Source organism: Coregonus clupeaformis, chromosome 7 (assembly GCF_020615455.1).
Source record: "Coregonus clupeaformis isolate EN_2021a chromosome 7, ASM2061545v1, whole genome shotgun sequence".
Taxonomy (NCBI): Eukaryota; Metazoa; Chordata; class Actinopteri; order Salmoniformes; family Salmonidae; genus Coregonus; species Coregonus clupeaformis.
In genome coordinates, this window is record NC_059198.1 from 60196669 (window position 1) to 60268757 (window position 72089).

Sequence of the window (72089 nt, forward strand, 5' to 3'; positions counted from 1 at the left end):
TCAAGACATCAGTCAGGAAGTTAAAGCTTGGTCGCAAATGGGTCTTCCAAACAGACAATGACCCCAAGCATACTTCCAAAGTTGTGGCAAAATGGCTTAAGGACAACAAAGTCAAGGTATTGGAGTGGCCATCACAAAGCCCTGACCTCAATCCTATAGAGCATTTGTGGGCAGAACTGAAAAAGCGTGTGCGAGCAAGGAAGCCTACAAACCGACTCAGTTACACAAGCTCTGTCAGGAGGAATGGGCCAAAATTCACCCAACTTATTGTGGGAAGCTTGTGGAAGGCTACCCAAAACGTTTGATCCAAGTTAAACAATTTAAAGGCAATGCTACCAAATACTAATTAAGTGTATGTAAACTTCTGACCCACTGGGAATGTGATGAAAGAAATTAAAGCTGAAATAAAGAATTATCTCTGCTATTATTCTGACATTTCACATTCTTAAAATAAGGTGGTGATCCTAACTGACCTAAAACAGGGAATTTTTACTAGGATTAAATGTCAGGAATTGTGAAAAACTGAGTTTAAATGTATTTGGCTAAGGTGTATGTAATCTTCCGACTTCAACTGTATGCCTCATCACAATTATATCTACGGACAGTTCCTTAGACTTCATGGTATAGTTTCTGCTCTGACATGCACTGTCAACTGTCGGACCTTATAGACAGGTGTGTTCTTTCTAAATCACGTCCAAACAATTGAATTGGCCAGAGGTGGACTCCAATCAAGTTGTAGTGACATCTCAAGGATGATTAAAGGAAACGGGATGTACCTGAGCTCATTTTGGAGTGTCATAGAAACGGAGTGTGAATACTTATGTATTTAATTCTGAATACATTTGCAAACATTTAAAAAAATATATTTTCACTTTGTCATTATGGGGTATTGTGTGTATATGGGTGAGAGAAACAAAATATTTTTAATCAATTTTGAATTCAGGCTGTAACACAACTAAATGTGGAATAAGTCAAGGTGTATGCATATTTTCTGAAGGCACTGTATGTGAATTGTGAATAATGAAAAAGGATGAGGGCAGAAAACTCCAAAATACTTCAAAGCACTCACAGTAGATCATTTAAAACCCCTTTATACATATACCGTGGGGAGAACAAGTATTTGATACACTGCCGATTTTGCAGGTTTTCCTACTTACAAAGGATGTAGAGGTTTATAATTATTTTATCATAGGTACACTTCAACTGTGAGAGACGGAATCTAAAACAAAAATCCAGAAAATCACATTGTATGATTTCTAAGTATTTAATTTGCATTTTATTGCATGACATAAGTATTTGATCAACTACCAACCAGTAAGAATTCTGGCTCACACAGACCTGTTAGTTTTTCTTTAAGAAGCCCTCCTGTTCTTCACTCATTACCTGTATTAACTGCACCTGTTTGAACTCGTTACCTGTATAAAAGACACCTGTCCACACACTCAATCAAACAGACTCCAGAGAGCTGTGTAAGGACATTAGGGATAAAATTGTAGACCCGCACAAGGCTGGGATGGGCTACAGGACAATAGGCAAGCAGCTTGGTGAGAAGGCAACAACTGTTGGCGCAATTATTAGAAAATGGAAGAAGTTCAAGATGACGGTCAATCATCCTCGGTCTGGGGCTCCATGCAAGATCTCACCTCGTGGGGCATCAATGATCATGAGGAAGGTGACAGATCAGCCCAGAACTACACAGCAGGACCTGGTCAATGACCTGAAGAGAGCTGGGACCACAGTCTCAAAGAAAACCATTAGTAACACACTACGCCATCATGGATTAAAATCCTGCAGCGCACGCAAGGTCCCTCTGCTCAAGCCAGCGCATGTTCAGGCCCATCTGAATTTTGCCAATGACCATCTGGATGATCCAGAAGAGGAATGGGAGAAGGTCATGTGGTCTGATGAGACAAAAATAGAGCTTTTTGGTCTAAACTCCACTCGCCGTGTTTGGAGGAAGAAGAAGGATGAGTACAACCCCAAGAACACCATCCCAACCGTGAAGCATGGAGGTGGAAACATCATTCTTTGGGGATGCTTTTCTGCAAAGGGGACAGGACGACTGCACCGTATTGAGGGGAGGATGGATGGGGCCATGTATCGCGAGATCTTGGCCAACAACCTCCTTCCCTCAGTAAGAGCATTGAAGATGGGTCGTGGCTGGGTCTTCCAGCATGACAATGACCCGAATCACACAGCCAGGGCAACTAAGGAGTGGCTCCGTAAGAAACATCTCAAGGTCCTGGAGTGGCCTAGCCAGTCTCCAGACCTGAACCCAATGTGAGCTCCTGAGTGGCGCAGTGGTCTAAGGCACTGCATCGCAGTGCTAACTGTGCCACTAGAGATCCTGGTTCGAATCCAGGCTCTGTCGCAGCCGGCCGCGACCGGGAGACTCATGGGCGGCGCACAATTGGCCCAGCGTCGTCTAGGGTAGGGGAGGGAATGGCCGGCAGGGATGTAGCTCAGTTGATAGAGCATGGCGTTTGCAACGCCAGGGTTGTGGGTTCGATTCCCACGGGGGGCCAGTATAAAAAAAATACGTAATCACTAACTGTAAGTCGCTCTGGATAAGAGCGTCTGCTAAATGACTAAAATGTAAATGTAAATGTAACATCTTTGGAGGGAGCTGAAATTCCGTATTGCCCAGCGACAGCCCCGAAACCTGAAGGATCTGGAGAAGGTCTGTATTGGAGGAGTGGGCCAAAATCCCTGCTGCAGTGTGTGCAAACCCGTTCAAGACATACAGGAAATTTATGATCTCTGTAATTGCAAACAATGGTTTCTGTACCAAATATTAAGTTCTGCTTTTCTGATGTATCAAAAACTTATGTCATGCAATAAAATGCAAATTAATTACTTAAAAATCATACAATGTGATTTTCTGGATTTTTGTTTTAGATTCCGTCTCTCACAGCTGTAGTGTACCTATGATACAAATTACAGACCTCTACATGCTTTGTAAGTAGGAAACTCAAACTAAACCAGAGAAAAAGCTTTATTATATTATATACTGTATTTATCTAAAAACATCAGACAGCTTCAGGCCTCTGAAATCATTTTAAATAATGCTTGTTATGAGGACTGAGTCCACTCTTAGCTGTCGGTCATGAAAAATATTCTCTAATTGCATCGCTGTCTGAATGGAATGAAAAGAAATAGCGAACTATACAATAATACTATTTAAAAATATACCCTAATCGCCCTTTCAATTAAACTGTCTCGCTACATCATCACCCACAGAGACTAAAATCATTTTGAGAAACTCCCAAACCACCCCCCACCTAGCATCAAAGTTGCTCCTCACAGTTTATATTCTCATTAGATTTTAGTCTCGTACAAAAGGTTTGCGAGAAGATTAATTTAAAAAGCCAGTAATACGAGTTCCCTTTTATTCAGGTAATTCATGTTTTTACTTTTTGCAGATGAGCTGCCTCAATAGCACGCAGCGTGTTATTATACAGGAGAGCTCTCTGCAGTACAAAAACACAGTGCTCTGCCACTTACATTTGTTTTTCTCATTTACTGTACATCAGTTTTCCCCTAATCCTCATATAGTGCCCTACTTTTGACCAGAGCCCTATAGGGAATATCCTGAGTGGCGCAGTGGTCTAAGGCACTGCATCGCAGTGCTAACTGTGCCACTCGAGATCCTGGTTCGAATCCAGGCTCTGTCGCAGCAGGCCGTGACCGGGAGACTCATGGGCGGCGCACAATTGGCCCAGTGTTTTCCAGGGTAGGGGAGGGAATGGCCGGCAGGGATGTAGCTCAGTTGATAGAGCATGGCGTTTGCAACGCCAGGGTTGTGGGTTCGATTCCCATGGGGGGCCAGTATAAAAAAAAAAAATGTATTCACTAACTGTAAGTTGCTCTGGATAAGAGCGTCTGCTAAATGACTAAAATGTAAATGGAATAGCGTGCAATTATTCTCTCTCCAGTAGTCTAGCTGTCTGAATGCACCGTGCCAAACTGTATTATGAAGGCTTTTCCTTTTCAAGGAGCTCCAAAAAATCATTATTTATCAAAGGTGCACCAGCTGAGCCAGATAAATCAGCAAAAGCCAAATGGAGGTAAAAAAAGGAAACCACTGGTAAGATTAAAGATTCAGGCAGGGAAAAACCAAACTTTCTCCCTACAGGTGGCGCTAGAGTTAAGCTGGAGAGGGATATTTTCATTAGGAACTGAATAGAGGAAAACAGACTGAAACATGGAGGGATTACCTGAACACGTATTTTCATTTTCTGCTGCAAAACTTTTTAAGACCTCCGTTTTGTGCCTTAATGAGCAGGGTTGGGGAGTAACGTCCGTTACATGTATTTAAAAGTAATCCTACATGCAACGGACTACAAAAAAACCTGTTAAATGTAATCGGTTACGTTACCAGCAAAAATATTGTAATCCGATTACAGATACTTTAGAGAAACTGATTGATTACTTCTAGGATTACTTGTTAATTCAAAAAGGATCTTTGACACCTTTCTGTTTTCTCAATGATACTCAAATCAGCATTGGAAAAATATGCAAGTTTAAGTTTGTTCCGCCTGAGCGAGTCTGACCACAAGTCAGAGACCAGTAGGATGACACACCAAATGAGTTTGATGAATCGTGGGAAAAGGAAAAAAAGCGGGAATAGGCTTTTGTAGGCTACAGTCCAAACTATATCTTCCAATGGTGCGACTGTTGTCGGCATCCAAAGATTATCCAACCTCAATAAACGCTTGGAGGTAGGGACGACAGCAGTGGTGTAGCTTACAGTCGGGGATATACTGTATTATTGATATCTACATAGCACATTGATGTGAATCACACTGCTGCTCTCTCATTTAGATATTGTGGTTGATGTTGATTGCTGTACACAAAAGTATATGTGTATTTAAACCCAATAATGGTTCAATTGAAGACGTTTAAGATGCCTATCAATCATTGTTTTTGAGACCAGTGGACAGACAGTGAAAATGTGCTTTTGCAACAGCTGCATAGTGCGGATCCCAGCCTATGGAATAAAAGTTTGAGGGAGTTGTTCTAAACTCTTCTGTGGTATTGTGCTCCAGTCCATACTGCCAAAAACAAGTTTAATTTAAGAAGACAACAAGTGCTCAATCTACAGTGCCTTGCAAAAGTATTCATCCCCCTTGGTGTTTTTCCTATTTTGTTGCATTACAACCTGTAACTTAAATGGATTTTTATATGGATTTCATGTAATGGACATACACAAAATAGTCAAAATTGGTGAACTGAAATGAAAAAAATAACTTGTTCCAAAAATTCTAAAAAATGTATAATGGAAAAGTGGTGCATGCATATGTATTCACCCTCTTTGCTACGAAATCCCTAAATAACATCTGGTGCAAACAATTACCTTCAGAATTCACATACAGTGAGGGGAAAAAGTATTTGATCTCCTGCTGATTTTGTACGTTTGCCCACTGACAAAGACATGATCAGTCTATAATTTTAATGGTAGGTTTATTTGAACAGTGAGAGACAGAATAACAACAAAAAAATCCAGAAAAAAGCATGTCAAAAATGTTATAAATTGATTTGCATTTTAATGAGGGAAATAAGTATTTGACCCCCTCTCAATCAGAAAGATTTCTGGCTCTCAGGTGTCTTTTATACAGGTAACGACCTGAGATTAGGAGCACACTCTTAAAGGGAATGCTCCTAATCTCAGTTTGTTACCTGTATAAAAGACACCTGTCCACAGAAGCAATCAATCAATCAGATTCCAAACTCTCCACCATGGCCAAGACCAAAGAGCTCTCCAAGGATGTCAGGGGCAAGATTGTAGACCTACACAAGGCTGGAAAGGGCTACAAGACCATCGTCAAGCAGCTAGGTGAGAAGGTGACAACAATTGGTGCGATTATTCGCAAATGGAAGAAACACAAAAAAACTGTCAATCTCCCTCGGCCTGGGGCTCCATGCAAGATCTCACCTCGTGCAGTTGCAATGATCATGAGAACAGTGAAGAATCAGCCCTGAACTACACAGGAGGATCTTGTCAATGATCTCAAAGCAGCTGGGACCATAGTCACCAAGAAAACAATTGGTAACACTCTACGCCGTAAAGGACTGAAATCCTGCAGCGCCTGCAAGGTCCCTCTGCTCAAGAAAGCACATATACAGGGCCGTCTGATGTTTGCCAATGAACATCTGAATGATTCAGAGGAGAACTGGGTGAAAGTGTTGTGGTCAGATGAGACCAAAATGGAGCTCTTTGGCATCAACTCAACTCGCCTGTGTTTGGAGGAGGAGGAATGCTGCCTATGACCTCAAGAACACCATCCCCACCGTCAAACATGGAGGTGGAAACATTATGCTTTGGGGGTGTTTTTCTGCTAAGGGGACAGGACAACTTTATCGCATCAAAGGGACGATGGATGGGGCCATGTACCGTCAAATCTTGGGTGAGAAACTCCTTCCCTCAGCCAGGGCATTGAAAATGGGTCGTGGATGGGTATTCCAGCATGACAATGACCCAAAACACACGGCCAAGGCAACAAAGGAGTGGCTCAAGAAGAAGCACATTAAGGTCCTGGAGTGGCCTAGCCAGTCTCCAGACCTTAATCCCATAGAAAATCTGTGGAGGGAGCTGAAGGTTCGAGTTGCCAAACGTCAGCCTCGAAACCTTAATGACTTGGAGAAGATCTGCAAGAAGAGTGGAACAAAATCCCTCCTGAGATGTGTGAAAACCTGGTGGCCAACTACAAGAAACGTCTGACCTCTGTGATTGCCAACAAGGGTTTTGCCACCAAGTACTAAGTCATGTTTTGCAGAGGGGTCAAATACTTATTTCCCTCATTAAAATGCAAATCAATTTATAAAATTTTTGACGTGCATTTTTCTGGATTTTATTGTTGTTATTCTGTCTCTCACTGTTCAAATAAACCTACCATTAAAATTATAGACTGATCATGTCTTTGTCAGTGGGCAAACGTACAAAATCAGCAGGGGATCAAATACTTTTTTCCCTCACTGTAATTAGTTAAATAAAGTCCACCTGTGTGCAATATAAGTGTCACATTATCTCAGTATATTTACACCTGTTCTCAAAGGCCCCAGAGTCTACAACACCACTAAGCAAGGGGCACCACCAAGCAAGCGGCACCATGAAGACCAAGGAGCTCTACAAACAGGTCAGGGACAAAGTTGTGGAGAAGTGCAGATCAGGGTTGGGTTATAAAAAAATATATGAAACTTTGAACATCCCACGGAGCACCATTTAAATCCATAATAAAAAAATGGAAAGAATATGGCACCACAACAAACCTGCCAAGAGAGGGCCGCCCCACCAAAACTCACGGACCAGGCAAGGAGGGCATTAATCAGAGATGCGACAAAGAGACCAAAGATCACCCTGAAGGCGCTGCAAAGCTCCACAGCGGAGATTGGAGTATCTGTCCATAGGACCACTTTAAGCTGTACACTCCACAGAGCTGGGCTTTACAGAAGAGTAGCCAGAAAAAAGCCATTGCTCAAAGAAAAAAATAATGGCCTAGTCAAAGCCCAAACCTCAATCCAATTGAGAATCTGTGGTATGACTTAAATATTGCTCTACACCAGCGGAACCCATCCAACTTGAAGGAGCTGGAGTAGTTTTTCCTTGAAGAATGGGCAAAATCCCAGTGGCTAGATGTGCCAAGCTTATGGAGACATACCTAAGAGACTTGCAGCTGTAATTGCTGCGAAAGGTGGCTCTACAAAGTATTGACTTTGGGGGGTGAATAGTTATGCAAGCTCAAGTTTTCAGTTTTTTTAGTCTTATTTCTTGTTTGTTTCACAATAAAAAATATTTTGCATCTTAAAAGTGGTAGGTATATTGTGTAAATCAAACCCCCCAAAAATCAATTTTAATTCCAGGTTGTAAGGCAACAATATACAGTGGGGAAAAAAAGTATTTAGTCAGCCACCAATTGTGCAAGTTCTTCCACTTAAAAAGATGAGAGAGGCCTGTAATTTTCATCATAGGTACACGTCAACTATGACAGACAAACTGAGAAAAGAAAATCCTGAAAAGCACATTGTAGGATTTTTTATGAATTTATTTGCAAATTATGGTGGAAAAGATTTCTGGCTCTCACAGACCTATAACTTCTTCTTTAAGAGGCTCCTCTGTCCTCCACTCGTTACATGTATTAATGGCACCTGTTTGAACTTGTTATCAGTATAAAAGACACCTGTCCACAACCTCAAACAGTCACACTCCAAACTCCACTATGGCCAAGACCAAAGAGCTGTCAAAGGACACCAGAAACAAAATTGTAGACCTGCACCAGGCTGGGAAGACTGAATCTGCAATAGGTAAGCAGCTTGGTTTGAAGAAATCAACCGTGGGAGCAAGTATTAGGTAATGGAAGACATACAAGACCACTGATAATCTCCTTTGATCTGGGGCTCCACGCAAGATCTCACCCCGTGGGGTCAAAATGATCACAAGAACGGTGAGCAAAAATCCCGGAACCACACGGGGGGACCTAGTGAATGACCTGCAGAGAGCTGGGACCAAAGTAACAAAGCCTACCATCAGTAACACACTACGCCGCCAGGGACTCAAATCCTGCAGTGCCAGACTTGTCACCCTGCTTAAGCCAGTACATGTCCAGGCCCGTCTGAAGTTTGCTAGAGTGCATTTGGATGATCCAGAAGAGGATTGGGAGAATGTCATATGGTCAGATGAAACCAAAATAGAACTTTTTGGTAAAAACTCAACTCGTCGTGTTTGGAGGACAAAGAATGCTGAGTTGCATCCAGAGAACACCATACCTACTGTGAAGCATGGGGGTGGAAACATCATGTTTTGGGGCTGTTTTTCTGCAAAGGGACCAGGACGACTGATCCGTGTAAAAGAAAGAATGAATGGGGCCATGTGTCGTGAAATTTTGAGTGAAAACCTCCTTCCATCAGCAAGGGCATTGAAGATGAAACGTGGCTGGGTCTTTCAGCATGACAATGATCCCAAACACACAGCCCGGGCAACGAAGGAGTGGCTTCGTAAGAAGCATTTCAAGGTCCTGGAGTGGCCTAGCCAGTCTCCAGATCTCAACCCCATAGAAAATCTTTGGAGGGAGTTGAAAGTCTGTGTTGCCCAGCGACAGCCCCAAAACATCACTGCTCTAGAGGAGATCTGCATGGAGGAATGGGCCAAAATACCAGCAACAGTGTGTGAAAACATTGTGAAGACTTACAGAAAACGTTTGACCTCTGTCATTGCCAACAAAGGGTATATAACAATGTATTGAGAAACGTTTGTTTTTGACCAAATACTTATTTTCCACCATAATTTGCAAATAAATTCATAAAAAAATCCTACAATGTGATTTTCTGGAATTGTTTTTCTCATTTTGTCTGTCATAGTTGACGTGTACCTATGATGAAAATTACAGGCCTCTCTCATCTTTTTAAGTGGGAGAACATGCACAATTGGTGGCTGACTAAATACTTTTTTTCCCCACTGTAGGAAAAATGCTGATTCCAAAAAACGGACACAAATCAAATCAAATTGTATTGGTCACATGCGCCGAATACAACAGGTGCAGACATTACAGTGAAATGCTTACTTACAGCCCTTAACCAACAGTGCATTTATTTTAACAAAAAAAGTAAAAATAAAACAACAACAAAAAAAGTGTTGAGAAAAAAAGAGCAGAAGTAAAATAAAATAACAGTAGGGAGGCTATATATACAGGGGGGTACCGGTGCAGAGTCAATGTGCGGGGGCACCGGCTAGTTGAGATAATTGAAGTAATATGTACATGTGTGTAGAGTTAAAGTGACTATGCATAAATAATTAACAGAGTAGCAGCAGCGTAAAAATGACACATGCTCAAACTCGTGCACTTTTGATAGACTTAAACAGCTGCAAATTATTGAGATATCAAAGTGTCACCCAAAAAATGTAAATAAAGGGCCTATAGCAAATGCAGCATTTGTTTTTCAACTTGAAGCAATGAGCCCAATCAGACCTCCATGACAACAAAATCATAAACAGAGTAGGCTAACAAGTTATATTCTTGAAGATCAAGGGGTATTAAATTAATTGGAATGGCTGGAAATCTGACAGACTTTGGTTTTTAATGTAAAGATATAGCCTAATCGTATTATTATCTGTAGTAGAAAGCAATGGGTTAGAAGAAGCCTACATATCCAACACATAAAGTAAAATGTAACATCCATTTATGGCCAGCTGTGTAAACGCTAACATTGATTTATCCTGCAATAGATGTCATTCAATTCATTTTTGTCTTCCTCTAATGCCTCTTCAATGCCTACACCAGTGGAAATCTACTTGTTCGAGCTGAAAGACGATGGCCAGAACTTACCCATGATGTCGCACAATGTAAGTCAATAAGTCATCATTTTAGTCAAACGTATGATATATTTGGGCTTGAAGTGCCAAATCCGAATTTGAATGTTTGACCTAACGGTTGAGCTAACGTGCGCTAATGTGATTAGCATGACTGTTGTAAGTAACAGCAACATTTCCAGGACATAGACATGTTTTATATGGGAAGAAAGCTTAAGTTCTTGTTAATCTAACTGCACTGTCCAATTTATTTATTATTATTATTTTTTACCTTTATTTAACTAGGCAAGTCAGTTAAGAACAAATTCTTATTTACAATGACGGCCTACACCGGCCAAACCCGGACGACGCTGGGCCAATTGTGCGCCGCCCTATGGGACTCCCAATCACGGCCGGTTGTGATACAGCATGTTTTTTTTTTAGAAAATGCATGTTTTTTTGTTTGTATTATCTTTTACCAGATCTAATGTGTTATTCTCCTACATTAATGTCACATTTCCACAAACTTCAAAGTGTTTCCTTTCAAATGGTATCAAGAATATGCATATCCTGGCTTCAGGTCCTGAGCTACAGGCAGTTAGATTTGGGTATGTCATTTTAGGCGAAAATTGAAAAAAAGGGTCCAATCCTTAAGAGGTTAACTAGGCAAGTCAGTTTAGAACAAATTCTTGTTTACAATGACGGCCTACCAAAATGAGATGACATGCAAATTCTTTTCAGCCTACATTTCATTTCAGGGATGGGTTTTATTTAAATGTTACCACCCACCAGCATGGCAAAGTTTATTAATCAGAAACACCTGCTGCAAAGTCCTTCCTATTCGCGAGCCTTCTGAGAACCAAACAGCTTTTCTCTGTAGCCAACACTTGGTTTCCACTAGATAAAACAGCCACAATGTCAAAATTGGCTATGTCATACACATTTGTTGTCTTAATTTAAAGTTAGGGTTACGCTAAGGTTAGCACTGTAGTTAAGGTTAGGGTTAAGGTCAGTGTTAGGTTTAAAGTCAGATTTTAAGAAGAGGAAATGTAGAAATAGAGGGGGTTTATGACTTTGTGACTGTGTTAACTAGTGACAACCCTTCACTTGGCCGTCTTGCCATGGAGCAAATTAAAATAGGGTGTGCAAACTAATGTTTTTGCACCTCCGTTTTATACCAGAAAATTATCATAATCAATTGGACAATTTGTCAAGCTTCACTTATTTTTTAGCTACTCTGCATAAAAAATATACATGACAATTTTATAAATGGATATGATTGCATGATATGATTGCATTTTAGAATCCCACTCCCCGTTGCCCCAAGATGAATGGTTTTGACCACTAAAGTTTTAGGCAAATTCGTTTTGCATGGCCTGGTGCCCCGGGTGCCCCGGGTGTGCAGAGTTTGCTAATTTTAGACCATTCCATTGATCCTAAAGAGAAATCTCTACCCACTCAGGGCACCGGGCCATGCAAAACGAACTCGCCCATTGCTTCAATACACACTCCAAACCGTTCAATAGTTAGGCTATCCATATTACTGGAGCTTATATTCTTTCTATTTCTATGACGGATTTGTGGCTGCAATTTAGATAATGCATTGATACACTATATATACAAAAGAATGTGGACACCCCTTAAAATTAGTGGATTCGGCTGTTTCAGCCACACCATTGCTGACAGGTGTATAAAATTGAGCACACAGCCATGCAATCTCTATAGACGAACATTGGCAGTAGAATGGCCTTACTGAAGAGCTCAGTGACTTTCAACGTTGCACTGTCATAGGACACCACCTTTCCAACAAGTCAGTTTGTCAAATTTCTGCCCTGCTAGAACTGCCCCGGTCAACTGTACGTGTTGTTATTGGGAAGTGGAAACATCTAGGAGCAACAACGGCTCAGCCGCGAAGTGGTAGGCCACACAAGCTCACAGAACGGGACCGCCGAGTGCTGAAGCTCGTAGCGCATAAAAATCGTGTGTCCTTGGTTGCAACACTCACCACCCAGTTCCAAACAGCCTCTGGAATCAAGGTCAGCACAATAACTGTTCGTCGGGAGCTTCATGAAATGGGTTTCCATTGCCGAACACAAGCCTAAGATCACCATCGGTAATTCCAAGCGTCGGCTGGAGTGGTGAAAAAATCTGGAGCAGTGGAAGTCGTTCTCTGGAGTGATGAATCACGCTTCACCATCTGGCAGTCCGATGGACGAATCTGGGTTTGGCGGATGCCAGGATAATGATACTGTTAGGCCTACTGCTGCTAGGTAGCTCTCTCTGCTCTCCCCCTCCCCTCTGTCTGTCCTTGATTGCAGGAGTGAAGTCTGGTGTGCGGGAGTCAGGGTTCCAGATGCAGCTCATTCACCGTAATCACCTCAGCCTTAAAGACCCGGTCAAACTTGCCACTCATCGTCAGATCATAGTCAAGACTACCATGTTAGTTTTGCTGTTGACTCAACCTGCTTGTTTTCACCCTTTGTGTTTTTGGCCTGTTCTAGTTACTTTTCTCCTGTGCCACAGATTATTGGAACCTGACTCCTGCCTCCGCTTCACTCCTGCCACCACCATCCTGCTTTCCACTACCGGACCTTCCTTTTGGAATCACCACGGACACTAGGACGTTACGGTACCACTCCTGCTCTGAACCTGGATCTGTTACCCTCCCTGTAAACCTGGACTTGCTCTTCCCCTATTATTGGAAACCTGGACAAATTGAACTTGTAAATAAACCTGTTAAACCTTCTCTGGCTCGGTGTAGTTGTCTGCATTTGGGTTCAAATCCAGTTGAATCATGACAGTATGATCTGACCAACATGAACCCAGCAGACAGTAGCTCGGATACCACCCCAGAATGCACTCAGATTCGGACTGCCATAGCCAATCAGGGCATTTTACTTGGTCAACATGATACTTTGTTTAAGACTATTTCTGAGAACAGTCAGGTGCTGCTTAATCAGGTTCAATTACTCACCAATCAAGTGTCTGCCCTTACTACTCAAGTTAATAATGCACCCCTCGTGCATGGCATACCAACTGCTCCTTCTCCTGCTCCACCTGTTTTTCCTGCCCCTCCAGCCCAGATCAGAGAGCCTTTTGTTCCTGCTCCAGAGCGCTATGACGGGAACATGGGAACCTGTGGTGATTTTTTGACTCAATGCTCGTTGGTGTTTGAACAACAGCCCCTCACCTACGCCTCCGAAAGAGCCCGTATTGCCTACCTTATCAACTCTACTAGCGGTTCCGCTCGTTCCTGGGGATCCGCGGTCTGGGAGAGCCAGTCGGACATTTGCAATGCTTACGTTGCCTTCACCACAGAGATGAGGAAGGTTTTCGACCACCCCGTACGGGGCAAGGAGGCTGCTAAACATTTGTTTTCTCTTCGGCAGGGGTCTCGCAGTGTGGCGGAGATGGCAGTGGAGTTTCGAACTTTAGCGGCAGTGAGTGGTTGGAATGACGAGGCATTACAAGGAGTGTTCATTAATGCTTTGGCTGAGACCTTGAAGGATGAATTGGTGTCATATGATGAATCGCCTACGCTGGATAATCTTATTTCACTCACCATCAGGTTGGATAATCGGATTCGGGAGCGCCGCCGGGAGAGGAGTGGTAGTTCCAAGCAACCTGTCTGTCGTCAACCAACTCCTCCCCGCCTCTTCCCTACGGAGAGGGCCGAGTCTTCCCGAGTCGATACTAGGCGCACTGAACCCGAAGCCATGGAGGTGGGTCGTGCACGGTTGTCCTCAGAGGAGCGGGTACGTCGTATTCAGGCTCGGGCCTGCCTGTTTTGTGGAGAGGCTGGTCATTTCGTTCCTTCCTGCCCAGTTCGTCCGGGAAAAGAGCCGGCTCATCATTAATGGGAGAAGTTTTGGTGAGCCGAGCAGCGGATTCTTCCTGTTCTCCCCGCATTCTGCTCCAGGCATCCCTCCAGTGGCAGTTCCAGAATTTCCCTGTTAGTGCGCTGGTTGACTCTGGTGCCGATGAAAGCTTTTTGGATCGAGAGTTGGCTCAACAAATGGAGTTAGAGACTGTACCTATGGACCGTCCGCTGCAGGCTAAGGGTCTAAATGGACAATTGTTGACCCGTATTATGCATCAGACTGTGCCTGTTTGTCTCAGAGTGTCGGGTAATCATCAGGAGAACATTCAGTTTCACATAATCGACTGCCCACAGACCCCCCTGGTCCTTGGTATCCCCTGGCTCATACGACACAATCCACACATTGATTGGGTGACAGGTAAAATTGTTTCATGGAGCACATTTTGTCATGTGAATTGTTTGTGTTCTGCTCAGACCCCTGCCAGCACTGTGCCTCAACCTCCACTGGAGTCCATGGATCTCTCTGCTGTCCCTGACGTGTATCATGACCTGGCATCCGTTTTCTGCAAACACAGAGCTACTTCTCTTCCTCCTCACCGGCCTTACGACTGCGCCATTGACCTCCAGCCAGGAGCCCCTCTCCCTAGCAGTCGCCTGTACAATCTCTCCCGCCCGGAGACGGAGGCTATGGAGAACTACATTCGGGACTCCTTGGCGGCAGGTATTATTCGTCCTTCCTCGTCACCTGTAGGAGCGGGATTCTTTTTTGTTGGAAAGAAGGATAAGACCCTCAGACCCTGTATTGATTTCCGTGGACTTAACAACATCACCATTAAGAACAAATATTCTCTGCCTCTAATTAATTCTGCTTTTCCCCTCCTTCATGGTGCAACTATCTTTACCAAACTGGATCTACGAAATGCGTATCACCTGGTGCGCATTCGTAAAGGTGATGAATGGAAGACTGCCTTCAACACACCCTTGGGACATTTTGAGTATCTGGTGATGCCTTTTTGGTTGTCCAATGCCCCTGCTGTTTTTCAGGCACTAGTGAATGATGTCCTTCGGGACAAGTTGAATCGGTTTGTTTTTGTCTATCTGGATGATATCCTGACTCCTATCGTTCTCCAAGATGGCAGCATGTCAAGTCGTTTGTCAAGTCGTTTGTTTGTGACTAGTACATTTTAACCTACTAATAATCTATTTATTTATGGTTGCGTAACTTCGTTGTTGCGTAGTGCAAACTATTTTATTTTTGCTGGTGTAAAGATCACGGGTCCTCCTCAACTCGGAACTTCATTACTTGAAGTTTACCAAAGTAACCCTATCTCTGGCTGGCCTGAGTTCCTCGTTAGTCCGCGGAGTGTCTTGTCCGAGCTGCTCCTTGCTCTTCGCCTGGCTGTCAGTGGCAGCTCAACCCGTTCTCTCTATCGCCCTCAACACCCAATCTACTCACACGCGCAAACACTCACATTGACTCACATACACGCTGTCCCTCTCTCCACTTACCTTCGTTGGCCTCTTGTTTTTGGGTCAGAGAAAATGACAATTTACGTGGTATTGCTTTGTGCACTGACTTTATTGAACTCTGGAGAAAACGAACATTGTCGCAGGGTGAGTACATCTGACAATGTACTCTCGCGTCCATTAGACATTTTGTCTGCAGGAACTCGCTCTTTTTCACTCGGTCCACTCGTCCAAGTGCCGATGCATTTGTGGCATGATGTGAACAGTACGAATTTGTGTCACTACCAAGTCTAATGGTTTTAAATGACTGTTTTGTATTGTCTGGAAACTCACTTGTAGAATTCGCTTGCAGTAGGTCTCTTAAAAAAGAGAAGCCGTGCAAGGTTATTAAACAGAGGTGCCTAGTTATTCTTCTGTTGTTGATATCAGTTAACGTACAACCTAACCCTGGCCCTGATATGCAATGTCTCCAAACCCCCTCTGATTTTAAATCAAGATCTGGTTTTGGTATTTTTCATTTAAATGTACGCAGCCTGTTGTCAAAAATTGATGGGGTTAGGATTTGGGCTAAATCAACTGATGCTGATGTAATTGTGTTTTCGGAAACCTGGCTCAGCAAGTCTATTTTTGATAAGGATATTTGTATAAGTGGTTACAATGTTTATCGTGCAGATCGGGTTAAGAAAGGTGGGGGTGTGGCTATATATGTAAAATCTAAATTCCATGTAAGTGTGGCAAAGTCTGAAACTATTTGTAAACAGTTGGAATTTCTTGCTTTGAATATTGAGGTTTCAAAGGGCCTCTCTATAACTGTGATTGGCTGTTATAGACCCCCCTCTGCTCTTGGTGATGCATTTTCTTCTTTGACGCACCTTATGTCTAAACTTCTTTACAGTGAAATGATCTTGATTGGTGATCTCAACTGGTGTTGGTTAAAGCCGGTGTCTGATGATTTAAAAATGTTTTGTAATTCTATGAATCTTACCCAGTTGATTAATTCACCCACTCGCCCAAATCTTAAATGCCCTGATAAATCTACCCTGATTGATTTGATATTGACAAATGTTCCACATAAATATTCTGCGGTTGGTGTTTTTTGTAATGATTTAAGTGACCATTGTGCTGTTGTTGCTGTTAGAAATACTAAGGTTCCAAAGACAAATCCACGTTTTATTCGTAAGAGAAATTTGAAGTGTTTTAATGAGCAGGCTTTCTTTCATGATTTGTTTTATTTTGACTGGAGCAAGATTGAGCTTATCCCTGATGTGGAAACTGCCTGGATATTCTTTCATGATGTTTTTTTCCAAATAGTAAACAAACATGCACCATTCCGCAGGTTCAGGGTTAAAGGGCGGGATAATCCATGGTTTTCTTCTGAGCTGTCTTGTATTATTCACGACCGTAATCTAGCCTGGGCTAAAGCAAGGAAATCTTGTTCTGATGCTGATTGGCTTATTTTTAGGCAGTTAAGAAACAAGTGTTCTTTTCTTCTCAGGAAGGCCAAGTCTGAATATTTTATGTCTGTTACCACTGATAACCTGAATGACCCTAGAAAGTTTTGGAATGCTATTAAGTCTATGTCTGGTAACAGTAATGTTAATGAATTACCGTCATGTGTTTTGAAGGACTCTGTTGCTATATATGACAAAACTGAAATGCTGAATTGTTTCAATGAGCACTTTGTATCATCTGGTAGGCTGTTTGATTCAGTGTCCTCTGTCTCTGTACAACCCTGTGTGGATGAACCAGTGTCCTCTGTCTCTGTACAACCCTGTGTGGATGAACCAGTGAGAGCTGGTCAAACTTTTAGTTTTCTGCCATTCTCAGTGCAGGTGGTACATAAAGCCCTGAAATCTTTAGATCAAAGAAAGCCTGCAGGTCCTGATCTTTTGGATCCCTGCTTTTTAAATCTGGCAGCTGATTTCATAGCTGAACCACTTACATATCTGTTCAATCTAACCCTGGAATGTAATGAAATTCCAAAGATCTGGAAGTCAGCATTTGTCCTACCACTTTTAAAAAGGGGGAGATCCAACTCTTTTAAATAATTATAGGCCAATCTCAAAGCTGTCACCCCTGGTGAAAATACTTGAAACCCTTGTAAGTGAACAGCTAAAAGAGTTTTTATTTACTAACTCTATTTTATCAATGTATCAATCGGGCTTCAGGAAGAAGCATAGCACAATTACAGCAGCCATGAAGGTTTTAAATGATATCACTGAAGCCCTTGACAAAAAACAGCACTGTGTCTCACTTTTTATTGATCTCTCTAAGGCTTTTGATACAGTTGATCATGCTATACTAAGGCAGAGATTGTTGAGTGTAGGTCTTTCGGAGCATGCAGTTGCATGGTTTGCTAACTATCTGTCTGATAGAACTCAGTGCACTCAATTTGATGGGCTTATGTCTGTTAAATTGTCTGTCCTGAATGGTGTGCCCCAGGGCTCTGTACTTGGTCCTCTCTTATTCACTATTTATATTAATGATTTAGACAAAAATGTCCAAAATGCACAACTTCATTTTTATGCTGATGATACTGTTATTTACTGTTGTGCCTCATCTCTTACAAAAGCTTTCCAGAACTTGCAAACTGCTTTTTATACTGTTCAACATACCTTGTGTCAATTGAAGCTTATCCTCAATACTGACAAAACTAAACTAATGGTGTTTTCTAATGCAAGAAATAGACCTCTGAACCTTTCACCTGTTACTACCTGTCAGGGCAAGGAGATTGAGGTTGTAACCTCATATAAATATCTTGGAATTCTAATTGATGACGGCCTCTCTTTTTAAATTGCATATTCAACAACTTACAAAAAAATTGAAGCTGAAATTGGGATTTTATTTTAGGAATAAGGCCTGTTTTTCTTTTGAAGCCAGAAGGAGGCTAGTATCAGCTACATTTATGCCTTTACTAGACTATGGGGATATTTTATATATGAATGCTTCCGCTCAGTGTTTGAGATCAATTGACACTCTTTATCATGGTACTTTGAGATTTATTTTAAACTGCAAAACCCTTACGCACCACTGTACTTTGTATACCAGGGTTGGCTGGCCTTCTCTAGTCACTCGTAGGCTCAGTCACTGGTATACTTTTATTTACAAAGCCATTTTGGGTTTACTACCTTTTATTTGGGCATTTTTATTGTTCAGAAATGTGGTGGGTACTCTCTTCGTTCACTGGACTTTATCCTGCTAACTGTTCCAAATGTCCGAACTGAATTTGGTAAAAGGTCTTTTATGTACTCTGCGCCATCGTCTTGGAACACCTTACAAAATAATTTTAAACTGGAAGAACTTGTCCCGATTGGTGTTTTTAAATCTCTGATGAAGGATTTTGAGGCTGATTCCCTGACCTGTCAATGTTTTTAATTTGCTGTTTTTGATATTGTTATACTCTTGTGAATTCATGAATGGTTTTTACTAGATTACTTGTAGTTTTTCATGTTGTCTGTCTGTAATTTTTTGTAATGACTTGGTGCTGCCTATCTTGGCCAGGACGCTCTTGAAAAAGAGATTTTAAATCTCAATGAGCCCTTCCTGGTTAAATAAAGGTTAAATAAATAAAAATAAAAAATCCTGATTTTCTCAGAGTCCTCCCAGGAACATGAACTGCATGTGCGCCAGGTGTTGCAAAGATTGTTGGAGAACAAACTATTTGTGAAGATGGAGAAATGTGAATTTCATGTGTCTGAGACCTATTTTTTGGGTTACATAATAGCTCAGGGGGAGTTGCGGATGGACCCAGCTAAGATCTTTGCTGTCACGGACTGGCCAGCCCCCTCCACCCGCAAACAACTTCAACGATTCCTGGGGTTTGCGAACTTCTACAGGAGGTTCATCAAGGACTACAGCCGCATTGCGGCGCCTCTCACCTCCATCTCACGACCGTTCGCTTGGAATGAAGGGGCCGAATCAGCATTCGAAGAACTGAAATATCGCTTCGCCTCGGCTCCCATTCTGATGCAGCCGGACCCCGACCGCCAGTTTGTCGTAGAGGTGGATGCATCCGGCACTGGGGTAGGTGCGGTGTTGTCACAACGTTCTCCTGAAGATAACAAACTGCATCCCTGTGCTGTTCTTTCAAGGAAACTTTCTCAGGCAGAGAGGAATTATGATGTTGGCAATCGTGAACTGCTCGCCGTTAAGCTGGCTCTCGAGGAGTGGCGGCATTGGTTGGAGGGGGCGGAACAACCCTTCATCGTTTGGACGGATCATAAGAATCTGGCATACATCCAGTCAGCGAAGCAGCTCAACCACCGTCAAGCCAGGTGGGCACAATTTTTTGGGAGATTCAATTTTTCTCTGGCTTACCATCCTGGGTCACGCAACGTCAAGCCTGACGCCCGGTCTCGTGTTCATTCGGCTGTTGATACTGGTAGTAACCCTGAACCCATCTTGCCTCCTACCTGCAGTATTGCGGCCATCACATGTGACATTGAGGGGATTGTTAGACAGGCTCAACATCATCAAGCTGACCCTGGGAGGGGTCCTCCTAACCGGTTGTTTGTCCCTGAGGCTGTTCGCTCCCAGGTACATCAGTGGGCTCACTCGTCTCCCCTTACCTGTCACCCTGGAGTTACGCGGACCCTTGACTTTGTGCGACGGAAGTTCTGGTGGCCCAGGATGGAGGCGGACACTCGAGCCTTCATTGCTGCTTGTACGGTATGTGCACAAAGTAAAAACTCCACCCAGGCCAACGCTGGTCATCTACGACCTCTGCCAATACCCAGCCGGCCCTGGTCGCACATTGCTATGGATTTTGTCACTGGACTTCCCCCCTCGTCTGGAAAGACTGTCATTCTTACTGTGATTGATCGTTTTTCTAAGTTCGCTCATTTTTTGGCCCTACCTAAACTGCCCATGGCCAGAGAGACGGCTGATATTTTGGTTGAACATGTGTTCCGCTCTCATGGTCTACCCTCTGATATTGTCTCTGACAGGGGTCCCCAGTTTGTCTCCCAGGTATGGAAGGCGTTCTGTAAAGCTTTGGGCATCACATCCAGCCTGTCCTCGGGATATCACCCCCCAGACCAACGGGCAAGCCGAGAGAGCGAACCAGGAGATGGAGACCGCTCTCCGCTGTGTCACAGGGTCTAACCCTGGGTCATGGAGCTCCATGCTTCCCTGGGTGGAATATGCTCATAACACCTTGACTAACGCTTCCTCTGGTTTGTCTCCCTTTCTGTGTGCTCTGGGTTATCAACCTCCCCTGTTCCCTTCTCAAGAGAGGGAACTGGCGGTACCCTCGGTGCAGTCCCACATGTGCCGCTGCTTCAAGGTCTGGAGGAAGGCCAGGGTAGCTCTGTCCCGAGCTTCGTCGTACATGCAGAGGCAAGCCAACCGTCACCAGATACAGGCTCCCAGTTACTCTCCTGGTCAAGAGGTATGGCTTAAGTCACGTGATCTTCCATTGAAAGTGGAGTCTAAGAAGATGGCGCCACGTTTTATAGGACCGTTCAAGAAACTGTCTATTGTTAACCCCTGCGCGGTTCAGCTACAGCTTCCTGCCTCCCTACCGGTTCATTCCACCTTTCATGTTTCCCAGATTAAGCCTGTGTCGGTTAGCCCTCTGTGCCCGCCCTCTCGTCCCCCTCCTCCGCCCAGGATCGTGGGTGGGGGTCCGGTCTACACTGTCCGGCGACTTCTGGATGTTCGCCGCCGGGGTCGTGGTTTCCAGTACTTGGTGGATTGGGAGGGTTATGGTCCTGAGGAACATTCCTGGGTGCCCAGGAGCTTCATTGTGGATCCTGCTCTGGTCCGTGAATTTCATAGGTTACATCCCGATAAACCCTGTCGGCCGCCAGGTGGCGTCCGTAGAGGGGGGGGTACTGTTAGGCCTACTGCTGCTAGGTAGCTCTCTCTGCTCTCCCCCTCCCCTCTGTCTGTCCTTGATTGCAGGAGTGAAGTCTGGTGTGCGGGAGTCAGGGTTCGAGCTGCAGCTCATTCACCGTAATCACCTCAGCCTTAAAGACCCGGTCAAACTTGCCACTCATCGTCAGATCATAGTCAAGACTACCATGTTAGTTTCGCTGTTGACTCAACCTGCTTGTTTTCGCCCTTTGTGTTTTTGGCCTGTTCTAGTTACTTTTCTCCTGTGCCACAGATTATTGGAACCTGACTCCTGCCTCCGCTTCACTCCTGCCACCACCATCCTGCTTTCCACTACCGGACCTTCCTTTTGGACTCACCACGGACACTAGGACGTTACGGTACCACTCCTGCTCTGAACCTGGATCTGTTACCCTCCCTGTAAACCTGGACTTGCTCTTCCCCTATTATTGGAAACCTGGACAAATTGAACTTGTAAATAAACCTGTTAAACCTTCTCTGGCTCGGTGTAGTTGTCTGCATTTGGGTTCAAAACCAGTTGAATCATGACAGCTACCTGCCCCAATGCATAGTGCCAACTGTAAAGTTTGGTGGAGGAGGAATAATGGTCTGGGGCAGTTTTTCATGGTTCGGGCTTGGCCCCTTAGTTCCAGTGAAGGGAAATCCTAATGCTACACCATACAATGACATTCTAGACAATTCTGTGCTTCCAACTTTGTGGCAACAGTTTGGGGAAGGTCCTTTCCTGTTTTAGCGTGACAATGCCCCCGTGCACAAAGCAAGGTTCATACAGAAATAGTTTGTCGAGATCGGTGTGGAAGAACTTGACTGGCCTGCACAGAGCCCTGACCTCAACCCCATCAAACACCTTTTGGATGAATTGGAACACTGACTGCGAGCCAGGCCTAATCGCCCAACATCAGTGATCAACCTCACTAGTGGAAAGCCTTCCCAGAAAAGTGGAGGCTGTTATAGCAGCAAAGGGGGAACCAACTCCATATTAATGCCCATGATTTTGGAATGAGATGTTCGACGAGCAGGTGTCCACATACTTTTGGTCATGTAGTGTACTTCCATAAAAAATATTAACTGGTACCAGGGGACCTTCAGACAAGTCTTCTGACATTTGTGAGTGTTTTAGAGCAAAACTTGAGAGTCTCATCTTTCCACAGAGGGGTCATATTAGTGTGTAGCCCAAACTGTTCGAACGCTAAAGACAGAAGTTGGAAGATCAGCTGTAACTACTTCAGATGAGTCCCAAGACGCTTGTGGGGTCCATAAAGCAAAACGGAGAACACCATCGTGTTCGTGAGAGTCTCGTAATAGTTCGGACGCTAAATCAAATCAAATGTTATCTGTCACATGCGCCGAATACAACAGGTGTAGACCTTACCATGAAATGCTTACTTACAAGCCCTTAACCAACAATGCAGTTTCAAGAAAATGAGAGTCAAGAAAATAGTTACTTAATAAACTAAAGTTTAAAAAAGTAACACCATAAAACAACAATAACGAGGCTATATACAGGGGTTACCGGTACCGAGTCAATGTGCGGGGGTACCGGTTAGTCGAGGTAAGTGATGCAATATGTCCATGAAGGTAGGGGTGAAGTGACTATGCATAGATAATAAACAGCGAGTATCAGCAGTGTAAAAAATAAATGCAATGCAAATAGTCCGGTTAGCCATTTTATGAATTGTTCAGCAGCCTTATGGCTTGGGGGTAGAAGCTGTTAAGGAACCTTTTGGACCTAGACTTGGCGCTTCGGTACCGCTTGCCGTGCGGTAGCAGAGAAAACAATATATTACTTGGGTGGTTGGAGTCTTTGACAATGTTTTGTACTGTAGCCGTACTAGGTGGTGATGCAACCGGTCAGGATGCTCTTGATGGTGCAGCTGTAGAACCTTTTGAGGATCTGAGGACCCATGCCAAATCTTTTCAGTCTTCACGACTGTCTTGGTGTGTTTAGACCATGATAGTTTTTTGGTGATGTGGACACCAAGGAACTTGAAGCTCTCGACCCACGTCGATGTGAATGGGGACGTGTTCGCCCCTCGTTTTCCTGTAGTCCACGATCAGCTCCTTTGTCTTGCTCACGTTGAGGGAGAGGTTGTTGTCCTGGCACCACTCTGCCAGGACTCTGACCTCTGTCTCATCATTGATGGTGATCAGGCCTACCACCATTGTGTCGTCAGCAAACTTAATGATGTTGTTTGAGTCGTTCTTGGCCACGCAGTCATGGGTGAACAGGGAGTACAGGAAGGGACTAAGCACGCACCCCTGAGGGGCCCCTGTGTTGAGGATCAGCATGGCAGATGTGTTGTTGCCTACCCTTACCCCCTGGGGGCGACCCGTCAGGAAGTCAAGTTGCAGAGGGAGGTGTTTAGTCCCAGGGTCCTTGGCTTAGTGATGAAATTTGTGGGCACTATGGTGTTGAACGCTGAGCTGTAGTCAATGAACAGCATTCTTACATATGTGTTCCTTTTGTCCAGGTGGGAAAGGGCAGTGTGGAGTGCATATTGAAATTGCGTCATCTGTGGATCTGTGGGGGCAGTATGCGAATTGGAGTGGGTCTAGGGTTTCTGGGATGATGGTGTTGATGTGAGCCATGACCAGCCTTTCAAAGCACTTCATGGCTACCGACGTGAGTGCTACGGGGCAGTAGTCATTTAGGCAGGTTATCTTGGCATTTTTGGGCACAGGGACTATGGTGGTCTTCTTGAAACATGTAGGTATTACAGACTCAGTCAGGGAGAGGTTGAAAATGTCAGTGAAGACACTTGCCAGTTGGTCCGTGCATGCTGTGAGGACACATCCTGGTAATCCATCTGGCCCCGTGGCCTTGTGAACGTTGACCTATTTAAATGTCTTGCTCACATCGGCTACGGTGAGCGTGATCATGCAGTCGTCTGGAAAAGCTGGTGCTCTCATGCATGCTTCAATCGCTACAGACGATTAGTGAGAAGACCGATTTTCTGGATGTCTCATGGTCTGACAAACATCTCTGCAACATTTCACTTCAGCTGCAGAAGTGCAAACCCCCCAGATATCTCTAGCTTAAATGTGCAGATTTTGATGGGGACTTTTTTATTATGCTAATTAGATTCATGTGGGGCCGCGGAAATCGACTCTAGGGGGTTAAGGGGAAAGTAATTGAAACGTAATTGAAAGTAATCAGATTATGTTACTGAGTTTGGGTAATCCAAAAGTTTGGTTAATTTTGGACAGGTAACTAGTAACTAGTAATTGTAACAAATTACATTTAGAATATAACCCACCCAACCCTGCTAATGAATATGACTCTAATGTGTTTTTCCTGAGGTAATGAAGCTTGTTGGACAGACCAGTGATGGACTGTGGTGCAGAAATTAAGGAGGAGTATGCCTATGTGTTTGAGGATTTGTACCAAATGGCACTCTATTCCCTGTATAGTATTCTACATTTGACCAGTGCCAATAAGGGATAGGGTCCCATTTGGGACACACACCTAAGTCAGGACTAGCGTATTCCACAGGGGTTGCAGCAAGTAGTTAGTAGTGATCATCATCAAGATCAACGGTAGAGTGAGTGGGCGTCTCTAATGGTATGTCTACGAGAGCATTCAGTCACATCAAAAACATACAAATCTATCAGAAAATAATATTTACATGAGGATTTAAACCACCTAGACAGTAGAGGTTGCATTTTCACTGGTCATGTTAAAACATATTTGAGTGTTATGGTATTTTGACAGGAAACTCATGAGCGAATGAAATAATGTTGATGTAGCAGCTAATTTAGATGTTGCGATGTAAGCATAGATCATCAGTTTCAATATAGAAAGCTGTTTACAGTTTGTACCTTAGAGATCAAAATGTTCTCTCATTCTCTTAACTCAGCATGCGGCCAAACGACAAGGTGACATTATATTCTGTCCAGTCCCTGAGAAGTGAACATGGGCTGAGTTGTAAATGGCACCCTATTCCCTATATAGTACACACCTTTCGACCAGAGCCCATAGGGTGCCATTTGGGATGCACACATGTGCACACATTCACCATTCATCAACACACAAAACAACCTGTGACTGTGTCATCACTTACAAGCTACATCAACACCCTGACTACATCAACACCCTCTCCCCCTCCTCCTCTCCTCATTCCGTCTGTCTCGTCCTCTGAACAAGAGCCAACAGGTCCCCTGGTGGAGTAGCTAAAGTAGTCAGAGGACAAGTGATATACGATCTATTTCAGCATGCAAAAAATAATACACCTCTTATTTGTTTGATTTTGTCTCTGTCTCACCTCAGTGGTCTATATCACGGCTCTTCTCGACCGTTAATGATGTCAAAGTAGATGATAACAGTATGATTATTCCGCCTGGCCGGAGCCCCTCTTTAGCGGCAGAGATGTGTCATATCTTAAATGACTGTTGATTGCAGGACTCGGGGCCCGGAGCTGAAAACTAAAAGCGTATCGCCTCTGAAGCAGTTGTATTATCGCGACAGGGGGGAGGTGGTGAAAAGCCCTCTCCTATTCATCAGAGCATTCAGACAAAGCATATTTAACCACATAAAGGAGAGAAAATTGCCTGGTAAATAACACAGACCGGGGTAAAGATTTCTCCCATCTTGACAGACTTAAATAGCCCTATTACATGATGGCCTCTCGGGCTTTCATCTATTACATCAAGGCGGTAGAAAAGAAAATTACAATTGTTATTCCCCATCTGCTGTGCCCCTATCCACCTATTACCCTGTGGCCTGCAGCACTCACTGAATACAGACAGCATGGAGGAAATATGTGTGTGTGTGCTTGTGCGCATCTATGCGTATGTGCGCGTGTGTGCCTGCGTGGGTGTGTGTGTGGTGATGGAAAGGAGAGGTTGTAGTGGTGGTGAAGAATAGAGGAAGAGAGTGATATACTATATGTGTTTGTTTGAGAGGGCTTCATGAGCCTGTTTGTGGTGTGTGTGTGTGTGTGTGTGTTCTTCAGACTCACCATCAACTCTCTGAATCTACTGGCCCTGCCACTTTAAATCTCTCACCGACCCCCAAAATGTATCCTATGCCTCATCAACATAGACACCCCTTTGTTAATTTAATGAAAGTCTATGTCCCCCACCCTGTAGGTCCCACTACACACACACACAGCCCCCTTCATCTCAGATATGACGTGTGATAAAGGCGATGGATGATTGTTTCCTGGGTCATTATTTATCCTAATCAGGCTGCTAATTACAGGCCATTATAATGTGTGTGTGTGTGTGTGTGTGTGTGTGTGTGTGTGTGTGTGTGTGTGTGTGTGTGTGTGTGTGTGTGTGTGTGTGTGTGATACAGGGGCCCTACTCCCAGCAACCTCGGACATCGCCCTACATGATGGATGGTGACTTTTTATCTCCAACAAAACAGGGTCAAGATGCAAGCCCAAAGACACAAGGTGCTCTATCCACAGAAATGGAATGACTAGACTGGGCATCCATAATCAAGTCAATGATGCCATTTTGGGTGGACTGATGGCAATTTTGAGTGTCCCCATAGGACTAAAAGCAGGAAGTCAAAGCAGGAATTTCAGCATTCAATCTCTTTTCTCAGGAACCGGAGAGAATGGAGATCAGTTGGAGGACTGGTGGAGATGGATTTTCAGAGCAGAGTCACTGTGTACTGTTGTTGGTGCAGTGGGGGTTAATGCTAGGAGCAGATGGTGATGCTTGTTATGCTGAATAAATATGCTTAGCACATTCTTTATTTACACACATTTTTGCACACTCACGCACACACATGGACGCATGCACATACGCACACACCCCACAAACACACAGACACAAACACACACCTTTGCCAATCATTCCATTTTCTATGGTAGCAGCGCTGAACTGGAACACACCTATCAGCCCCGACTTCATCAAATTCAGATGAGAGAGAGGGGAGAATGACAGAGGGAGTCCCGAAGGGGCTCAGAGTGTGCATGTGATCCCGACGGGGCTCAGAGCGTCTGTGACTCAGAAGGCCTTCGGAAAGCATTTGTCCCAAATGGCACCCTATTCCCTATATAGTGCACTACTTTTGACTAGACCCCTATGGGCCCTGGTCAAGTAGTGCACTATAAAGGGAATAGGGTGCCATTTGGGATGCATGCACAGCCTTATCGCCCCAGTGATCCCATTACAATTAGAGGAGGATACTCAACAATGTCAATATAATTAATATAATTATTAAAAAGGCCTTGGACAAAGACTGAGCTGAAATGAACACCAGGGAGGATGGAGCTTTTGAAGGAGCACTCTAAATTAAGGTATTCTTTCTTTCTCCTTTCTTTCATTCTTTCTTTCTTTCTTTCTTTCTTTCTTTCTATGTTCTTTCTTCAGTGTTGCTTTTCTATCATGCAGTGTTATTTCAAATGTTTCAAGGTAGATTGGTTTTAAATGTCAAGAGGAAATTCATCTTAAGGTGGATTAGAGAGAGAGGGAGGGATAGGAGATGTAGCTGTGAATGAATAACACAAACATAATTGTGATTTTCTGTGTTGTGTCTTACAGTCAGAGGTTGAATTGTGATTTTCGTACATAATGGAAGTGACCTCAAATTACTTTCCTACTTGATACAACTTTAGAAGAAATTACTACCCTCGGATGACAAAACATATAATTCCACCCAATTTAACCCCTACTTACCATAATATTATCTATTTTATAACTATTATAATCAATATAAAGTCATGTTAAAGATGCCCTTATGCTAGCCGACCCTGCTCCGCCTCACAGTGTGCTCAGTGTACCTTACCTCCTGGGTGATGAAAATGTTTTTAAAGAACTGATAATGAGCAGGCGTTATTCATTTTACTATTTTTACATAAGAACGTGATTAAACCTGAAGCCGGATCAATAGTGAATGCTGCAGCTGTATTGTCTGGTAGTGTCGTGGGCGTGCTGTGCAGTGCAGTGCTCTCTTACTGTACTGAAGCATATGTGTTTTTTAAGCTTTACACCTTCCAATCATTTCCAAGCAACGTGTTAATGATGCCATGGTATGTGGAGGAACACAAGGGATTAAGCATGATGGTATTACTGAGGAAAAACAGGGACAGAAATCATGTATGCAAGAATGCTGTTATGCATATTTAACACGCTCTGTGCCCTAGTCAAAAGTAGTGCACTATATAGGGAATAGGGTGCCATTTGGATACAAGGGTCTTTCCACGAAAAGAGTGCCTTTTGTGTCACTTTGATATTTTAACTAGAAACGGTGCACCAATATTGCATTTTAAAAGCTTGTTATATTAAATGAAGTGCCCCTTAATATAGACCACATGGATCGTAAAAATAAAATAAAAAGATTTTGAATATGAATAAAGACTTGCTGAAGTGTTAATATTCAGCATTTTGACATGTCCCTCCACACACCCTCTGTGACTTCCAGGAAGATTTTAACCCACTTAAACCCCAAGTTTTCACCATCATTGTAAAATCATGGTTATTTTGTTATTTTGACAAAGTCATTTCTGAAGATTATTATTTATTTCATGTGATTAGTGATTTCATTTATGTATGCCACTCATTTTAAGGTCAATCCTGTTACGTGAACCCAACTCTCAATTTAATATGGTAAATATATTCATTTTTAATTACTTTTTTCAAAACAAACATTAAACTTCTAATTGTTAAATCATAGTGTAAAAGCAGGTGAGCTGGTTCTATTCTTTTTGGCAATTTTCTGGTGTTTTGTGGTGGAAAACTGAATGGGTCAAGCATAAAACGTCAACCCTGTTACCCATCGATAGACTGGCTAGAAATAGATTTTAAAAATTGCCAGTCCTTGTTGCACACATCAAGCTTCCATTCCCCCTGTCACAAGGGGATTTATGGCTGAAAACGTCAACCCTGTTACGGTCAACCCTGCTACTTTATTTGGCACTTAATAGGCACTTGCTATAGTAATTGTTTTATTTAACCCCGCTTGAGATGGGAAAACATGTTTTTATGAGGTTGAACGTGCTCTTAAAATTTGGTAAAATCAACAACAACAAAAAATACCAAGTTACACTTCTCAAAAGGCACCAAATTGGTGGAACGACCCACAAACTGTTAATATAATTGCTCTGCTGTGGATATGTGAAAGCTGTTGATCACACTGACTACATCAGTGTCCCCTCTGTTTTATTGGTTGTATATATCAGTACAATCAGACCAGGGACCTATTCCCTGCGGCTGCACAAACAAGCACATGCACTCACATGCGCATGGATGCACTCACACACCCACATGTGCACGGACACATATGCACCAAAGCACACACACACAAACACAGCTAATCAAACTCCTACCAGGCTTAAAAATTGAACCTCTCCTAAAGCACCACCACTGTAAACACACTGCTGTGTTCTTCAGGGCCCTCTGTCCTTGACTGTGGCAATAACAAATCAGGTTGCGGTGGAGAGACACTGTATTCACTGGGAATAATCACAGTGATTCGAGCGGCACTGCTCCACACACATGGAGCAGAAGCCAACAAAAGGGTAGAGAACATATTCCTCCCTCTCGGTACTCAAAAGGAGAAAAAGGAAAAAAGCTCTGAAATTAATTGTGAAGCAAGATATTTACTCATGAAGGTATTTATGTACAGTACCAGTCAAAAGTTTGGACACACCTATTCATTCAATGGTTCTTCAGTCTAAAATGTTCTACAGTCGTGGTCAAAAGTTTTGACTTCACAAAGTTTGCTGCCTCAGTGTTTTTAGATATTTTTGTCAGATGTTACTATGGTATACTGAAGTATAATTCCATAAGCATTCCATAAGTGCCAAAGGCTTTTATTGACAATTACATTAAGTTTATGCAAAGAGTCAATATTTGCAGTGTTGACCCTTCTTTTTCAAGACCTCTGCAATCCGCCGTGGCATGCTGTCAATTAACTTCTGGGACACATCCTGACTGATGGCAGCCCATTCTTGCATAATCAATGATTGGAGTTTGTCAGAATTTGTGGGTTTTTGTTTGTCCACCCGCATCTTGAGGATTGACCACAAGTTCTCAATGGAATTAAGGTCTGGAGAGTTTCCTGGCCATGGACCCAAAATGTCGATGTTTTGTTCCCCGAGCCACTTAGTTATCACTTTTGCCTTATGGCAAGGTGCTCCATCATGCTGGAAAAGGCATTGTTCATCACCAAACTGTTCTTGGATGGTTGGGAGAAGTTGCTCTCGGAGGATGTGTTGGTACCATTCTTTATTCATGGCTGTGTTTTTAGGCAAAATTGTGAGTGAGCCCAATCCGTTGGCTGAGAGGCAACCCCACACATTAATGGTCTCAGGATGCTTTACTGTTGGCATGACACAGGACTGATGGTAGCGTTCACCTTGTCTTCTCCGGACAAGCTTTTTTTCCGGATGCCCTAAACAATCGGAAAGGGGATTCATCAGAGAAAATTACTTTAACCCAGTCCTCAGCAGTCCAATCCCTATACCTTTTGCAGAATATCAGTCTGTCCCTGATGTTTTTCCAGGAGAGAAGTGGCTTCCTCGCTGCCCTTCTTGACACCAGGCCATCCTCCAAAAGTATTCGCCTCACTGTGCGTGCAGATGCACTCACACCTGCCTGCTGCCTTTCCTGAGCAAGCTCTGCACTGGTGGTGCCCCGATCCCGCAGCTGAATCAACTTTAGGAGATGGTCCTGGCGCTTGCTGGACTTTCTTGGGCGCCCTTAAGCCTTCTTCACAACAATTGAACCTCTCTCCTTGAAGTTCTTGATTATCTGATAAATGGTTGATTTAGGTACAATCTTACTAGCAGCAATATCCTTGCATGTGAAGCCCTTTTTGTGCAAAGCAATGATGACGGCACGTTTCCTTGCAGGTAACCATGGTTAACAGAGGAAGAACAATGATTTCAAGCACCACCCTCCTTTTAAAGCTTCCAGTCTGTTATTCTAACTCAATCAGCATGACAGAGTGATCTCCAGCCTTGTCCTTGTCAACACTCTCACCTGTGTTAATGAGAGAATCACTGACATGATGTCAGCTGGTCCTTTTGTGGCAGGGCTGAAATGCAGTGGAAATGTTTTTGGGGGATTAAGTTCATTTTCATGGCAAAGCGGGAATTTGCAATTAATTGCAATTCATCTGATCACTCTTCATAACATTCTGGAGCATATACAATTGCCATCATAAAAACTGTAGCAGCAGACTTTGTGAAAATTAATATTTGTGTTATTCTCAAAACGTTTGACAACGACTGTACATTGCAGACCTTTTATTTATTTATTTTATTTCACCTTTATTTAACCAGGTAAGACAGTTGAGAACAAGTTCTCATTTACAACTGCGACCTGGCCAAGATAAAGCAAAGCAGTGCGATAAAAACAACAACAACACAGAGTTACATATGGAATAAACAAAACGTACAGTCAATAACACAATAGAAAATCTACATACAGTGTGTGCAAATCACTGCTAGGCAAATCCCCGCCTTATCTTAGCTCATTGGTCATCATAGCAGCACCCACCCGTAGTCTGCGCTCCAGCAGGTATATCTCACTGGTCATCCCCAAAGCCAACACCTCCTTTGGCCGCCATTCCTTCCAGTTCTCTGCTGCCAATGACTGGAACGATTTGCAAAAATCTCTGAAGCTGGAGACTCTTATCTCCCTCACTAACTTTAAGCATCAGTTGTCAGAGCACCTTACCGATCACTGCACCTGTACACAGCCCATCTGAAATTAGCCCACCCAACTACCTCATCCCTATATTGTTATTTATTTTGCTATTTTGCACCCCAGTATCTCTAATTGCACATCATCTCTTGCACATCTAGCATTCCAGTGTGTCACGATCGTCGAAAGGAGCAGACCAAAGCGCAGCGCGTTGAGTGAACATGACTTTATTAGATAAAAGTCTAAACACGAAAACAACAAAACAATTGACGATAATGAAGTCCTCTGTGACACCGACAGAACATGGAACAAAAACCCACAAACACACAGTGAAACCACAACAGTTTAAATATGGCTCCCAATCAGAGATAACGAGCCGACAGCTGTCACTCGTTACCTCCGATTGGGAGTCACATGAATAATCAAGAACCACCACAAACATAGAAATGAACACCTAGAAAACCAACATAGAAATACACCCAAAAGAAAATGAACAACCCTGGCTCAATAATCAAAGTTCATGGAGCCAGAGTGTCACAGTACCCCCCCCTAAAGGTGCGAACTCCGGGCGCACCAGCATACAGTCTAGGGGAGGGTCTGGGTGGGCGTCTGTCCATGGTGGCGGCTCTGGCACTGGTCGTGGTCCCCACCCCACCATAGTCACTACCCGCCCACGTAGCCTCCTCCAAATGACCACCCTCCCATTCAACCCCACTGGATTAAGGGGCAGCACCGGACTAAGAGGCAGCACCGGACTAAGGGGCAGCACCGGACTAAGGGGCAGCACCGGACTAAGGGGCAGCACCGGACTAAGGGGCAGCACCAGGATAAGGGACAGCACCAGGATAAGGGGCAGCACCAGGATAAGGGACAGCACCGGGCTAAGGGGCAGTACCGGACTAAATGGCGGATCCTGGCTGGCTGGCTCTGGCGGATCCTGGCTGGCTGGCGGATCCAGGCTGGACGGCTCTAGCGGATCCTGGCTGGACGGCTCTGGCGGATCCTGGCTGGACGGCTCTGGCGGATCCTGGCTGGACGGCTCTGGCGGATCCTGGCTGGGACGGCTCTGGCGGATCCTGGCTGGACGGCTCTGGCGGATCCTGGCTGGACGGCTCTGGCGGATCCTGGCTGGGACGGCTCTGGCGGATCCTGGCTGGACGGCTCATGGCTGGCTGACGGATCTGGCTGCTCATGGCTGGCTGACGGATCTGGCTGCTCATGGCTGGCTGAAGGATCTGGCTGCTCATGGCTGGCTGACGGATCTGGCTGCTCATGGCTGGCTGACGGATTTGGCTGCTCATGGCTGGCGGAAGGCTCTGGCTGATCCTGTCTGACGGAAGGCTCTGGCTGATCCTGTCTGGCGGAAGGCTCTGGCTGATCCTGTCTGGCGGAAGGCTCTGGCTGATCCTGTCTGGCGGAAGGCTCTGGCTCCTGTCTGGCGGAAGACCTCGGCTGCTCCTGTCTGGCGGAAGGCTCTAGCGGCTCCTGTCTGGCGGAAGGCTCTAGCGGCTCCGGTCTGGCGGGACGGCTCTGAAGGCTCATGGCAGACGGGCGGCTTTGCAGGCTCAGTACAGACGGGCGGCTTTAGCGCCGTTGGGCAGACGGGCAGTTCAAGCGCCGTTGGGCAGACGGGCAGTTCAGGCGCCGTTGGGCAGACGGGCAGTTCAGGCGCCGTTGGGCAGACGGCAGACTCTGGCCGGCTGAGGCGCACTGTAGGCCTGATGCGTGGTGCCGGAACTGGAGGTACCGGGCTGAGGACACGCATCTCAGGGCTAGTGCGGGGAGAAGGAACAGGGCATGCTGGGCCCTGGGGACGCACCATAGGCCTGATGCGTGGTGCCGGAACTGGAGGTACCGGGCTGAGGACACGCATCTCAGGGCTAGTGCGGGGAGAAGGAACAGGGCATGCTGGGCCCTGGGGACGCACCGTAGGCCTGATGCGTGGTGCCGGAACTGGTGGTCCCAGGCTGAGGACACGCATCTCAGGGCTAGTGCGGGGAGCAGGAACAGGCCGGGCTGGGCTGGCGACGCGCACCGTATCCCTGGTGCGAGTGGCCGGAACAGGCCGGGCCGGGCTGGCGACGCGCACCATATCCCTGGTGCGTGGAGCAGGAACAGGCCGGGCTGGGCTGGCGACGCGCACCGTATCCCTGGTGCGAGTGGCCGGAACAGGCCGGGCCGGGCTGGCGAAGCGCACCATATCCCTGGTGCGTGGAGCAGGAACAGGCCGGGCTGGACTGGCGACGCACACCGTATCCCTGGTGCGTGGAGCAGGAACAGGCCGGGCTGGGCTGGCGACGCACATCGTGGACCTGGTGCGTGGAGTAGGAACAGGCCGGTCCGCACCCGGGAACACACACCACTGGCCTTAACTGGGGATCAGGAACGGGCCGGACCGGACTGGTAACACACTTCAGTCTCTCACGCCGTGCCACAACAACTTCCCTCCCTCTACTCGCCAATGGCTCCCGTAATCCGAAAGCCTTCTCTCCATATCTCCCTGTGGCAGCTTCCTGCTGCCCAGCCGCCCAAGCCATGTGCCCCCCCCAAAAAATTTTTTGGGGTTGCCTCCCATCCTTCCGACGATAGCCCTGCCGACGCTGTTGCTCCTCTCGCCGTCGCCTCTCCACCGTTTCGCTCCATGGACGGCGATCCATCCCATCCAGGATCTCCTCCCACGTCCAGGACCCTTTTCCGTCCAACAGCTCCTCCCATGTCCAGACCCTTTGCTCCTGGACGCGCTGCTTGGTCCTTTTGTGGTGGGTTTTTCTGTCACGATCGTCGAAAGGAGCAGACCAAAGCGCAGCGCGTTGAGTGAACATGACTTTATTAGATAAAAGTCTAAACACGAAAACAACAAAACAATTGACGATAATGAAGTCCTCTGTGACACCGACAGAACATGGAACAAAAACCCACAAACACACAGTGAAACCACAACAGTTTAAATATGGCTCCCAATCAGAGATAACGAGCCGACAGCTGTCACTCGTTACCTCCGATTGGGAGTCACATGAATAATCAAGAACCACCACAAACATAGAAATGAACACCTAGAAAACCAACATAGAAATACACCCAAAAGAAAATGAACAACCCTGGCTCAATAATCAAAGTTCATGGAGCCAGAGTGTCACACAGTGTTAATACAAATTGTAATTATTTTGCACTATAGCCTATTTATTGCTTTACCTCCATAACTTGCTACATTTGCACACACTGTATATATATTTTCTGTTGTATTTTTTGACTTTATGTTTTTTTACCCCATATGTAACTCTGTGTTGTTGTTTTTATCGCACTGCTTTGCTTTATCTTGGCCAGGTCGCAGTTGTAAATGAGAACTTGTTCTCAACTGGCTTACCTGGTTAAATAAAGGTGAAATAAAATAAAAAATAAAAAATGCAGTAAGTTATGGAGGTAAGGCAATAAATAGGCCATAGTGCAAAATAATTACAATTTAGTATTAACACTGGAGTGATAGATGTGCAGAAGATGATGTGCAAATAGAGATACTGGGGTGCAAATGAGCAAAATAAATAACAATGTAAATAACAATATGGGGATGAGGTAGTTGGGTGGGCTTATTACAGATGGGCTGTGTACAGGTGTAGTGATCGGTAAGGTGCTCTGACAACTGATGCTTAAAGTTAGTAAGGGAGATAAGTGTCTCCAGCTTCAGAGATTTTTGCAGTTCATTCCAGTCATTTGCAGCAGAGAACTGGAAGGAATGGCGGCCAGATATACCTGCTGGAACGCATACTACGGGTGGGTGTTCCTTTGGTGACCAATGATCTAAGATAAGGCGGGGATTAGCCTAGAAGTGATTTATAGATGACCTGGAGCCAGTGGGTTTGGCGACTAATATGTAGTGAGGGCGAGCCAACGAGAGCGTACAGGTCACAATGGTGGGTAGTATATGTGGCTTTGGTGACAAAACGGATGGCACTGTGATAGACTACATCCAATTTGCTGAGTAGAGTGTTGGAAGCTATTTTGTAAATGACATCGCCGAAGTCAAGGATCGGTAGGATAGTCAGTTTTACAAGGGTATGTTTAGCAGCATGAGTGAAGGAGGCTTTGTTGCGAAATAGGAAGCCGAATCTAGACTTAACTTTGGATTGGAGATGCTTAATGTGAGTCTGGATGGAGAGTTTACGGTCTAACCAGACACCTACGTATTTGTAGTTGTCTACATATTCTAAGTCAGACCCGCTGAGAGTAGTGATTCTAGTCGGGCGGGCGGGTGCAAGCAGCGTTCGATTGAAGAGCATGCATTTAGTTTTACTAGCGTTTAAGAGCAATTGGAGGCCACGGAAGGAGTGTTGTATGGCATTGAAGCTTGTTTGGTGGTTTGTTAACACAGTGTCCAATGAAGGGCCAGATGTATACAAAATGGTGTCGTCTGCGTAGAGGTGGATCTGAGAGTCACCAGCAGCAAGCGCGACATCATTGATATACACATAGAATAGAGTCGGCCCAAGAATTGAACCCTGAGGCATCCCCATAGAGACTGCCAGATGTCCAGATAACAGGGCAAGTTGCAGCTGAGGGTGCAGAGCTTGAGGCTGGGGTAGGGGTAGCCAGGTGGAAAGCATGGCCAGCCGTAGCAAAATGCTTATTGAAATTCTCGATTATCGAATAATAGTGAATACATCAAAACTATGAAATAACAAATATGGAATCATGTAGTAACCACAAAAGTGTTAAACTAATCTAAATATATTTTAGATTTTAGATTCTTCAAAGTAGCCACCCTTTGCCTTGATGACAGCTTTGCACACTCTTGGCATTCTCTCAACTAGCTTAATCTGAAATGCATTTCCAACAGTCTTGAAGGAGTTCCCACATATGCTGAGCACTTGTTGGCTGCTTTTCCTTCACTCTGTGGTCCAGCTCATGGCGTATTGCTGCAGAATGCTGTGGTAGCCATGCTGGTTAAGGTTGCCTTGAATTCAAATTAAATCACAGACAGTGTCACCAGCAAGGCACCCCCACACCATCATACCTCCTCCTCCTCCACATGCTTCACGGTGGGAACCACACATGCTGAGATCATCCGTTCACCTGCTCTGCGTCTCACAAAGACGGTTGGAACCAAAAATCTCAAACTTGGACTCATCAGACCAAAGGACAGATTTCCACCGGTCTAATGTCCATTGCTCGTGTTTCTTGGCCCAAGCAAGTCTCTTCTTATTATTGGTGTCCTTTAGTAGTGGTTTCTTTGCAGCAATTCGACCATGAAGGCCTGATTCATGCAGTCTCCTCTGAACAGTTGATGTTGAGATGTGTCTGTTACTTGAACTCTGTGAAGCATTTATTTGGGCTGCAATTTCTGAGGCTGGTAACTCTAAGGAACTTATCCTCTGCAGCAGAGGTAACTCTGGGCCTTCCTTTCCTGTGGCGGTCCTCATGAGAACCAGTTTCATCATAGCGCTTGATGGTTTTTGCGACTGCACTTAAATAAACTTTAAAAGTTATTAAAATGTTCCGGATTTACTGACCTTCATGTCTTAAAGTAATGATGGACTGTCGTTTCTCTTCGCTTATTTGAGCTCTTCTTGCCATAATATGGACTTAGTATTTTACCAAATAGGGCTATATTCTGTATACCAACCCTACCTTGTCACAACACAACTGATTAGCTCAAATGCATTAAGGAGGAAAGAAATTCCACAAATTAACTTTTTACAAGGCACACCTGTTAATTGAAATGCATTCCAGGTGACTACCTCATGACGCTGGTTGAGAGAATGCCAAGAGTGTGCAAAGCTGTCATCAAGGCAAAAGGTGGCTCAAATATAAAATAACACTTTTTTATTTTCTACATGTGTCACGCCCTGGCTCTGGGGACACTGTTATGTTGAGCCAGGGTGTGTAGATCTATGTATTCTATTTCTATGTTGGGAGTTCTAGTTTGTTTATTTCTATGTTGGCCTGAGTGACTCCCAATCAGAGGCAACGAGTGTCAGCTGTGGCTGGTTGTCTCTGATTGGGAGCCATATTTAAACTGTCTGTTTTTCCCTTTGTGTTTGTGGGTTCTTGTTTCTAGTTGGTTTGTGTTAGACCGTGAACTGTCACGTTATTGTTTTGTTGTTTTGATCGTGTATCATAAATAAAGAGTATGTTCGTCTGCAACGCTGCGCCTTGGTCCTCATCTCTTACCGACGATCGTGACAACATGGGAGAAGATGTATACTATTTTATACATTGTAGAATAATAGTGGAGAGATCAACATGAAATAACACATATGGTAAAAATAAAGAAAAACCATGGAATGAGTAGGTGTGTCCAAACTTTTGACTGGTACTCTATATTCCTCTATGTCTGTGTTTGAATAATAATACATACCTCCACCAACAGAAATGATTGTGAATTCATATTTTCTATGAAAGAATGTACATATTAAAGCGTTCATTTCCACATGACCTCTTATCTTTTCACAAAAGTGTTCATTATAAATAGTGGTTAGTTTTGTTTGATGGTTCAGAATCAGTAAAGAAAAACAGTCGTTGGTATCTTAAAATTCTGCATTCCAGGAAACACTAAGATTGTTTAGAACCAAAATCAAGTGAGGGCTCACAGATTGTGTAAAAATGTTCCATTCAAAGGATTAATACCTGTCACAATCCGTACTGTGTCATCTGTCCTCGGTATTGTGTTGATTGTTTATAACAGGGTTGGCGCAAAGATGTGAGTAAAAAGCCATCATCAATAAACTTCAGTAGGCAGCTCTGACAACCTTAGAGGAGTGTTCAAGCCAAGTCCACTAACAGCCAAAGCAATGACAGATTAAACTCTACAACACACACTTTGGATGTGTCCCAAACAGCACCCTATTCCCTATATAGTGCACTACTTTTGACCAGAGGCCAGTGTACTACTGTGTATAGGATTAGGGTTCCATTTGGTAGGCTAACCCTTTGTTCTAGAGTTGTTTTCATCTGTGATTGCTCTGCCTGTTAGTCAACCCACACTCTGAATGTGTCCCAAATGGCACCCTATTCCCTATATAGTGCACTACTTGTGTCCAGAGCCCTATGGGTCCCTCCAAAGTAGTGCCCTACATAGAGAATAGGGTGCCATTTGGTATGTAGCCTTTATGTCTTAGTCTCAGCCGGTGGTCTGTTTACTGTGTTTGTAGTGTTTTGTCTGCCTGTCTGTCTGTCTGTAGAATGTGATCTGACATGTGTAGTCTATTAGCAAAGTTAGCTATTATCTCCTGATGATAATTCATTTGTACCATCTCTATTCTTGCGCTTGCCTTGGTAATACCCGTTATGAGGCAGATGCAGCACATGCAGAAGACATGCATACAGAATTAATCACCTGCAGGTTGTTAGTACACACACGTGAAAAGCAGCCAGTGGAATAGGAGGAACTTAGCTAATTGTTATTGAATAATTATGGATCATTAGTTATTCTATCTAGATCTCACAGGGTATAAAGAATATGTAGGTTTTTTTCTGATCAGCTGATGCAAAATCAGCATTCTTGCCTAGGTAAGAAGGAGCATCAAAGTGTTTGCATGTGAATGCTTTAATGTTGCTCTTTCCTTCTGGGTAGTTTCCCCCTACCCTGGTACACTTGTTTGATTCTAGGACTGTATGTTCTTCAAGTGTTAGTATTGCCATTGGCATATGAATACCTCAATATTAAGTTGCAGAATGAGTCATGTCACCCAAAAAGCCTAACACTTTCAGATTTTTTAAAATGTATTCTTTGGTGTATAATTAAGGTACTGCATCAACATGAACTAATTTTTCATGAAAGCAAAAACAACAAAATGGAAGTTATCTTACCTCAAGAATAGCTGAAAGATGTGAATTATAAAATGTATTTAGTTTCTGTTTACAAATGTTATATTTATTGACACGAAAACACCTCACATTCTCATTGAATGAACTACAGGACAAAATACAAACCCTCCAACCCAAAAAAGCCTGTGGTGTTGATGGTATCCTCAATGAAAATATACAGACCACAAATTCCAATTGGCTATACTTAAACTCTTTAACATTATCCTTAGCTCTGGTATATTCCCCAATATTTGGAACCAAGGACTGATCCCCCCCAATCCACAAAAGTGGAGACAAATTTGACCCCAATAACTACTGTGGGATATGTGTCAACAGCAACCTTTGGAAAATCCTCTGATTATCATTGACAGCAGTCTTGTACATTTCCTCAGTGAAAACAATGTACTGAGCAAATGTCAAATTGGCTTTTTACCAAATTACCGTACGACAGACCACGTATTCACGCTGCACACCCTAATTGACAAACAAACAAACCAAACAAAGGCAACGTCTTCTCATGCTTTGTTGATTTCAAAAAAGCTTTTGACTCAATTTGGCATGAGGGTCTGCAATACAAATTGATGGAAAGTGGAGTTGGGGAAAATAAAATACGACATTTTAAAATCCATGTACAACAAAACTGGACAAAAAAACACACATTTCTTTCCACAGGGCCGTGGGGTGAGACAGGGATGCAGCTTAAGCCCCACCCTCTTCAACATACAGTGGGGAAAAAATTATTTAGTCAGCCACCAATTGTGCAAGTTCTCCCACTTAAAAATATTTCAGAGGCCTGTATTTTTCATCATAGGTACACGTCAACTATGACAGACAAATTGAGAAAAAAAATCCAGAAAATCACATTGTAGGATTTTTAATGAATTTATTTGCAAATTATTGTGGAAAATAAGTATTTGGTCAACTACAAACAAGCAAGATTTCTGGCTCTCACAGACCTGTAACTTCTTCTTTAAGAGGCTCCTCTGTCCTCCACTCGTTACCTGTATTAATGGCACCTGTTTGAACTTGTTATCAGTATAAAAGACACCTGTTCACAACCTCAAACAGTCACACTCCAAACTCCACTATGGCCAAGACCAAAGAGCTGTCAAAGGACACCAGAAACAAAATTGTAGACCTGCACCAGGCTGGGAAGACTGAATCTGCAATAGGTAAGCAGCTTGGTTTGAATAAATCAACTGTGGGAGCAATTATTAGGAAATGGAAGACATACAAGACCACTGATAATCTCCCTCGATCTGGGGCTCCACGCAAGATCTCACCCCGTGGGGTCAAAATGATCACAAGAACGGTGAGCAAAAATCCCAGAACCACACGGGGGGACCTAGTGAATGACCTGCAGAGAGCTGGGACCAAAGTAACAAAGCCTACCATCAGTAACACACTACACCGCCAGGGACTCAAATCTTGCAGTGCCAGACGTGTCCCCCTGCTTAAGCCAGGCCCGTCTGAAGTTTGCTAGAGTGCATTTGGATGATCCAGAAGAGGATTGGGAGAATGTCATATGGTCAGATGAAACCAAAATATAACTTTTTGGTAAAAAATCAACTCGGTCGTGTTTGGAGGACCAAGAATGCTGAGTTGCATCCAAAGAACACCATACCTACTGTGAAGCATGGGGGTGGAAACATCATGCTTTGGGGCTGTTTTTCTGCAAAGGGACCAGGACGACTGATCCGTGTAAAGGAAAGAATGAATGGGGCCATGTAGCGTGAGATTATGAGTGAAAACCTCCTTCCATCAGCAAGGGCATTGAAGATGAAACGTGGCTGGGTCTTTCAGCATGACAATGATCCCAAACACACCGCCCGGGCAACGAAGGAGTGGCTTCTTAAGAAGCATTTCAAGGTCCTGGAGTGGCCTAGCCAGTCTCCAGATCTCAACCCCATAGAACATCTTTGGAGGGAGTTGAAAGTCCGTGTTGCCCAGCGACAGCCCCAAAACATCACTGCTCTAGAGGAGATCTGCATGGAGGAATGGGCCAAAATACCAGCAACAGTGTGTGAAAACCTTGTGAAGACTTACAGAAAACGTTTGACCTGTGGCATTGCCAAAAAAGGGTATATAACAAAGTATTGAGAAACTTTTGTTATTGACCAAATACTTATTTTCCACCATCATTTGCCAATAAATTCATAAAAAATCCTACAATGGGATTTTCTGGATTTTTTTTTCTCAATTTGTCTGTCATAGTTGACGTGTACCTATGATGAAAATTACAGGCCACTCTCATCTTTTTAAGTGGGAGAACTTGCACAATTGGTGGCTGACTAAATACTTTTTTTCCCCACTGTAGCTCAGAGAAAAACAAATTGGTAGAAGTTAAGGCCAAGTTACAAACAATAATGCAGGCACTAGGGATGGGGATGTGAGCATGAGAGTCTGGGCAGATGAGATGTAGTCATTGTTTGTGTTTGTCTGTACATTTTGTCCATATGTATACGTTTGTATCTGCAATGTAAAAAAAAAATAGAATGACGAAAAGTAGCTAGCAGCTCACTTCTCTCATGTCTCGTCATTGAGCAAAGCAGCCCAACCGGAGCCGTTGCTATGGATACTCACAGACTCAGAGCCACCATGAGCAGAGTGCATGCAGAGCAAGCTGCCTGCGTGCAGGGAGAGAGTGACAGACAGAAAGGAGCAGGTAATGGATTTACTAACAGACAAAGTTATTTCTGATTTCGGCAGGGTTTTAAATTAGGCATAAGCAATCAGGGCTGGGTAGCATAGGACCAGAATGTCGCAGGCATGGGGAGAGATCTACACAGAAGACAGAGCTGTGTTGATACCAGCAGCTATAATCAGGACAAGTGTAGCTACACTTTGCATGTTGTCCATGATGAAAATTGGAGTAAATCCAATGATCTATGGATCTTCCAAATATCTGAGGTAGCAGAGAGCAGGATGTGCAATTTTACAGAGAAGCCTTGAGTGACGGAATGGACTCTCTTTCTCGTGAATGTCCCAGCCCACTCATTATCTCAACCAATCATGGCTAGGCAAGATTCTGTATTTTCTCTGTGGCTAAACAACTTTGTGATTTAACATTTTATTTATATTTACAGACTACATATGAGTTTGTTATTAAGGCACATTAATGTTCACATGTTCAAAAAGGCATTTCTTTAAAAAAATGCATTTGGAATAAATAACTTATTTTTCACATTCAAATGCCTCTCCTGTGAAGTAGGAAATGTGTCTTACTCCCAGCTTCAATATTCAGGGCACATAAAAATTACGTGCATTTTTCTAAACTAAACTGCACTCTAAAAATTAGGGGTTCAACAAGGGTTCTTCTAAGATCCTCAAATTTCTTCGAAGAACCTTAGGATTCTTGGCACTACAAATTGCCCCCAAAATGTTATACCTAGAACCTCGTAGGAGGTGGAGTTCATCGAGGAACCTCCTTAGTTGGTGGGGGTTCTTGCAGGAACCTAACTGCCCAACTGAAACATTTGGATTTGAATTTGAAACGACAGCAAGTGCAGGCACTTAACTGGAAAATGTAAAGATCTCCTCAATTTAAGGTAAGGTTTGTACCTTATATGATCTAAATTGATGTTGTTTTATGATGATACCATCTATCTTTTCATGTTTGTGCAAATCTTTCTAAAAGAGAAAATGGCCACCATTCAATTGATATCAATCAACAAAGAGGTAAGAATATACAGTGGGGAAAAAAAGTATTTAGTCAGCCAACAATTGTGCAAGTTCTCCCACTTAAAAAGAAGAGAGAGGCCTGTAATTTTCATCATAGGTACACGTCAACTATGACAGACAAATTGAGAAAAAAGAATCCAGAAAATCACATTGTAGGATTTTTTATGAATTTATTTGCAAATTATGGTGGAAAATAAGTATTTGGTCACCTACAAACAAGCAATATTTCTGGCTCTCACAGACCTGTAACTTCTTCTTTAAGAGGCTCCCCTGTCCTCCACTCGTTACCTGTATTAATGGCACCTGTTTGAACTTGTTATCAGTATAAAAGACACCTGTCCACAACCTCAAACAGTCACACTCTAAACTCCACTATGGCCAAGACCAAAGAGCTGTCAAAGGAACCAGAAACAAAATTGTAGACCTGCACCAGGCTGGGAAGACTGAATCTGCAATAGGTAAGCAGCTTGGTTTGAAGAAATCAACTGTGGGAGCAATTATTATGAAATGGAAGACATACAAGACCACTGATAATCTCCCTCGATCTGGGGCTACACGCAAGATCACACCCCGTGGGGTCAAACTGATCACAAGAACGGTGAGCAAAAATCCCAGAACCACACGGGGGGACCTAGTGAATGACCTGCAGAGAGCTGGGACCAAAGTAACAAAGCCTACCATCAGTAACACACTACGCCGCGGGGACTTAAATCCTGCAGTGCCAGACGTGTCCCCCTGCTTAAGCCAGTACATGTCCAGGCCCGTCTGAAGTTTGCTAGAGTGCATTTGGATGATCCAGAAGAGGATTGGGAGAATGTCATATGGTCAGATGAAACCAAAATAGAACTTTTTGGTAAAAACTCAACTTGTCGTGTTTGGAGGACAAAGAATGCTGAGTTGCATCCAAAGAACACCATACCTACTGTGAAGCATGGGGGTGGAAACATCATGCTTTGGGGCTGTTTTTCTGCAAAGGGACCAGGACGACTGATCCATGTAAAGGAAAGAATGAATGGGGCCATGTATCGTGAGATTTTGAGTGAAAACCTTCCATCAGCAAGGGCATTGAAGATGAAACGTGGCTGGGTCTTTCAGCATGACAATGATCCCAAACACACCGCCCGGGCAACAAAGGAGTGGCTTCGTAAGAAGCATTTCAAGGTCCTGGAGTGGCCTAGCCAGTCTCCAGATCTCAACCCCATAGAAAATCTTTGGAGGGAGTTGAAAGTATGTGTTGCCCAGCGACAGCCCCAAAACATCACTGCTCTAGAGGAGATCTGCATGGAGGAATGGGCCAAAATACCAGCAACAGTGTGTGAAAACCTTGTGAAGACTTACAGAAAACGTTTGACCTGTGTCATTGCCAACAAAGGGTATATAACAAAGTATTGAGTAACTTTTGTTATTGACCAAATACTTATTTTCCACCATAATTTGCAAATAAATTCATAAAAAATCCTACAATGTGATTTTCTTGATTTTTTTTTCTCAATTTGTCTGTCATAGTTGACGTGTACCTATGATGAAAATGACAGGCCTCTCTCATCTTTTTAAGTGGGAGAACTTGCACAATTGGTGGCTGACTAAATACTTTTTTTCCCCACTGTATATGCTATAAGAACATGTTGAAGGGTGCAGATGACTGAATTTTTGGGATTCACAGACTTCACCCTCCCTACACTTCTGATGAATATAACAGGAAACCTGTTTGATCACCATGCACTGCAAAATCATTCTGGCTATGGATACGGAGAACATCAACACACCAGAGGATATACACATTGGACTTGGGGCTCTGCTGGGAGTTTACCTCATATTTGTATTTTTGTATTCTGTTTTGCCACTAAAATCGTAATAAACACTGACAACTAAAATATGGTGTTATTGTTATGCATATTATTATTAACAATCATAATAATAACAATAGGGGTGGGGGGGGGGGGTAGTTCAAAGATTAACCCCAAAAGGTTATTCAAAAGGTTCTTTGAGGATCCATTAAAAGTGGTTATTTAAAGAACCAATCTGTTACTTGGACGTATTGCACCCGTTACTGAAATGGTTGTTCCAGTTTAAATGCTTTAGGAAGTTTCATACCTTAGTCTTTCCAACCCGGCAGTCATTCTGAATGCAGGTTGCGGGTGAAGAAATATTCCAAATGTTTTATGTCCCCATTCTAGCTGGATTCCAATAGGAATTACACATCACTTTGCAAGCCAGCATAATGTGACTGCAGGCCTGATGTTGCCTGTGTACCATGATTTTCAGGCCACTGTATTAGGCTAAAACTAGGCCCTCAAAATAAGGCCTCATGAAATACGAATTGTGTTAAAGAATTACATTTTAATGATAACATATTCATTTAGGATCTCACTTGTGTCAGGGTTTGCTGAAGGTGGGTGTGGTGCAGGAATCAAGCGCAGGACGCAGAAGCTAAGTCCAAAAGACTTTAGTGAATTATTCACGTAGTAAACGAGCACAATAAGCCCGGAGGCGAAATAAAGGCACACACAGGCGTCAAACAAAAGGCGCACTAACATGTGCAAAAACCTCTCCAAACAACGGAGGGAAGTACGTAGCTCAGAACACCAAAACAGAAGAGCAATCACACACAACACCATACACACACAACGAGAACTAAATAGAACACTAATGAGGACTAACTAGACACAGGTGTACAACATCAAGACAAAACCAAACGAACATGAAACATAGATCGGTGGCAGCTAGTACTCCGGGGACGACGACCGCCGAAACCTGCCCGAACAAGGAGGAGGAGCAGCCTCGGCCGAAACCGTGACAGTACACCCCCATTGACATGGAGCCGTGCGCCGACCCCGGCGTCGGGGACGACCAGGAGGGCGCGGAGCAGGGCGCACGGGATGGTCCCGGTGGAACTCCGACAGGAGAGATGGGTCTAGGATGTCCCTCCGCGGCACCCAGCACCGCTCCTCCGGGCCGTACCCCTCCCACTCCACGAGATACTGGAGACCCCCCATCCGGCGTCTTGAGTCCAAGATGGACCGAACGGTGTACGCCGGAGCCCCCTCGATGTCCAGTGGGGGCGGAGGAGTCTCTCCTATCTCACCTTCCTGGAGTGGACCAGCTACCACCGGCCTGAGAAGAGACACATGGAACGAGGGGTTAATATTCTTATATTCAACAGGCAGATGTAACCTATAACACACCTCGTTCAATCTTCTCAGGACTTTAAAAGGCCCCACAATCCGCCGACCCAGCTTCCGGCAGGGCAGGCGGAGGGGTAGGTTTCTGGTAGAGAGCCAGACTCGATCTCCGGGTGCGTACACCGGCCCCTCACTGCGGTGGAGATCGGCGCTCGCCTTGTGACGACGGATGGCCCACTGCAGGTGGACGTGTGCAGCGTTCCACGTCTCCTCCGAGCGCCTCATCCAATCATCCACCGCAGGGGCCTCGATCTGGCTCTGCTGCCAAGGTGCCAGAACCGGCTGGTAACCTAACACACATTGGAAGGGGGTTAGGTTGGTAGAGGAGTGGCGGAGAGAGTTCTGGGCCATCTCGGCCCAGGGAATATACCGAGCCCACTCCTCAGGCCGGTCCTGGCAATACGACCTCAGAAACCTACCCACATCCTGGTTGACTCGTTCTACCTGCCCGTTACTCTCCGGGTGGTACCCTGAGGTAAGGCTCACCGAGACCCCCAAACGCTCCATGAACGCTCTCCATACTCGGGAGGTAAACTGGGGGCCTCGATCAGACACTATATCCTCGGGTACCCCGTAATGCCGGAAGACGTGGGTAAATAGTGCCTCTGCGGTTTGTAGGGCAGTAGGAAGACCCGACATAGGGAGAAGACGACAGGCCTTAGAGAACCGGTCCACAACGACCAGGATGGTGGTATTCCCCTGAGAGAGGGGAAGGTCTGTCACAAAATCCACCGAGAGGTGGGACCATGGTCGTTGTGGAACGGGCAGGGGTTGTAACTTACCCCTGGGCAGGTGTCTGGGCGCCTTGCACTGGGCGCACACCGAGCAGGAGGAGACATAAACCCTCACATCCCTGGCTAACGTGGGCCACCAGTATTTAGTGCTAAGACAATGCACTGTCCGGCCAATACCCGGATGTCCAGAGGAGGGTGACGTGTGAGCCCAGTAAATGAGTCGATCCCGAATCTCGAGCGGAACGTACTTCCGACCCTCAGGACACTGTGGAGGGCTGGGGTCGGTAAGCAACGCTCACTCGATTTCGGCATCGACCTCCCACACCACCGGTGCCACAAGACAAGACTCCGGTAGTATGGGAGTAGGCTCATCGGACCTCTCCTCCGTGTCATACCGCCGGGACAGCGCATCTGCCTTACCATTCTGGGACCCAGGGATGTACGTGATTTTAAATACGAAACTGGCGAGAAACATGCTCCATCGAGCCTGGCGAGGGTTCAGTCTCCTCGCTGCCCGGATGTACTCCAGGTTCCGATGGTCAGTCAAAATGAGGAAAGGGTGTTGAGCCCCCTTCAAGCCAATGCCTCCACACCTTAAGAGCCTGAACTACAGCTAACAGCTCCCTGTCCCCGACGTCATAATTTCGCTCCGCCGGGCTGAGCTTTTTAGAGTAAAAAGCACAGGGGCGGAGTTTAGGTGGCGTGCCGGACCGTTGAGAGAGTACGGCCCCTATACCGGCCTCAGACGCGTCCACCTCGACCTGAAAGGGTAATGCGGGGTCCGGATGCGCCAGCACCGGAGCCGACGTAAACAGGTCCTTCAGTCTCCTAAAGGCCCTGTCCGCATCAGCTGACCACTGCAGGCGCACCGGACCCCCTTTCAGAAGACCCGTGATGGGAGCTGCCACCTGTCCAAAACCCCGGATAAACCTCTGGTAGTAATTCGCAAAACCCAAGAACTGCTGCACCTCTTTGACAGTGGTTGGGGTTTGCCAATTACGCACAGCTGACACACGATCCACCTCCATTCTCACCCCTGACGCGGACAACCGATAGCCCAAAAAGGAGACCGACTCCTGGAAAAACAGACATTTCTCTGCCTTGACATATAGGTCGTGCTCCAACAGCCTCCTCAATACACGACGCACCAGGGCTATATGCTCGGCTCGGGTAGACGAGTACACTAGAATGTCATCAATGTACACGACCACCCCTTGCCCCTGCATATCCCGGAAAATGTCATCTACGAAGGATTGGAAGACTGATGGAGCATTCATCAACCCATATGGCATGACGAGATACTCGAAATGACCTGACGTGGTACTAAACGCTGTTTTCCATTCGTCGCCCTCCCTAATGCGCACCAAGTTATACGCGCTCCTGAGATCCAGTTTTGTGAAAAACCGCGCTCCATGCAATGACTCCGTCATGGTTGCAATCAGAGGGAGTGGATAACTGTATTTCACAGTAATCTGATTGAGACCACGGTAATCGATACACGGGCGCAACACTCCATCTTTTTTCTTCACAAAAAAGAAGCTTGAGGAGACGGGAGAAGTGGAGTGCCGTATGTATCCCTGTCTCAAAGATTGCTATGTAAGTTTCCATAGCTTTTCTCTCCTCTTGAGACAAAGGATACACGTGGCTCCGTGGGAGCGCTGCTCCTGCCTGGAGATCAATCGCACAATCCCCCTGTCTATGAGGAGGCAACTGCGTCGCCCTAGCTTTACTAAACACGAGAGCTAAATCCCCATATTCAGGCGGAATGTGCAGTGCGGGCACTTGGTTTGGACTTTCCACCGAAGTCGCCCCTACGGAAACACCCAGACATCGCCCCTCACACTGAGCAGACCACCCATTGAGAGCCCTCTGTTGCCACGAAATAGCAGGGTTATGGGTGCTTAACCAGGGAATTCCCAGCACCACCGGGTACGCAGGAGAGTCGATCAGATACAACTGTATAGTCTCCTCATGACCCCCCTGCGCACACATCCTAAGTGGCGCTGTGACTTCCCTAATCAACCCCGACCCCAACGGGCGGCTATCTAAAGCATGAACGGGAAAAGGCTTGTCAACAGGTAGGAGAGGGATCCCTAAATCTAAACAAAACTTCCGATCAACAAAATTCCCAGCTGCGCCTGAATCTACTAGCGCCTTATGCTGGGAATGAGGTGCAACCTGTGGAAAACAAAACAGGTATACAAAAGTGCGCAACAGAGAGCTCTGGGTAAGTGGGGCGTCTACTCACCTGGGAAGGCTCCCCAGTGCGTGGCCTGTTGTCTCCTCCCTCGGGGAACCCTCCCCAGCACCTGGCCGCAGTGTGCCCTCCACGACCGCACTTGGTGCAGGGGACAGGCCCCCTCGGGCTCCTCCTCCTCCTTTCTCTAGCGCCAGCACCCCCAAGCTCCATAGGGCTCGGCTCGGAGGTGCCGGAGGGTGGAATGGACGGACCCCACTCGGGACGTCCACGGGTGGCCAGCAGGGTGTCCAGACGGATGGACATATCGACCAACTGGTCGAAGGTGAAATTGGTGTCCCTGCAGGCCAACTCACGTTGAACGTCCTCCCGTAGGCTACATCGAAAATGGTAGATGAGGGCCCGTTCATTCCACCCTGCGTCTGCCGCTAGAGTCCGGAACTCCAGCGCGAACGCCTGTGCGCTCCTCCTCCCCTGTCTCAGGTGGACTAGACGCTCCCCCGCCGCTTTGCCCTCAGGTGGATGGTCGAACACGGCCTTGAAGCGACGGGAGAACTCGGCGTAGGAGATGGTGGTGGCGTCCATCCTCCTCCACTCGGCGTTGGCCCATTCCAACGCCTTGCCCGTGAGACAGGAGATGAGGGCGGAAACGCTCTCGTGTCCCGAGGGCACCGGGTGTACAGTGGCCAGGTAGAGCTCCACCTGCAGGAGGAACCCCTGACACCCGGCAGCTGTTCCGTCATACGCCCTCGGGAGCAAGAGCCGAATCCCACTGGGTTCCGGACCTGGGACTGATGGACCGGCCGATGGGGGTGGCAGGGTAGGTGGAGGTGTGGGTACCCCTCTGGACTCCCATCGGTGCAGGGTGTTGATGACGTCCTGTAGAGCGGTCCCCAGTTGTCGTATCTGGTCATCCTGGTCGCGGACATGCTCCTCCAGCGACTGAGGCGTGACTGTTGCTCCTGCTGATTCCATTATAAAGGTGTGTGATTCTGTCAGGGTTTGCTGAAGGTGGGTGTGGTGCAGGAATCAAGCGCAGGACGCAGAAGCTAAGTCCAAAAGACTTTAGTGAATTATTCACGTAGTAAACGAGCACAATAAGCCCGGAGGCGAAATAAAGGCGCACACAGGCGTCAAACAAAAGGCGCACTAACATGTGCGAAAACCTCTCCAAACAACGGAGGGAAGTACGTAGCTCAGAACACCAAAACAGAAGAGCAATCACACACAACACCATACACACACAACGAGAACTAAATAGGACACTAATGAGGACTAACTAGACACAGGTGTACAACATCAAGACAAAACCAAACGAACATGAAACATAGATCGGTGGCAGCTAGTACTCCGGGGACGACGACCGCCAAAACCTGCCCGAACAAGGAGGAGGAGCAGCCTCGGCCGAAACCGTGACAACTTGGTTAAGGACACAGGACTGAAAATGGATGAATGCAACAAACATGTCTCTGTCACTAACAAATACATTCATGGGTGGTAAGTCTACAATTCACTCGAAAGGCCAGGCACTCTGGGATATATGCAAATAAGGCTTTACATTAAGCAGTGTGTTAATTTAAGTCCCAAATGGCACCCTGGCACGCTAGTCCCTATATGGGCTCCCGAGTGGCGCAGCAGTCTGAGGCGTCACTACAGACCCCCTGGTTCGATTCCAGGCTGTATCACAACCGGCCGTGATTGGGAGTCCCATAGGGCGGCGCACAATTGGCCCAGCGTCGTCCGAGTTTGGCCGGTGTAGGCCGCCATTGTAAATAAGAATTTGTTCTTAACTGACTTGCCTAGTTAAATATAGGTTAAATAAAAAAAAAAATATATATATATATATATATATATATATATATATATATATATATATATATATATATATATAATCAAAAGTAGTGCACTATATAGGGAATAATGTGCCATTTGGGATGAAACCACTTTAATAAATTAAAGGACCTGGAAACTTAATGAATAAGGCCATGGTTCTTCATCAATAATTCAAGTTAATGGATGAGGTATGTGCAGTAACAAACAATTACTTGACCTACGGCATGGTCAAGCAAGTTAATGTTTACGATAGTTTACTTAACAACTACTGAATTAGAACAATGAAGTTACTGCAAGTCAGCACAAAGAAAACAGGAGCACTGCCTCTGCTATTCCAGCACCATTCCAACATCATTAAATCAACTAGGCTATATACAGTATGCTTAGTCTAATGCAGTGAAAACAAACTTAAAGATAACAAAAACAATTTAGTCCAATCAATGTTGCTAAATAACATGTGGCTCTCCATGGTACTGATTTGTTAGAAAAAAAAGTAGAAAAAGTAGAAAAAAACTTGTTGACTCACTCTACTTGTAGACTAGTTGAACGCCAATGCCATCCTCCTCTCTTTTATGTTGGCAAAACGGTCTATGAGTGAGTGAGGGAGTGAGTGAGTGAGTGAAACAGCCATTCGTCTGTATAAATGAGAGCAGGCGGTGTCATACAGTAGTACAGTCGTAGTCAAAAGTTTTGAGAATGACACAAATATTACATTTCACAAAGTCTGCTGCATCAGTTTTATTGATGCCAATTTGCATATACTCCAGAATGTTATGAAGAGTGATCAGATGAATTGCAATTAATTGCAAAGTCCCTCTTTGCCATAAAAATGAACTTAATCCCAAAAAAACATTTCCACTACATTTCAGCCCTGCCACAAAAGGACCAGCTGACATCATGTCAGTGATTCTCTCGTTAATACAGGTGAGAGTGTTGACGAGGACAAGGCTGGAGATCACTCTGTCATGCTGATTGAGTTAGAATAACAGACTGGAAGCTTTAAAAGGAAGGTGGTGCTTGAAATCATTGTTCTTCCTCTGTTAACCATGGTTACCTGCAAGGAAACACGTGCCGTCATCATTGCTTTGCACAAAAAGGGCTTCACAGGCAAAGATATTGCTGCTAGTAAGATTGCACCTAAATCAACCATTTATCGGATCATCAAGAACTTCAAGGAGAGAGGTTCAATTGTTGTGAAGAAGGCTTCAGGGCGCCCAAGAAAGTCCAGCAAGTGCCAGTACTGTCTCCTAAAGTTGATTCAGATGCGGGATCGGGGCACCACCAGTGCAGAGCTTGCTCAGGAATGGCAGCAGACAGGTGTGAGTGCATCTGCACGCACAGTGAGGCGAATACTTTTGGAGGATGGCCTGGTGTCAAGAAGGGCAGCGAGGAAGCCACTTCTCTCCAGGAAAAACATCAGGGACAGACTGATATTCTGCCAATGGTACAGGGATTGGACTGCTGAGGACTGGGGTAAAGTCATTTTCTCTGATGAATCCCCTTTCCGTTTGTTTGGGGCATCCGGAAAAAAGCTTGTCCGTAGAAGACAAGGTGAGCGCTACCATCAGTCCTGTGTCATGCCAACAGTAAAGCATCCTGAGACCATTCATGTGTGGGGTTGCTTCTCAGCCAAGGGAGTGGGCTCACTCACAATTTTGCCTAAGAACACAGCCATGAATAAAGAATGGTACCAACACATCCTCCGACAGCAACTTCTCCCAACCATCCAAGAACAGTTTGGTGACGAACAATGCCTTTTCCAGCATGATGGAGCACCTTGCCATAAGGCAAAAGTGATAACTAAGTGGCTCTGGGAACAAAACATCAACATTTTGGGTCCATGGCCAGGAAACTCCCCAGACCTTAATCCCATTGAGAACTTGTGGTCAATCCTCAAGAGGCGGGTGGACAAACAAAAACCCACAAATTCTGACAAACTCCAAGCATTGATTATGCAAGAATGGGCTGCCATCAGTCAGGATGTGGCCCAGAAGTTAATTGACAGCATGCCAGGGCGGATTGCAGAGGTCTTGAAAAAGAAGGGTCAACACTGCAAATATTGACTATTTGCATAAACTTAATGTAACTGTCATTAAAAGCCTTTGACACTTATGGAATGCTTGTAATTATACTTCAGTATGCCATAGTAAGATCTGACAAAAATATCTAAAAACACTGAAGCAGCAAACTTACTTGTGTCATTCTCAAAACATTTGACCACGACTGTACACACTTTTAGTTTTTGTTGTCATAGGCTACCTGGCTAAAATGCTTGCTAGCCTAACTTCCTCGCATGGGCAACAATGAACCAGCTAAATTAGCAAGCTTGTTAACGTGAGCCTACTAGGCTACATTTAGGCTACATAGGCTGCATTTACACAGACAGCCCAAATATTATATTTAGCCCAATTATTGGTCTTTTGACCAATCAGATCAGATCTTTTGCCAATAATTGGGCAGAAATATCAGAATTGGTCTGCCTGTGTAAACGCAGTCAAATTGAACTTCAATCGTCTCAGGCCAGTGGCACAATTTATGAATGTATGGTTAGATCAGAATCGCCATTATAATCATTGGTCTGTACAGAGAATTATGTCAAAACCACAAGTCCAAATCCCGATCTCCATACATGGCTTACTAGCTACTGCAGAACAACACAAGCAGACCAGAAACAGACACGTTTATCTGACAATCACGTTTTGCTTTTGATGTGATTTGATTGGTGTAAAGCCAAATCCAAACTGACCTCCCTTAGGGGGGTGGTTTTGCTGTGCCAGGACTACCCACAGTTCAGCTCAGCGCTGATTGGCTAATTCTTCTAGAATTGCTTTATCAAGGGAGGCCAAATGCTTGCTAGCATCTATCGATCAAATGCTACGGCGGCAACATGTCATACAATTTTTGTCCAGACAGCATCAGATATAAGGGCTACACAAACCGAGACAGAGGGGTGCTGTTTCCCTTGTTTGGATTATTTATCAGGTGAGATACACTACATAACCAAAAGTATGTGGACACCTGCTGGTCGAACATTTAATTCCAAAATCATGGGCATTAATATGGAGTTGGTCCCCCCTTTGCTGTTATAACAGCCTCCACTTTTCTGGGAAGGCTTTCCACTAGATGTTGGAGCATTACTGCGGGGACTTACCTCCATTCAGCCACAAGAGCATTAGTGAGGTTGGGCACTGATGTTGGGCGATTAAGCCTGAACTCACTTTGTGCATGGGGAAATTGTCACAAAGTTGGAGGTACAGAATCATCTAGAAAGTCAATGTATGCTGTAGCGTTAAGATTTTACTTCAATGCAACTAATGGGCCTAGCCCGAACCATGAACAACAGCCCCAGACCATTATTCCTCCTCCACCAAACTTTACAGTTGGCACTATGCATCGGGCCAGATAGCGTTTTCCTGGCATCCGCCAAACCCAGATTAGTCCGTCGGACTGCCAGATGGTGAAGCGCGATTCATCACTCCAGAGAACGCGTTTCCACTGCTCCATAGTACAATGGCGGCAAGCTTGACACCACTCCAGCCGACGCTTGGCATTGGGCATGGTGATCTTAGGCTTGTGTGCAGCTGCTCGGCCATGGAAACCCATTTCATGAAGCTCCCGGTGAATAGTCCTTGTGCTGACGTTGCTTCCAGAGGCAGTTTGGCACTGGGTAGTGAGTGTTTCAACCGAGGAAATATCTTTTTTTTTTTCACTTTACAGGCATCAGCACTCGGCGGTCCCTTTCTGTGAGCTTGTATGGCCTACCACTTCGCGGTTGAGCCATTGTTACTCCTAGATGTTTCCACTTCACAGTAACAGCACTTACAGTTGACCGGGGAAGCTCAAGCAGGGCAGAAATTTGACGAACTAACTTGTTGGAAAGCTGGCATCCTATGACGGTGCCAAGTTGAAAGTCACTGAGCTCTTCAGTAAGGCCACTCTACTGCCAATGTTTGTCTATGGAGATTGCATGGCTGTGTGCTCAATTTTTATACACCTGTCAGCAGCGGGTGTGGCTGAAATATCAGAATCCACTAATTTGAAGGGGTGTCCACATACTTTTGTATATATCGTGTAGATTCAGCAAATGTAAGGAACATTCTGAAAGCACAGAGACGAAAGATAAATTGTTTTATAATTAAAAACAATTTGTCAAATATTTGTGGAAGCCTGGCTTCCCTTGGCACCCAAGAATACACACCACTGGCTATGTGTGGGATTAAATGTCCACTTCACATTGGTAGCTGGACCATTTTACTGTACAGCTGCATGGCACAATTTCAAATGTGAATTTCCTGTCCGTACTGTGCTACATGGTTTAGTTTATGGCAGGGGGGGGTGACAGTGTGTGTGAGACAATGACTGTATGAATAGACATTGATCACGTGACACCAGCCATCGATCACGTGAAACCATTCATTCATATTTGAAGACTGAATAGCGCATTTGAAGCCAAGGAATTCAGTTAAGATGTGGGAGATTTATATAGACATAAAATGTGCAGTTTGAGCTACTCCAGCAAGTGAAGTTGCAGGCTAGCTCAGTGCTGCCCCCTTCATTGAGTATCCCATAACAATCTAAACCCTGTCTAAACTGTGGGAGGGGAGAGGGGGGTCTACTAAGCTAAAAATTGAATTGTTTTAAGAAGGTCATACCAAGGACCATTTAGCTATTTGATTTAGAATTTTAAGACCCCTTGAAATATAAAAAAAAAACGGATCAAATGTAATATTTCATTTTTGGATTTTTATAGGGGATTGTTGTATTATGCTAATTAGATTTCTGCGGGGAGTGGACATCAACTCTTGGGGGGTATCGCAAATTGAAGGCTGACCAGGGTACTGCAGGCTGCCATTAGCTACTAAATTATCCTTATAACTTCTTCTGTGTGCAATTTTTTAATACATCGGTTCAAGGACATACATCTGGTGTAATGGAAGTAATTATTGGTACCATGATTGTCTTCTGAATGTGTATTTATTTACAGGAAGATTGACCACGAAGATTGCCATTTTCCCCTTCACTATAATGGGGGATCCTGTTTTCTGCAAACAACGCCTGCAATACCGTGGTCGGCCTTGAACTTTGTAGCTTCAAAGAGAGGTGGCAGTCATTCTCCCCTGGTGTGAGAACAGCAAGAGGCCTCCTTGCTCTCTCCTTGTTGCTGATACTCACGCACCCACATACACAAGCAAGCACACACCTGACAAGTCTTCATCAGCTGCCAGATATTTATTTTCCGTACCTGGGAGCGTGACATGGGGAGAGAGGAAAGCACATACAGGTCAGAGCGTGCAGTGAGAAATCTGATGTGTGTTTGTGCCTGTCCACCTGTCACGATCGTCGTAAGGAATAGACCAAGGCGCAGCGTGATGAACGAACATGTTTTAACTTTATTATCTTTAGTGATAATAGACCACAATAAACAAAACAAGAAACGACTCGTGAAGTCCACGGTAACAATGACCAACACGGAACAAGAACCCACAAACACAAAGGGAAAACAGACAGTTTAAATATGGCTCCCAATCAGAGACAACCAACGACAGCTGACACTCGTTGCCTCTGATTGGGAGTCACTCTAGCCAACATAGAAATAAACACAACAGAATGAACACACCCTGGCTCAACATATAGAGTCCCAGAGACAGGGTGTGACAGTACCCCCCCCTAAAGGCGCGGACTGCGACCGCGCCTCAACTTGAACAAAACAGGGGAGGGCTGGGTGGGCATACCTCCTCGGCGGCGGTTCTGGCTCCGGCCTTGCCCACCACCCTCCAATAAACCCCCCATAGCGCCCCTGGTCCAGTCTGGCCCCGCTGGCTGGAGCTGAACTGGACTTAGCAGGAGCGGTTAGCTTCAGCTCCGTAGTGGAGCAGTTGACCGGTACCTTACCAGGCACCGGTGACCCAGGCACGGGTTGTGCTGGACTGACGACGCGCACCCCTGGCTTGGTGCGTGGAGGAGGAACGGGCCTTACCAGGCTGACGACGCGCACCCCTGGCTTGGTGCGTGGAGGAGGAAGGGCCTTACCAGGCTGACGACTCGCACCCCTGGCTTGGTGCGTGGAGGAGGAACGGGCCTTACCAGGCTGACGACGCACACCGTAGGCTTGGTGCGTGGAGCAGGGACAGGCCGGGCTGGGCTGGCGACGCACCGCGTAGGCTTGGTGCGTGGAGCAGGGACAGGCCGGGCTGGGCTGGCGACGCACACCGTAGGCTTGGTGCGTGGAGCAGGGACAGGCCGGGCTGGGCTGGCGACGCACACCGTAGGCTTGGTGCGTGGAGCAGGGACAGGCCGGACTGGGCTGGCGACGCACACCGTAGGCTTGGTGCGTGGAGCAGGGACAGGCCGGACTGGGCTGGCGACGCACACCGTAGGCTTGGTGCGTGGAGCAGGGACAGGCCGGACTGGGCTGGCGACGCACACCGTAGGCTTGGTGCGTGGAGCAGGGACAGGCCGGACCGGGCTGGCGACGCACACCGTAGGCTTGGTGCGTGGAGCAGGGACAGGCCGGACCGGGCTGGCGACGCACACCGTAGGCTTGGTGCGTGGAGCAGGGACAGGCCGGACCGGGCTGGCGACGCACACCGTAGGCTTGGTGTGTGGAGCAGGGACAGGCCGGACCGGGCTGGCGACGCACACCGTACACTTGGTGCGAGGGGCCGGAACAGGCCGGACCGTACTGGGGACACACACCACTGGCTCTACCTCGGGATCTGGAATGGGCCGGACCGGACTGGTAACACACCCCAGTACCTCTCGCCGTGCCTCTACACCTTCCTTCACTACTTTGACCAGTGGCCCCCGTAACCTGGTGGCCTTCTGAATCCGCCCCTTTTCTGCCTCCGTCAGCCCCGTCGTCCATGCCGTGTGCCCCCCCCCTAAAAATTTTCTGGGGTTGCCTCTCGCCTGTCCGACGTTGACCCGTTTGGCGCCGCTGCTCCTCTCTACGGCGCGCCTCCACGGTCTCTTCCCACGGACGCCGATCCATCCCGGCCTGTATCTCCTTCCAAGTCCAGGACCCTTTCCCGTCCAATATCTCCTCCCATGTCCAGGCTGCCTGCTCCTGGACACGCTGCTTGGTCCTTTTATGGTGGGTTCTTCTGTCACGATCGTCGTAAGGAATAGACCAAGGCGCAGCGTGATGAACGAACATGTTTTAACTTTATTATCTTTAGTGATAATAGACCACAATAAACAAAACAAGAAACGACTCGTGAAGTCCACGGTAACAATGACCAACACGGAACAAGAACCCACAAACACAAAGGGAAAACAGACAGTTTAAATATGGCTCCCAATCAGAGACAACCAACGACAGCTGACACTCGTTGCCTCTGATTGGGAGTCACTCTAGCCAACATAGAAATAAACACAACAGAATGAACACACCCTGGCTCAACATTTAGAGTCCCAGAGCCAGGGTGTGACACCACCCCCCTAGCTTTAGAATGTTACTGTTAGCAAACAGTGCCTGACTGCTGCTGACTTTATGATGCAGGAGATAAACTAGAGCGATAAAAATGATGACAGCATGGGGTAACATACACACACACACACATGCAGCGTGTGCACACACAAAAATACCAATACACAGTTGAGAACAATGACAGTAGTCCAAATGAAATATAAATATACATTTTAAGTAGTTTCCAACGATAATTAATGACAAGGACAAGGATTTGGATGTGGGTGGACGGACGCAGGCAGACAGATGCAGATGTCCTTCACAACCAACAGTACAACATGGAGCTCTCTCTCTTGCTCTCTCTCTCTCTCTCCTGTATGAGCCTCTCTTTCGCTCTCTCGCTCTCCTGTATGAGCCTCCACTCCAAACCTGGGTTCAATATTACTTGGGCTTGATTGAACTTGCCTGGTACAATGAAACCAGTAGAATAATCCCAAAAGATGCAAACGCCACCCACCTGGCATCCAGGCAGGCTAAAGCAAATGCTCAGAGTATTTGAAAGATTTCAAATACTATTTAACCCAGTTCTGCTCCACTAAAACCTGCCAATAGAGCCAGGCCCCTGGCATATAAGAGACAGTTAGCAGAACCACTTCCATTTAACTCCAGGAAGTCCATATGATCATAATATAAGACATTGAATGAAAATTATCCTAATTGCAGGGTCATTGAGAAGAAAATCTCAATTTCACCCAAATACAGTGAGAATAATTTAAAAATATTCTGGTTTTTGGAAGGGCATCCTTCCTTCTTCTCCCCTTGTGCTGCATGAGAGCTTTCAATTAACTGTGGGGATGTGGTACAGCACTGCAATGTGTACGTGCGTGTGTGTAATAAGACAGCCTGGCCTCAAAGCAATACGAAATATACCATTTCTGAGCACCTCCAAGACGTGACACCTACTAATGGTCGAGTTACTTGTGACAGAAACTAAAGTAAGGAGGTTGGTCGGGGAGGATGGGTGAGCGTAATCCGCGACAGTCTAGAAATCTAAACGTTGCATGTTCGAGTCGCGTCAGGGACAACTGTAAAATATATAAAATAATACAATAAGATGCTTTTAAATTTTTGTCATTTAGCAGACGCTCTTCTCCAGCAGGACTTACAGGAGCAATTAGGGTTAACTGCCTTGCTCAGGGGCACAGACAGATTTTTCACCTAGTCGGCTCGGGGATTCAAACCAGGAACCTTTCGGTTACTGGCCCAATGCTATTAACCGCTAGGCTTAAACTAAAACATGTAATCATAAAGATGTAAAACATTGTCCTAAATATAACCCATCCAATTAATAAATATCATAGATTAGTTCAAGCTGTTTAATATGAACAGCCTGAAATAATGCAGAAAAATGCAAAATACTCTATTCCACTCAGTAGTGGCTACTCTATTATTCATAACAACGTTATAAAGTTTGGTACATTGTGGGGAACAAATTCCATGCTTTAAAAACAATTACAATAATTGCCAAACCTTTTTTTATGAGATTGGGAAACACCTAAAACACATTTGCTACACATTTTTTTATATTCAAATAAAAGCCTTTTTGTAACATACCCTTTATGTAACATTTAAACATCATGTTGTTAATTACTTAAATGTTCGATACAAGATTCATGATAGAAATGAGAGGATCTCCAGAGCTGTGGTCATGTGGGAAACACTCCCAGCAACAAGCAAATGTGTGCTTCCCTGCCGCAGACCAGGGTTCAATTACCATCTTCCCTTTTCATGCTATGTGTCTCTCTTAATAAAGCAAAAAAAACTAAAAGGTAGCGTGGAATTCCACTGTCCATAAAATGAATGAGAGGTTTATTAATTCAGGAGTTAAATTAACAGTGGTGTAACTAACCAGAGTTGGTGATTGTGTCATCTTTACTCTATAGTAAAACATTGACACTCAGAACCACAACCATCATTATCATATTTCCCAGCATGCTTTAGTTCAGGTTCATTTCTTAGAATTGTTTTCAAATCAAATTTTATTGGCCGCATACACATATTTAGCAGATGTTATTGTGGGTGTAGCAAAATGCTTGTGTTCCTAGGTCCAACAGTGCAGTAGTATCTAACAATTCACAACAATACAAACAAATCTCAAATTAAAAGAATGGAATTAAGAAATATATAAGTATTAGGATGAGCAATGGCGGAGTGGAATTGACTAGAATACAGTATATACATATGAAATGAGTAAAACAGTATGTAAACATTATTAAAGTGACCAGTGGTCCATTATTAAAGTGACCAGTGATTCCATGTCTATGTACATAAGTCAGCAAACTCTAAGATGCAGGGTTGAGTAACCGGGTGGTTGCCGGCTAGTGACAGTGACTAAGTTCAGGGCAGGGTACTGGGTGGAGGCCGGCTAGTGATGGCTATTTAATAGTCTAATGGCCTTGAGATAGAAGCTGTTTTTCAGTCTCTCTGTCCCAGCTTTGATGCACCTGTACTGACCTCGCCTTCTGGATGATAACGGTGTGAACAAGCCGTGGCTCGGGTGGTTGATGTCCTTGATGATCTTTTTGGCCTCCCTGTGACATTGGGTGCTGAAGGTGTCCTGGAGGGCAGGCAGTGTGCCCCCAGTGATGCGTTGGGCAGACTGCACCACCCTCTGGAGAGCCCTGCGGTTGTGGGTGGTGCAGTTGCAGTACCAGGTGGTGATACAGCCCGACAGGATGCTCTGAATGGTGCATTTGTAAAAGTTTGTGAGGGTCTTAGGGGCCAATCCAAATTTCTTCAGCCTCCTGAGGTTGAAGAGGTGCTGTTTCGCCATTTCCACCAGACTGTCTGTGTGGGTGGACCATTTCAGATTGTCAGTGATGTGTACCCCGAGGAACTTGAAGCTTTTCACTTTCTCCACTGTGGTCCCGTCGATGGGGATGGGGGCGTGCTCCCTCTCCTGAAGTCCACGATCAGCTCCTTCATTTTGTTGACGTTAAGGAATAAGTTATTTTCCTGGCACCACTCCGCCAGGGCCCTCACCTCCTCCTTGTAAATGCACATTGATTTATTGATTAATCTTATCTTGTACAAAGATAAATAACATACATTTTTCAAAACGAATCCAAACCGTTTGTAGTTGGACTTATTGCACCCATTACTGAGATGGTTGTTCCCGTTTAAATGGTTTAGGTAGTCTCCTTTGACCAATTCTCCCTACCTTGGTAGTCATTTAAATTCCTGGTTGCGGGTCATTAAACATTCCAATTGCTGTATATTCTGACTCTGGCTGGATTCTAACAGGAATTACATATCACTTTGCAAGCCAACATAATGGCACTGTTGACTCTTATAAGTATAATATAGTATAATAATGAACAACAAACTGAACTCTGTTTCTCACAGTGTCTACAAAAAAGCCCAATCCAGACTGTACTTTTTAAGGAAGCTTAGGTCTTTTAATGTATGTGACAAAATGCTTCGTATGTTCCATAGCAGTGTCGTGGCGGGTGTAGTCACCCATGCCATTGTGTGCTGGAAAAGGAATTTCTTTTTTTTTCTTTTTCTTTTTTTGGGGGGTGGGTAGATCAGCTTAATATTGCAGATAGATTGTAACTTCCATCAATGTAATAGTCTGCATCACTTCCAATCCCCCATGTTTTCTTTTTATATATATATATATATATATATATATATATATATATATATATATTTATATATATATACAGTGGGGAGAACAAGTATTTGATACACTGCCGATTTTGCAGGTCTTCCTACTTACAAAGCATGTAGAGGTCTGTAATTGTTATCATAGGTACACTTCAACTGTGAGTGTTATGTGGGCAGCTTGTCTCTCCCTTTTCTGTTTCCCTTCCTCCTTGTTTTGTCCCCTCTGTGTCTGTTGTATCTGTATGTGTGTTTGTCCCCTTTATGTGGGTGTGTCTGGAGTGGATCAGGGGGCGTGCTCAGGATCTGCCTCTCCTGTGCAGCTGCGGGTTGTTTCCAGTGATTCCTGCCTACGCAGCTGCATCCTATTCTCTAATCAACCTGCACTACTTATTCCGGGGCATGGCTCTCCACCGGCGCCAGATCGTTGTTCTTACCAGAGCGGTAACTTGGCTCACCAGTAAAGTTATTTTGTCTTTGTCTTCAGCCTGGCTCTCCACTCTCCTTAACCTGTCGTTTGTTTTGTCTTTAGTTTCGGACATACCTCCCAACCTGCCTGCCTTCCTGCCTGTCGGTCTGCCTGCCTGCCTGCCTGCCTGCCTGCCTGCCTCAGCCTCTCCTTCCTCCGGAGCCGACTAGCCCACTCTGTTCCTTTACTTCAGTTGTTTTTTGGACTAAGACAATTTTAACTTTTATTAAATATTTTTGTTTCTTCCACTCCCTTTGTCGTGTTTGTTTCTCTGAGTGCTGGGTTGAACCATAGCCTAACAGAACGATCTGGCCATGGACCCAACAGAGAAACAGCACGGGCAAACGAAGACAGCTTCCAACAAGCTATCCAGGCTCAAGGAACGTTGCTAGGACAGCATGACCAATTGATTCGGACTCTTGTGGAAGATAATCATCAATTGCTGAACCAGGTGACTCAGTTAACTACACAAGTCTCTAAATTGTCTGTTATCAGTTCTCCATCTCTCTCTGACCCCCAGTTTGATGCACCCCAAGTTGTTTCCTCTGACATTATGCAGGCGTCGTTCCGTCGGGAACCCCCTGTCACGTCGCCTGAACCGTTCAATGGAGAATTGGAAAAGTGCCGGGGATTTTTGCTTCAGTGTGACTTGATTTTTCGGCAGAGACCACTGTCGTTTTCTACTGATTCCTCTAAGGTACATTATGTTCTGGGGCTGTTAAGAGGGAGAGCTCTGGTTTGGGCTGAGGCTGTGTGCTCAGATCAAACTTTGACTGGATTGACTTTTGCTGATTTTTCTGCTAAATTGAAGACTGTTTTTGACCATCCTGACCATGTGGGTAATTCCTCCAAGATACTTTTTAATTTGAGGCAGGGTTCTAACAGTGTGGCTGAGTACTCTATTGAGTTCTGGACTTTGGCAGCGGACTCCAAGTGGAACAATGTGGCACTTCAAGGAGCATTTCTAAACGGTTTGAATGAAGCCATTAAGGATGAACTGGCTGCTCGTGACTGAGCCACATGATTTACATTCTCTTGTTTCCCTGTCCATTAAGCTAGACAACCGGTTGCGGGGAGGCGTCGGGAGAGAGGCGGTCGGCCGCATCTAGGAGGACGAGTTCCCCAGCCGTCAACCACTCGAGTCTCGCCTCCCGGAGCCGGCAGCTTCTTGTTCCTGATTCCATCCCGAGCACAGAGGAGGAACCTATGCAAGTGGGTCGAGGCTCGACTACCTCCAGCAGAGCGGCAACGGCGCCTCCAGGCGGGTGAGTGCCTGTACTGTGGAGACGCCACACACATTCTGGCTACATGCCCTAAGCGGCCAAAAGACAAGGCTCGCTCGTAACGGTGGGTCTACTTGCGAGCCCAGAGTTAGATCCTGAACCCATCATTCCCCGATTACAAGTACCTGTAACCTTACGTTTCCAGAGTCATTCCCTGCCACTCTCAGCTCTCATAGACTCAGGTGCAGAAGATAACTTTATTAGCCACCAGTTCGTTACACAAGCTCGTATCCCCATGGAGCCACTACCTACCCCCATTCGGGTCACAGCCCTTGATGGGCGCCTCCTCGTGGAGATAACTCATCAAACCACCCCCGTTTCCCCTAGTGATTTCTGGCAATCATTGTGAAAGCATTCAGCTAAGAGTTATGTCTGGCTCAGCTACCTCACTAATCCTTGGCTTCCCCTGGTTGGCTCTTCACAACCCACAAATTGATTGGACACGTCACACCATTCTCAGTTGGAGCACTAACTGCCATTCAGAGTGCCTTAGGTCAGCGGTACCCCCCACTAAGTGTAACCCAACTCATCCCTCAGCTCCTCTTGATCTGTCATCTGTCCCCAAAGAATACCATGACTTAGCGGAGGTTTTCAGTAAGGACAAGGCTCTGTCTCTACCACCACATAGGCCTTATGATTGCCCTATTGAACTGCTTCCTGGTGCTCCCTTGCCCTCTAGTCGCTTATACAATCTGTCCCGACCGGAAAGAGAGGCAATGGAGCAGTACATTGGTGATTCTCTGGTCTCGGGCATAATCCGTCCCTCGTCGTCTCCTTTGGGTGCAGGTTTCTTTTTCGTGGAAAAGAAGGACAAGTCGTTACGCCCCTGTATCGATTTCAGGGGGTTTAAACAACATAACTGTTAAAAACAAGTATCCCCTTCCACTCATCAACTCTGCTTTTGAACCTCTGCATGGCGCCACGGTTTTCTCCAAGCTCGACCTCAGGAACGCTTATCACCTTGTCCGGATCCGTAAGGGAGATGAGTGGAAAACCGCTTTCAACACTCCACTGGGACATTTTGAGTATTTGGTCATGCCCTTTGGGCTCTCAAACGCCCCTGCTGTTTTCCAAGCCATGGTGAACGATGTTCTTAGGGATTTTTTGAACCGTTTTGTCTTTGTATACCTGGATGATATTCTTGTTTTTTCCAAGTCACCCGAGGAGCATGAGTCACACGTCCGTCAAGTCCTTCAACGGCTCTTGGAAAACAAGCTGTACGTCAAAGCAGAGAAGTGTGAGTTCCACAAACAGTCTACATCGTTCCTGGGGTTCATCATTGAGAGCGGGCAGGTGAAGGCGGACCCCGAGAAGATCCAGGCAGTGACGGAATGGCCCATACCCACCACCCGTAAGCAACTTCAACGATTTTTGGGCTTTGCTAACTTCTACCGTAGGTTCATTAAGGGTTTTAGTAAAGTGGTGGCACCCCTTACTAGACTCACATCCCCAAAGGTCCCTTTTCTGTGGTCCCCTGAGGCGGAGCAGGCGGTAGGGGTTTTGAAGGAACTGTTTTCCACCTCCCCTGTGTTGATACACCCCAATACCTCTCTGCAGTTTGTTGTGGAGGTGGACGCGTCGGACTCAGGTGTGGGAGCCGTCCTCTCCCAGCGCTCCCCCACTGACCAAAAGCTTCACCCCTGTGCTTTTTCTCCAAAAAATTGTCACCCACAGAACGGAATTACGACGTTGGAAACCGAGAGCTGCTGGCGGTCAAGCTAGCACTGGAAGAATGGCGGCACTGGCTGGATGGAGCTGAACTGCCGTTTGTGGTCTGGACTGACCACAAGAACTTGGCTTACATCCAAGCCACTAAGAGACTCAACTCACGCCAAGCCAGATGGGCCCTGTTTTTAGTAGGTTTAACTTTATTCTTACATACAGACCGGGGTCAAGAAATGTTAAACCAGATGCTTTGTCCCGCCAGTTTGCTGACCCTTCGGAGACCAGCGAGCCTGAGGCAGTCCTGCCTTCCTCATGCGTCGTGGCGGCTGTTCAGTGGGAGATCGAGTCTCTTGTGAAGACTGCACTTGCCACGGACCCGGGACCGGGTGATGGACCTCCCAACCTACTCTTTGTTCCCGAGACGGTCCGGTCTCAGGTGTTGCAGTGGATTCACACCTCCCGTTTTGCTGGTCACCCTGGGATGAGACGCACGTTGACGCTGCTTAGGAGACATTTTTGGTGGCCTTCAATGGAAACTGACGATCGGGCTTTTGTGGCAGCCTGTTCAACCTGTGCTCGGGCAAAGCCTCCCATCAGTCCCCTTCGGGGCTGCTGCTACCCCTCCCAGTTCCCAGCCGTCCCTGGTCCCACATAGCCTTGGATTTTGTCACCGGCCTACCCAAGTCTGAAGGTAATGATACTATACTTACCATTGTGGACAGATTCTCTAAATCTGTTCACTATATAGCATTACCAAAATTACCGTCTGCCAGTGAGACAGCGGACCTCCTAGTCCAACATGTATTCCGTCCCCATGGAATACCTGTGGACATCATATCTGATAGAGGCCCACAGTTTACTTCCCGTGTTTGGAAGGTTTTCTGTTCTGCTTTGGGTGCTTCCGTTAGTCTGTCCTCAGGGTTTCATCCCCAGACCAACGGTCAAACAGAAAGAGCCAATCAAGACCTCGAAGCAACCCTTCGTTGTGTGGCTGCTCAACATCCATCATCCTGGGCCAAACATCTGCCTTGGATAGAGTACGCCCACAACTCCCCTCACCACCTCTGCCACTGGTCTTTCACCCTTCGAGGTTACCATGGGTTATCAACCCCCCTCTGTTTCCTGCTCAGGAGAAGGAATTGGCTGTTCCTTCGGTTCAGGAGAACCTCCGCCGCTGCCAGAGAGTGTGGCGCGACGCTCGGGAAGCGTTGCTTCGGACCACTGACAGGAACAAGATGACAGCGGATAGGAGCAGGACTCCCGCACCTGTGTTTCATCCTGGTCAAGAGGTTTGGCTGTCGTCTAAGAACGTACCTCTTCGTACCAAATCACGCAAGCTGTCTCCTCGGTACCTGGGTCCGTTTGTGGTGGAGTCCATCATTAACCCCGCTGCGGTTCGTTTGAAGTTGCCTTCAGCCATGAAGATACACCCTACTTTCCACGTCTCCCAACTGAAACCTGTGTCCTCCAGCCTTTTGTGTCCGCCCGGCTGTTCCACCTCCACCTGTTCGTCTCATTGACGACCATCCGGCCTACACCGTCAGTAGGCTACTGGACTCTCGGAGGCGGGGTAGGGGTCTCCAATACCTAGTCGATTGGGAAGGTTATGGACCAGAGGAGAGGTCTTGGGTCCCGAAGCGTTTTGTGTTGGATCCTCAGTTGATCACGGACTTCCATCACGACAACCCTGACAGGCCTGGTGGGTCGCCAGGTGGCGACCATTGAGGGGGGGGTACTGTTATGTGGGCAGCTTGTCTCTCCCTTTTCTGTTTCCCTTCCTCCTTGTTTTGTCCCCTCTTTGTCTGTTGTATCTGTATGTGTGTTTGTCCCCTTTATGTGGGTGTGTCTGGAGTGGATCAGGGGCGTGCTCAGGATCTGCCTCTCCTGTGCAGCTGCGGGTTGTTTCCAGTGATTCCTGCCTACGCAGCTGCATCCTATTCTCTAATCAACCTGCACTACTTATTCCGGGGCATGGCTCTCCACCGGCGCCAGATCGTTGTTCTTACCAGAGCGGTAACTTGGCTCACCAGTAAAGTTATTTTGTCTTTGTCTTCAGCCTGGCTCTCCACTCTCCTTAACCTGTCGTTTGTTTTGTCTTTAGTTTCGGACATACCTCCCAACCTGCCTGCCTTCCTGCCTGTCGGTCTGCCTGCCTGCCTGCCTGCCTGCCTGCCTCAGCCTCTCCTTCCTCCGGAGCCGACTAGCCCACTCTGTTCCTTTACTTCAGTTGTTTTTTGGACTAAGACAATTTTAACTTTTATTAAATATTTTTGTTTCTTCCACTCCCTTTGTCGTGTTTGTTTCTCTGAGTGCTGGGTTGAACCATAGCCTAACAGTGAGAGACGTAATCTAAAACAAAAATCTTAGAAAATCACATTGTATGATTTTTTATTAATTAATTTCCATTTTATTGCATGACATAAGTATTTGATCACCTACCTACTAGTAAGAATTCCGGCTCTCACAGACCTGTTAGTTTTTCTTTAAGAAGCCCTCCTGTTCTCCACTCATTACCTGTATTAACTGCACCTGTTTGAACTCGTTCCCTGTATAAAAGACACCTGTCCACACACTCAATCAAACAGACTCCAACCTCTCCACAATGGACAAGACCAGAGAGCTGTGTAAGGACATCAGGGATAAAATTGTAGATCTGCACAAGGCTGGGATGGGCTACAGGACAATAGGCAAGCAGCTTGGTGAGAAGGCAACAACTTCTGGCGCAATTATTAGAAAATGGAAGAAGTTCAAGATGACGGTCAATCAACCTCGGTCTGGGGCTCCATGCAAGATCTCTCCTCGTGGGGCATCAATGATCATGAGGAAGGTGAGGGATCAGCCCAGAACTACACGGCAGGACTTGGTCAATGACCTGAAGAGAGCTGGGACCACAGTCTCAAAGAAAACCATTAGTAACAGACTACGCCGTCATGGATTAAAATCCTGCAGCGCACGCAAGGTCCCCCTGCTCAAGCCAGCGCATGTCCAGGCCCGTCTGAAGTTTGCCAATGACCATCTGGATGATCCAGAGGAGGAATGGAAGAATGTCATGTGATCTGATGAGACAAAAATAGAGCTTTTTGGTCTATCCACTCGCCTTGTTAGGAGGAAGAAGAAGGATGAGTACAACCCCAAAAACACCATCATAACCGTGAAGCATGGAGGTGGAAACATCATTCTTTGGGGATGCTTTTCTGCAAAGGGGACAGGACGACTGCACCGTATTGAGGGGAGGATGGATGGGGCCATGTATCGCGAGATCTTGGCCAACAACCTCCTTCCCTCAGTAAGAGCATTGAAGATGGGTCGTGGCTGGGTCTTCCAGCATGACAACGACCCGAAACACACAGCCAGGGCAACTAAGGAGTGGCTCCGTAAGAAGCATCTCAAGGTCCTGGAGTGGCCTAGCCAGTCTCCAGACCTGAACCCAATAGAAAATCTTTGGAGGGAGCTGAAAGTCCGTATTGCCCAGCGACAGCCCCGAAACCTGATGGATCTGGAGAAGGTCTGTATGGAGGAGTGGGCCAAAATCCCTGCTGCAGTGTGTGCAAACCTGGTCAAGACCTACAGGAAACATATGATCTCTGTAATTGAAAACAAAGGTTTCTGTACCAAATATTAAGTTCTGCTTTTCTGATGTATCAAATACTTATGTCATTCAATAAAATGCAAATTAATTACATAAAAATCATACAATGTGATTTTCTGGATATTTGTTTTAGATTCCGTCTCTCATAGTTGAAGTGTACCTATGATAAAAATTACAGACCTCTACATGCTTTGTAAGTAGGAAAACCTGCAAAATCGGCAGTGTATCAAATACTTGTTCTCCCCACTGTTCATTATATATATATATATATATATATATATATATATATATATACATATACACATACACATACATATACACACATACACACCCACATACATACATACATACACACACACCCACATACATACATACATACATACATACATACATACATACATACATACATACATTGGGGAAAAAATATTTAGTCAGCCACCAATTGTGCAAGTTCTCCCACTTAAAAAGATGAGAGAGGCCTGTAATTATCATCATAGGTACACGTCAACTATGACAGACAAAATGAGAAAAAAAAATCCAAAAAATAACATTGTAGGATTTTTTATGAATTTATTTGCAAATTATGGTGGAAAATAAGTATTTGGTCAATAACCAAAGTTTCTCAATACTTTGTTATATACCCTTTGTTGGCAATGACACAGGTCAAACGTTTTCTGTAAGTCTTCACAAGGTTTTCACACACTGTTGCTGGTATTTTGGCCCATTCCTCCATGCAGATCTCCTCTAGAGCAGTGATGTTTTGGGGCTGTCGCTGGGCAACACGGACTTTCAACTCCCTCCAAAGATTTTCTATGGGGTTGAGATCTGGAGACTGGCTAGACCACTCCAGGACCTTGAAATGCTTCTAACGAAGCCACTCCTTCGTTGCCCGGGCGGTGTGTTTGGGATCATTGTCATGCTGAAAGACCCAGCCACGTTTCATTTTCAACGCCCTTGCTGATGGAAGGAGGTTTTCACTCAAAATCCCACGATACATGGCCCCATTCATTCTTTCCTTTACACGGATCAGTCGTCCTGGTCCCTTTGCAGAAAAACAGCCCCAAAGCATGATGTTTCCACCCCCATGCTTCACAGTAGGTATGGTGTTCTTTGGATGCAACTCAGCATTCTATGTCCTCCAAACACGACGAGTTGAGTTTTTACCAAAAAGTTCTATTTTGGTTTCATCTGACCATATGACATTCTCCCAATCCTCTTCTGGATCATCCAAATGCACTCTAGCAAACATCAGACGGGCCTGGACATGTACTGGCTTAAGCAGGGGGACACGTCTGGCACTGCAGGATTTGAGTCCCTGGCGGCGTAGTGTGTTACTGATGGTAGGCTTTGTTACTTTGGTCCCAGCACTCTGCAGGTCATTCACTAGGTCCCCCCGTGTGGTTCTTGGATTGTTGCTCACCGTTCTTGTGATCATTTTGACCCCACGGGGTGAGATCTTGCGTGGAGCCCCAGATCGAGGGAGATTATCAGTGGTCTTGTATGTCTTCCATTTCCTAATAATTGCTCCCACAGTTGATTTCTTCAAACCAAGCTGCGTACCTATTGCAGATTCAGTCTTCCCAGCCTGGTGCAGGTCTACAATTTTGTTTCTGGTGTCGTTTGACAGCTCTTTGGTCTTGGCCATGGTGGAGTTTGGAGTGTGACTCTTTGAGGTTGTGGACAGGTGTCTTTTATACTGATAACAAGTTCAAACAGGTGCCATTAATACAGGTAACGAGTGGAGGACAGAGGAGCCTCTTAAAGAAGAAGTTACAGGTCTGTGAGTGCCAGAAATCTTGCTTGTTTGTAGGTGACCAAATACTTATTTTCCACCATAATTTGCAAATAAATTCATAAAAAATCCTACAATGTGATTTTCTGGATTTTTTTTCTCAATTTGTCTGTCATAGTTGACGTGTACCTATGATGAAAATTACAGGCCTCTCTCATCTTTTTAAGTGGGAGAACTTGCACAATTGGTGGCTGACTAAATACTTCTTTTTCCCCACTGTACATACATACATACATACAAACATACATACATACATACGTACATACATACATACATACACATCCCTTTAAAAATATATATATATATATTCCCCTTTATTACTTTCCAACCCCGCCACCCCTTCCCCACTTGGAGTAAACTAGTGAACAACAACACCTAGGCCTCTACTTCCAGCCATACCCACCATCCACATATTATGGACACAGCCAATTCTACAATAATTACATTTTGTTTGTTCTTTCTCCTGATCTTCTTCTACTCTCAACCTCTCCGATAATTTTCATGATGTCCATCCGGTTTGCTTCTATATGCCATATCTTTCTAACTGTGCTCCTTCACAAAAGCTCCCAACCTACAACCCATACACTTGTCATGGACACAGCGTGCCTACATTGTTAATTATCTTGTTATTGTTTGTTGTTATTTGTTATTAGTCCCATCCTTCAACTCCATTCAATACCTCCCATCTATCTCTTAACACCATCCATATTGGATTTCTATTTGCCATAAATATTTCAACTGTACTGTGATGTCTTACAAAAGT